At 35.2% G+C, this 62,181-nt stretch overlaps 3 protein-coding genes, 3 long non-coding RNA genes and 2 pseudogenes across 7 annotated transcripts; 7 read left to right on the top strand and 1 right to left on the bottom strand.

Moving 5' to 3' along the window:
- The first annotated feature begins 7,613 nt into the window (after positions 1-7,613).
- Positions 7,614-8,076, top strand: LOC120183732. Its single transcript, XR_005521960.1, has 3 exons — positions 7,614-7,680; positions 7,763-7,863; positions 7,988-8,076. It is a non-coding gene; the product is annotated as an uncharacterized LOC120183732 (long non-coding RNA).
- A 106-nt stretch (positions 8,077-8,182) lies between these two features.
- LOC120183733 lies at positions 8,183-8,543 on the top strand. The gene is made up of 3 exons (XR_005521961.1): positions 8,183-8,269; positions 8,357-8,424; positions 8,512-8,543. It is a non-coding gene; the product is annotated as an uncharacterized LOC120183733 (long non-coding RNA).
- Positions 8,544-14,208: 5,665 nt separating this feature from the next.
- On the top strand, positions 14,209-14,984 carry LOC120183712 (bifunctional 3-dehydroquinate dehydratase/shikimate dehydrogenase, chloroplastic-like). The gene is made up of 2 exons (XM_039188360.1): positions 14,209-14,516; positions 14,651-14,984. The coding sequence occupies exons 1-2, from the start codon at positions 14,322-14,324 to the stop codon at positions 14,783-14,785; spliced, it is 330 nt and encodes a 109-aa protein (XP_039044291.1). The 5' UTR covers positions 14,209-14,321; the 3' UTR covers positions 14,786-14,984.
- Positions 14,985-21,741: 6,757 nt separating this feature from the next.
- LOC120183707 lies at positions 21,742-31,363 on the top strand (annotated as a pseudogene).
- Positions 31,364-48,482: 17,119 nt separating this feature from the next.
- LOC120183689 lies at positions 48,483-49,542 on the bottom strand (annotated as a pseudogene).
- A 3,327-nt stretch (positions 49,543-52,869) lies between these two features.
- Positions 52,870-53,169, top strand: LOC120183706 (flowering-promoting factor 1-like protein 2). Its single transcript, XM_039188357.1, has one exon. It carries the CDS (start codon positions 52,870-52,872, stop codon positions 53,167-53,169), a length of 300 nt encoding a protein of 99 aa, XP_039044288.1.
- Positions 53,170-55,384: 2,215 nt separating this feature from the next.
- On the top strand, positions 55,385-60,624 carry LOC120183741 (HBS1-like protein). Of its 2 annotated transcripts, none has more exons than XM_039188380.1 (12): positions 55,385-55,421; positions 55,498-55,650; positions 55,813-55,898; positions 56,110-56,265; positions 57,305-57,448; positions 57,560-57,825; positions 57,928-58,038; positions 58,121-58,605; positions 59,411-59,579; positions 59,810-60,049; positions 60,142-60,276; positions 60,381-60,624. In XM_039188380.1, exons 3-12 carry the CDS (start codon positions 55,817-55,819, stop codon positions 60,504-60,506), a joined length of 1,914 nt encoding a protein of 637 aa, XP_039044311.1. In that variant the 5' UTR covers positions 55,385-55,421; positions 55,498-55,650; positions 55,813-55,816; the 3' UTR covers positions 60,507-60,624. The 2 variants fall into 2 exon arrangements, with proteins under 2 accessions (XP_039044311.1, XP_039044310.1); XM_039188379.1 differs by having other exon boundaries at positions 57,287-57,448.
- Positions 60,625-61,744: 1,120 nt separating this feature from the next.
- On the top strand, positions 61,745-62,070 carry LOC120183722. The gene is made up of 3 exons (XR_005521959.1): positions 61,745-61,829; positions 61,902-61,979; positions 62,048-62,070. It is a non-coding gene; the product is annotated as an uncharacterized LOC120183722 (long non-coding RNA).
- Positions 62,071-62,181: the final 111 nt, after the last annotated feature.

Here is a 62,181-nt window from a genome sequence, read left to right as displayed (position 1 = left end):
TAAAGCTTGTACAAGCTTCGATATTTCCAGGATTTCATCCTTGTTATTTTGCTCGTTGAGTCATTTTCTTTACTAAAGTATAATTCGTAGAGATTTTCTTACTTCCCTTCTGCATTCTGCTGTCCTTTTTGAATCTCTTCTCTCAGCAAGTAGGCAAGCAAGTTTAGTTTTAACCGGTTTCTTTCCAGCTGTCTCTTTGAAACCAGCAGCAGATGTCTCTCTTGATTTTGTTTTTGATTCAATTATTTGTTTAGGATGCAATTATGACTTTGAAACTAGCCCAATTCTTACGATTTAGTTGCTTTACTCCCCCCTTTTGTTTAGTCACGAAATTTACTGTAATTATTGTTTTTTTCCCTCTGCTTACAGGAGTTTTGAAATAAAGGAGCTGTTTTTAATTGAGTAATTTGGTATTTAAGGATTTAACTTCCATGGAAATTTTAATGGAAATGGTGGCTGAAGATGATTAAGATATGTCCATTTTGATTAATGAGGGAAACTGTTGAAAAAACACTAGCAAATGAGTCAATCTCCTTCGTTTTCTGCGAAGTCGGAGCTTAGTTTAAAAGCTGATCCGGATGCTTTGCAACGATGGGTTGTTGCCTTTTGTATCATTAGATTTGATGAACAATAACCAGAAGAATGATATCAGTAGCAACAAAAGTAAACCCATGCTCAATACAAGCCATTTCGGGTATTGAAATTCATTGTCAAATTCTATGATTTTCTTTCTTCCTTTCTGTTGTTTAAAACAATTGCATTGTGTTTGATCATGGTTGATTCTATGTAAAAGTTTATTTTCCGTTGCTTTGTTCTGTGGATAAAAGGGTTTAAAATCAAAATGGGTTCCTTTTTTTGATTGCCAAACTGATAACGTTGGGATTTATGTTTTGATCATTGCAAAATGGGTTTAAAGTACTTCTTGTTGATCCATTTGATATGCTATCGATTGAATGCTTTAGTAAAATTGTACACTGTATTTACTTAAAAATGTTATGAATGTGTAATGATGATAGCTGTAATTTTGTTTGTTTGCATGATTGATTGAAAGATCCATTCTTTAGTTCAAAAATCCGTACAGGGTGTTCCCCTTTGTCCTTGTTTGCTTTTCCTTTTCATGGGACTTTATGTCTTTTTTATTTGCTGGTGATTTTTTTGGTCCATCTGTTAATAGATGAGTTGAGAGTCAGTGCGTATGAGACTGTAAGAAAGGAAGAGGTAGCTACGGATGACCAGTTACCCGTCGATGTTAAGAAAATTTGGGTGATGAGATTTCCAAGGATGGTAAAGCTAGTAAACGGGCACAGCCATTTACATTCGAGGAACTCACAGCTGCAACAGGCAACTTTCAGTCAAATTGTTTCCTGGGCTTGCGAGGATATGGAAAGGTTTACAAGGGATTCTTGAAGAAAACCAACCAAGTTAGTAATGTTTTCATATCATTTTGTTGTCAATGTTGTTAAGAGATTACAAATCTTGTCTTGTGAAAACTTTGTTAATTGTCTAGCATTATGCATTGTCATCCTTGATGGAAATGTTGGTTACTTTCCTGGTTTTTTCGCAATGTTTATTAACGAAATTTGCAGGAAATTTTTTCCGGTATGAACCTGAATAACCCTGCGGCTCATGATCTTTTCGGTGTTTTTGTGACGGTGTTTTTGAATGATGACAAACTACTCTGGCTTCTTTGTGGTTGATTAGGCACATGCTTATGATTGTTGATAAGAAGTTTTATGAGTAGGAGAAGACATTGTCTTCGAAGGATGTCAGATGCCTAATTGTCATTCTGAGACAGGTGATTCATTTTGGACATTCTTTGTTCGAGAAACTATTACTTAAACTGTGAATAACTTTTACTTTTCATTCTGAAAAAACATCTTGTACTTGCTGGACTTCCATTAGATTAAGGACAAGATCTGTGCATATGCATCAGTTGTTTGACATTGCATTTGAACTCATGGCATCAGCAACCGACTATTTTCACGAAGTATAGCCAACAAACGAGGAGTTTCATAGCATATGTCCTTCTGGCTGTTTCACATGCTTTTGTTTTGCTAGCTTTATCAGTATTTGATGAATTTGGTCAGTTTCAGTACGCACAATTTTTGACTTTTTAGTAATCTCACAAAACATTCTTATGAATTTCAGTCTTTGAATTCATCCTCTCGAGCACTTCTTATGGCAAATCTGGATCGCAGTTGCACTGCATCAAGGTTTGCCTCTGAATCTTCTAGTTGTTTAATTTATACGTTTTCTTGTTGAAACTGCATTTCCCTCCATTATTTGCAGTATTACTGGCTCTGTAGGCATCCCTGTTAATAATATCACTGGCCTTACTGCTTCAACAGCACTGGTTATTGGTTTTGCACCTTTGTTGCCATCCCTTGTTCTCCTACTATATAGGCCTCTTGTATTTGCTGGACTTCCATTAGATTAAGGACAAGATCTGTGGATATGCATCAATTGTATGATGGAATTGGTATCAAGCATGATACTTTCTATATGTTCCTGGTGGGTCTGGAAATGGACTTAGCCCCAGTTCAATGAAAAGAACGGCCTTAAGCGTTGCCATTGTTGGTATTATTTTTCCCCTTGCAGTAGGATCTGGATTACATGCCATAGTGCTACAACAAAAGGCAACTAATCGTGCACCTGAGATGGGTGCTTACCTCTGGTCTATTGCCCTTAGCTTTACGAGCTTTCCCGACCTAGCTCGAATCCTTTCAGACCTGAAGCTCATGTACATGGATATTGGTAAATGGCCTTGACTGCAGCCATTGTCAATGATCTATCGTGTTCGTGTCTGCTGGTTGTAGCTGTATCTTGAATCAATGGGGAAAAAGATTTGTACGTGGCAATCCCAGTGTTGTTTTGCATGACAATCTTTTGGTTTTCATTGCGTCCCTTCGTTCGAAAGATAATTAGGCACACATGGCTCTCTCTGGCAAGATTGTAGCTACTCTTCTTGTCTGCCTCTACTATAAGTGCCCAATGCGAGATGGTTTGGCCCTTGTAGTCCTCATGAACACTAAAGGAGTTTCTTTTCATCAATGCCTGCCTATTTATCTTTATCTATTCTAAGAAAGATACAATATATTCAGGGTTTTGACCAACAAACATTTGCTTGGATTGTGGTTGCCATAATGCTTATGACCGTCATTATTGGCCCAGTTGTGAGTTACACTCGCAAGTCCGCTAGGCATTTTAAGTCGTACAACGATAGGCACTAAGAGAGAGGTAAATCAGATACACCACTTCGAGTCCTTGCATGCGTTAACTCCACCAGAAATTTGTACGGCTTCATTACTCTCTTGCAAATTTCAAATGCCACAAGAAAATCCCCTGTTACCGTCTTTTCTGTTCATTTAGTTGAGCTGGCAGGACGCACTTCTGCGATGCTGATTTTCCATGATAAGAATAAGACCATTGATACCGAGAACAATTGCAGCAGATAAAAAGCTGAGGCGGAGCAAATACTGAGTACAAATTATTTGGTATTGAAGTATCCAAGAAACATCATCCACCCACGTTGGGAGATGAGGTTTGGCGTCTAGAGAAGATCGGTAAAGATGGGGTATTCCACAAAAGACTCGCCTCCGCGTGCATTAACACAGTGCAGGACTTCTTGAAAATGTGGGTGGTTGATCATGCCAGCTGAGACCTTTATAGTAATGTTTTATATGTAAATTTTTATACAGGGGATCATGTGGTAGACCCCTACCCCAATCATCAACAAACAATGGTGAGATCATTCCAACAAAATGCGTATCTCACCGATTGTTCGATGGAGGGATATTTTCCGGGCGAAATGCAAGCAGACGGCGGTAACTGGGAAGCAAGTCGGACGTATTTCAACACCGTAAACGAAAATGGGGTTGGAATAAACATATTGAAGTCGAATTCAGAAGATGATTTGACGTCCCCGAGATCCTTTATCATAGGGGGTTGAAGGTGAATTATGCATCACTGCATGGAAACGAACATTTGCCAACAATGAGAGTGGTCAGATATGATCATCTATTCATATCTAAGTTGCAAGTGTACTTTTTCCCTTTCCCCCTTAGTTCCAATGCTATCTTCTAAGTTCTAAGCAACTGATAGTCATTGTAAATAATAAGTATTTGGCTGGTATTATATTCTTTAGATGTCCAATAACTCTTTAAGGATTTATCACTCGAATGTACACCTCCCATGCATATTCGAACCTATGACGTTCCCTTACAGGAATTACTTTTACAATCATTATCCCCTTTTAATCTAAAAAGATTTTGGGGAAAAAAGGGAATAAGCGGCCCTTATACTTTTGGGAAAATACCAATGTGGCACTCGTATTCTTTTTCCTTTCAATGTAGCCCTCCAATTCAAAAAACAAATCCAATGTGACCTTTTGACCAATGTTTTTCGTCGTTTGACCGTTATGGTGCTCACGTGACGGCTTATGGTACTGAGTGGCAGTCTATTTGTCATGTTTGAGTTACTAATTTATTTCATCTGTCATGTTATCTGTCACATTATCAACCATTGTGGATTGCCATGTCAATACCGTGGACTGCCACATCAGCATCGTAACGATCAACAATGAAAAACGTTTTTTAAAGGGTCACATTGGACTAATTTTCTGAGTTGTAATGCCACATTGAGTGAAAAATAATACAATAATCACATTGGTTCTTTTCCCCAAAAGTATAGGGACATCTAATACGTTTTTGTCAACAAAATTTGTATAAAAGGTTACGAGTTCGAATAAAAATGTACTTTTAGGTGAAAAATACTCTAAGAATGATAGATATTCAAAAGGAGTAATATTGATATATAATAATTAAATTTTATCAAATCATTATAAAATAATTTTTAAAATTTATTGAATTGTTTTAAAATGATAATTAAATTTTATCAAAATTTTATAATTATTATAATATTATCGTGATATTTTATAATAATTTAATAAATTTAATAATTATTTTATAATTTTTAAATACTTAATAATTAAATATTTTACTCTTAAACTACTTATAACTATAAATCGAAAAGCCGTTAATAAAACTTGAAACCTGTGCCGCTTTTATCTAACGATAAATCCAATCGTATCACGGAATATCAATATAAATCGATAAGTTGACGAGAAATAGAGAGAAAACATTAAGGTGGCGTTTGGTTTGCTGGAATGTTTATGAGGGAATTGGAATCTGTGAAGGAATTGGAATCTGTAAGAATTGGAATCCAATTCCATATTATGTTTGGTTCGCAGACATGTCAAATGAATTTGATTTCAGTAATATAAAATGACATAATTGTCCTTCTTATTTTTTGCTTTATTTTAGTTTATTTTACAACTTACATGTAGTAATATATTATAAAAAATTAAAAAATATATTAAATTTTTATTTTATTGATTAATTATTTATTTCAATAAATTATAAAAATCATGCTAATAAACATTATAAGTTAAAATCATCGCAATCAAAATATGTTAATAAGTTACCAAAAGATAGAGCAATATTTCAATACATTCCAATCGGAGTATGTTAATTAGTTACCAAAAAATATACCAAAAACTATTTTTATTCAATATATGAATTAGAAACTCGACCCGACACGACTCAAAATAATAAAGATATTATTTTTATTCCAATAAAAACATTGACTTAATTGAAAAAAATTATATATAGAGGGGTATTATTGTAATTATTCTTAAATATATAAGGTAAAATTATATATTTTTTTCGGGTCGGTCAGGTTTTTTTCACCCTAAACCCGACCCGAACATCACACTTAAAAAAATCCGACCCGACTCGACCCGAATATCACACTTAAAAAACCCGACCCGACCCGAACAAAATAAAGTTTCATCCGACCCGACCCGAATATATGAATTAGAAATCCGACCCGACCCGAAATAATAAAAATTATTTTTATTTAATAAAAACAGTGACTTAATCCGACCCGACCCGAATTATATATATTTTCGGGTCGGATCGGTTTTTTTTCACCCTAAACCCGAACCCGACCCGACCCGAATATCACACTTAAAAAAACCCGAACCAACTCGACTCGAATATCACACTTAAAAACCCCGACTCGAACAAAATCAAGTTTCATCCGACCCGACTCGAATATATGAATTAGAAATCCAACTCGACCCGACCCGAAATAATAAAAAATTATTTTTATTTAATAAAAACAGTGACTTAGTCCGAACCGACCTGAATTATATATATTTTCGGGTCGATCCGGTTTTTTTCACCCTAAACCCGAACCCGACCTGAATAACACACTTAAAAAACCCGATCTAACCCGACCAAAATGAATAAGTTACCAAATGATTGATGTTCCATCCATTTTTGGATGAAATTCACTTTTCCTCATTTGATGGAATTGAATTCCATCAGAGATTCCAATTCCCTTGAAAAACTTGAATCAAACATGGAAAAATAGTGGAATTTGATTCTAATTCCACCACTCCAAAGGGATTCCATACAACCAAACGCAATGATGAGAAAATGAATCTAACCGTTAGAGACCTAAATTTCAAATCTCTTTCTTCTCTAATTACGAAAACTCTTTGTACGCTCCTGTCACTGTTTGCAAGTCTCACTTAACTTTGATCTGATCCAGAAGATTTGAGTAATTGTTTAATTTTAATTTTTTCTTCTGATTTCTGATTTGGTAACTTTGAGTTGAAAATGGAAAATAATCGGAGGAAGTGAACTTCCCTTCTAGGAAATTACTTTGATATCCACTTATAAGCTGGATTAAGTTCATCGGTGAGCGAATGCTTCATCTGTTTAGATAATTAGAAAGAACTTTTGATGCTACAACGTGTGCGATTCGCTCAAATGATTTTTTTTTTTTAAATTGCGTTTCGATTTACTTAATTTTCTTACTAATTTAGTAATAGTAGTGAAAATTAGCAAGATTTGGCTTTCTCGCCATTTCGATTTTGCATTGTTTTATATTTTACTTACCTGTCCAGCTGATTTGTATAAACTCTAAAGGATTTTTTATTCTTCAAATCGAAACTAATTTTTCAGCTTCATTAACTTCTAATCTTTTAGCAATTTGGCTTTCTATATGTTTCCGCTTGTTTCCTGATTTATTCATAATTTAGTAAGTCCTCTTAGATTCTAGATTTGCTAATTATTTGTTTATATTTTGCTGATTGTTTCCATTTCCAGTTCGTAATTTCACGGATCATATTTTAGCAGAAAGACAACAATACTTTTGTTGGTTTTTCAAATCTGAAAGACACAAAGGACAATAGAAAAGCTGGCAACTAGAACTCCAGGAACCCCAGGCAACAAGATAGACAAGACACCAGTAACAACACCTGGAGGCCCAAAACCAAAGAAAGAGAAGATCGTCGTTACTGTAAGATTAAGGCCTTTAAGTAAAAGGGAGCAATTGGCCAAAGATCAAGTAGCATGGGAATGCGTTGATGATCACACAATTGTTTCTAAGCATCCTTCTCAAGAACGCTCAGCTCAGCCATCTTCTTTCACATTTGGTAACTTTTCTAAGTATATGTTATTTACATGGTTTTAAGTTTCATGGAAATTTGATGTTTGGGTTTCTTTTTAATGTTTTTTTGCTCAGATAAAGCGTTTGGACCATTATGCGTAAATGAAACAGTTTATGAAGGAGTGAAGAATGTTGCTTTGTCTGCTTTGGGAGGCATAAATGGTATTTCAATTCTGATGACTGTTTATTAATTGTTTGTTTTCCCCTTTATTGAACACTTGAAATTATGTAATTTCTGGTACAGCTACTATATTTGCATATGGCCAAACCAGCAGTGGGAAAACATACAAGATGAGAGGAATAACAGAGAAGGCTGTCAATGACATCTACCAGCATATAATAAATGTGAAATTCAGTTTCCCTTGAAGTCTTAACTATTTTTCTTGTTGCCCCATTTGGAGTTTGGATTTTATATGAGTAGTTGGGTAATTTCCTCAATTGTTTTGTTCTCTATTTGAAATTGCTGAAGACACCAGAGAGAGATTTTACCATTAAAATTTCGGGACTAGAAATTTATAATGAGAATGTTAGAGACCTGTTTAATTCTGAATCTGGCCGTAGTCTCATGCTTCTAGATAATCCGGAGGTAATGGCTGTTATTTAAGCACCTATGCTTTCAATCCTCCTCCAGTCCTTTACAATATTTTTGTCTGTTTAATCTGCTCGCAGAAAGGTATTGTGGTTGAGAAGTTGGTGGAAGAAACAACCAGCAATGATCATCATCTAAGACATCTAATTAGCATTTGTGAAGGTAATTAATGAAGCAATTGATTTGAGTTAGAAGACCTTTTCCCTCTATTAAAAGCGAGTCTAACTGTTTTACTGGCATTTGTTTTAGCTCAAAGACAAGTTGGAGAAACTGCCCTAAATGATTCTAGCTCACGGTCACACCAAATAATAAGGCTGGTATGAATGAGGATTTTTGTTGGTTTTGTTAGTATATTCGATGCCTTATGGAAGCTAATTCATAAATTTCTTTGGCTTACATTGTAGACAATCGAGAGTACTCTGCGTGAAATTTATGGTTGTGTGAGATCATTTGTTGCAAGCCTGGTAAGAGTGATCATATCCCATCTATGACCTGTACAATCCACACTTACTTTACTAGTTGTAGATAGCTGGACAAGTCTTATATAAATATAATAAAAAGATGTATGGATTGTTGTCCTGATGACAATATGTTGGGACCAAACTTGCAGAACTTTGTAGATCTAGCTGGAAGTGAAATAGCTTCACAAATAAATGCTGATGGTGTAAGGCTCGGGGAAGGCTGTCATATTAACCTTAGTTTGATGACCCTGATAACTGTAATTAGAAAATTAAGGTCAGAATCTATTCTAGCTATCTTTTTAACAAATAAATATACTTTAAACCCTAAAAACCTTACAAACCCTACAAACCTTAGAAAATCCTAGAAACCCTAGAAACCCTACAAATCCTACGAACCCTAGAAATCCTATAAACCCTAAAAACCCTACAAACCCTACAAATCCTACATACCCTACAAATCTAACAAACTCTATAAACCTACCAATCCTAAAAACCCTATAAATACTACAAATCCTAGAAACCTTAGGATATAGGGTTTAGGTTTGGATTTAAAAAAAATATATAATGATAGAATTAGCTCTTAATGTTTGTTTAAATGGTCACTTTGACCCTTATTCTTTTCTTTGAGAACATTTTAGTACATAAACATTTTAATTTTTGGTCATGGGATCGAGTCCTATGGTGGGCAATTCATAATTCAGAGGTCTCTCACGGAAGTTGCTCTCAACCTAGTGTTTGGGGCAGTCTACTATCCTACCTCCCCCTTATCCATTACATATGGGAATAAGGGTTAACTAATTTTTTAAAACAATACATGTTGATTGGCATTTTCATATTTGTTTAATTGATAACATGTAACATGTAACATGTCACGTTATATTATAAAAAATGATGATGTGACATCTATCACATAATTTAAAATGATGATCTGACATGTATCACATAATTTAAAATGATGATGTGACATATATCACATAATTCAAAATGATGATGTAACATGTGTTATTTTATTAATTAAACACATGTAAAAATGTCATGTTAGTAATATGTGTTGATCGTTAGTCAATTAACGGTTCCATCCAACAAAGGTTATTTTGACAAAAAAATAGAATATTTGACTAAAATGCTCCGAAATAAAAGAATAATGATCAAAATAACAATTTAAACAAATATTAAAAATAACTTTATTATTGTATTTTTTTAAAATTTTCTATTTTCCACTTTTATTATATTCTGAAAAGATCATGAATCTTCGTATTGAAGAGAAACTCCGTTCGTATTATTCCATCTTTAATATTTAGAATCAAGATTTTGAAGTACATACACTTTGAATATTCTCATTCTATTTTTAAATATTTGATATTTAAATTATTTTTATTAATTAATAGTTTGTATCTTATATAAATTTTAAATCCATACAGCCGCATCTTAATTATTATTTTTAATTTATATTCATAGCATATAATTGTATTGTGTTTTTAAAATTGGTAGTTCTAATTTAGTGTAATATATATATTGCTACTTGTAATTTGACTTTGGATAAATGGCACTTAATTTATCATGTTACACTTCAACTTTGGAAAGAGGTTTTTCTTCAACACGTGTACACCAGACATCAAGTGGTTCACAAACTAATTGAAAGAGAGGTGTAACTTTAACAAAAACGCAAGAAGAACCACTCGTAGGTCTCCGTTTGGAATTTGAAATCCAAAGAGACGTTATAAGCTTTTTAAATTTACCTCCTTTTAATAATATTTTTTTATTTTAAAAATCGAAATCCCATCTTTACTCTTGAACTACAAATACTCTCTCTCTCTCTCTCTCCCTTTCTCAAATTCAAAGGATGAGCCTTTCCACTTTTGTTTTTCTCAATAAATCTCAACTTTCAGCTTCAAAGTATATACAAGTTGAACCCAGAAAATTTCAGCTTCAGTTAAGCTGATCTTATTCATTGGTTTCAATGTAAGTGTTTTTGGTTCGGTTAAAGATTTGGGTTTTTGTTTATGGGGTGTTTTGTTGATTTTATGATGCTTTTTTCTTATCATTTTTTGAATTGTTTACATTGGGTGTGTTTGGTAGCTGAGAAAATTCGGGAAAGGGGGTATGACTTTAAGAATTTTGATTGTAGTGTTCTTCATGCAGCTTCAATGAAATTTAATTGCTTAGTTCATTATACAGGAAATATATCGTTTGATTTACTGACTTTAGGATCTGAGGTAATTATTATAGTGAAATGAGTGAATGCAATTAATCTTACATGTTTTAATCCCCCCATTACTGTAGAAACTTAAATGATTAATGCTAGAATGTGTGGAATGTAGGTTTTAATCAGCATAGTTTTGATATTGTACCCGGAATGTGTGGAATCAAGGATTTAGAGATGGTTTGTGTTTTCATTTAATGTTCTTCGGTTTTCAAGTTTGTTTCGACAAATTTTGGTTGTTTGAATTTCTGCATCGTGTCTTCAAGTGATGTGAAATGAAGACTGGTATACATCATTTCTCGGTGTTAAACTTGATGCATATTTTGGACATCTTGAAGTCGAATTACTAATGCACATCGGATCTTTTATTTGTTTAATCGAATATGTTCTCGACTTTCGAATAGTGGAGTTTATAGAAAAAGGAATTATCTCACAAATTCAAGTATTTTAAACATCTTACAGTGGTTTAGAATCTTGTAGGAGCTTATATTGTAGTGTCTGATTGTGTTATAAATTCAATACATGGTAACTGAACAGTTCATTGTGTTTAACAACTACAGGCGAATTTGATCGGTGGACTTCGGTTTGTATTTCTCCTATAAGTCGAGTTCTCGGGGTTTTGCCTTAGTACGATGGGTGTCAACAAAGAAGGTTCAACGAATAGAGGAGGTTATGTAGGTGGATTCTTTCAGCTACTCGACTGGACTGCAAAATCGCGGAAGAAGTTATTCTCAAGCAAGTCGGATTTTCCAGGTATAACTGCCTTCCCGGAGCATTGTCACATGCATATTCAAGGGAAAATTATGTTCATGTACCATAATAGTTTACATCATATGTCATTTCTGATCGGTTTTTGTCTTCAAAATTTTAAGAGTGTTTGAAACAGGGAAAGAGAAGTGATGGGAACGTACCGATGACACGTATTCATCTGGTGAGACCATAGCAATCTGAGATGATTTCGGGGTGATGGTTATATGAAACTGCTTTTACAATTGTTATTGTGATTATTGCAGAATGATGAGGATGAAACGGGAGCCAGGATGAGTTTCAAAGGAAGTAGTGATTATAGTTGTGCTTCAATATAACTACCTCGAGTTATCACTATAGCAGTTTCGTTAAGATCAAGGTAAAGCTTTCACTGTGAGTTTGCTGCTCGCCTCTCTTCTCTTCATCGATGGTACGATGACCATAAGCTTTGTGGCAACTAAACTCTGTCTGTGCCACTCGCTTGGATTGGATAAGAGAGCTTTTCGCTCGGTTCGCCGATACAAAGTCTCACTGCGCTTGGGACTTTCATTGAATCAATCTCGGTATGTCAGCATTCTCATCGCAGGGTGAGCCAACTTCATTTTTACATTTCCCAGCCTTATATTCTTTCAATTTCAATTGCTTAAGCATGGCATCCACTGGAGATTTACGGTCGGGACATAATGGTGATGATATTAAGAAATCTTGACGCACGCAGCATGGCACTATCTCTCCTTGTTTCACGTGCTTGGCATTCTGTTGCTTCCAGTGATAGCCTGTGGAGCTACAAGGTTTGCTTCCAATTTTCCCCTCGAATTTTGATTGGGTTTTTGTTTTATGTTTTGGGTATTTAGTTATGTTGTTGAATTCGCCATGTTTATTGAGGTACTTAAATTCAGCCTTCGGTTTCCATTTCCTTTTAATCTCAATTGCTGTTTCCCCCATCGTCTCTTATCTTGAGTCTGTATTTTGGATTTTGCTTAAGTTATGTCCGAATTTTGCTTAAGTTTTTCATGTAATTAGATATTCCTTGGACAGTCGCATCTCCATGCTCATGTCTGGAACTATGTTGGCAAATTGAAGAGTGATGACTTGAGTTTCGTTGTGAAAATATATTCAGTTCAAGGTTTTGTCTTTTTTTACTTTTTAGTTTCTTTACTGTTTGATTATCTTATCGATTGCTTCTTAACTCTTGAAAAACTATGAAGTCTTTTCTTTTGTGTTCTTTCAGTTCATTCAACGATAACATTTGTGTGCTTTTGGCATGTTGTTTTAGGGGTAATTTCGGAATACAGGATAAAGTTAACGGAAACTTTTTCTATATATATATATATATAAATCAAAAGCTGTGAAAAAATGGGGTTAAAAAAACAAAACTCAAACTCTCTCTGCAGCAAGTAAAGTAGAGAGTGGAAAAGCCTTTGGTGAGCAGCAAAGTTCCTATTTTTCCCTTCTTTTTTTGTTGACATTCAATCTAAAGCTTTGATCTTGAGTGGATTTTCTGCTGTTTTTACTCTGGTTTGAGCTTAAAGATCGATTCTTTTATTTATTTTGTGAATGCCCATTTGAACATTTAACATAAAGTTCTGGTTTTGAGTGAAATTTTCACCTACTAGAGTTTCAAAGGCAAAAAAGCCAAAAAGTAGGAAATTTTAAGGTATGGCAGAACCAAAACCTGAAGAAATAAACCACCCACTAATGGACCAACTTCAAGGCCTAGAGTACTGCATTGACTCAAATCCTTCTTGGGGTGAGCATTTTTCTTCTTTTTCCCCCCTAAACTTTTCCAATATTGATTTGGGTAAGTATGATGCAGTGAGTTATTTGAAGTATTTGGATACACTTAGAGTGTCAGAGAGTTTTCGATCCGTTTGGATATTTGCAGAGTCCAGTTATAAGATCTTTTATTATGTAAAAAAATGAGTTTATCTGTTTGCAAGGTCTGAAGAAACCAAAATTAATAAGCCTAGTAAGAACGTGTCTGGCGAAAAGAGGAAATTGAAAGAGGATGACAATAACAATGATGCAGATCAGTTGAATTCATTCTTCTGTCTTCAATCTGGGAAGATACTCTTCTTTCCTGTTCTCTTTGATTTTTTTGCAGGTAGGTAGGATGGCAGGGCAATTTGGAAAGCCAAGGTCAGACCCATTTGAGATTAAAGACGGAGTTAAGTTACCGAGTTATCGAGGAGATAATATGAATGGCGATGCTTTTGATGAGAAATCTAGAGTTCCTGACCCTCAAAGATTGATTAGAGCTTATCTTCAATCTGTTGGTAAAATACATGTAGTGCAGTGAAGATTTCAGCATTGATCCCATGTGTACACACTGTCCTAATTTAGCTTCAAACGGGTAAGACACTTGTGATTACGTATGTTCAATATAATAGTTTGGTTCTCTTATTTCAGTAGCTTCTATGCTTCTCAATAATGCCTTAGTTATTTAGTTGTATCTTGTGTTGCAATTTCCCATAGTTAAATAACATTCTGGTATAACAGATACTTATTTGTGGTATAAGCCTTTATCTTTCTAGCTTAAATAACATTATGTTTCATGAACATCTAATTAAGTGTCGGAGGCTATGCAACTTGGAATCGAAATGAGACTCACATTCTCGTGTCAAAATTAGTGTAGAACACAAAAATCAAACTTGAGTACTTTAAGAAAAAAATAAGTGTCACGTTACGTCATAGGGGATTTTAATCAACCACCTTGTTTCCTTCAATGTTCTTTTCACTTTTTATCTGACTTGCATATCATGTGATTGTCCGGGTTGCTTCTGATCTTATCAGGGAACTGAAAATGAAGTATAAGAATCAGAGTGCTACAAAATTTATTGTTTCATGTCATGTTACCGGTATGACCCCTTCGGAAGAAGAGTTAAGCAATCTTGTTTCCACCCTGAGAGCTACGGGAGCCTATATTTTCAAAGCAGTTGTGAATGTAACTGATATTACCGAGATAGCAAGGATTTTTCATCTGCTTTATCACTGCCAAGTAAGAAATTCAAACTCTATGGTCTTTTGCTTTGAACATGTTTGGAGCAGCTATATGGATTGTCGCTAATTTTGTGGCCTTTCCCTTCGAACATGTTCAGAGGTATAACAGTGTTAAATTCTATTTACCTGCAGGTTTCAGTAATTGCATACTCTGTAGAGGAAAGGGGTCACATAAGCCAACTGTTGTGCCCAAAATTTGGTGGCTTTTTAGCCTATGGGTCCATCTATGGATATTCAATCCCCGGCATCCCTTATTTACAGTGTTAACCACACTTATGATCTTGACTGTGTGAATTCAGAAGCTAAAGTTTTTGGACTTTTTTTCTAAACCTGTTAGCCATAGCAAAGGCCCTTGACTGCATAATCCTACCCTCAGACATGAGAACTTCAATGGAGTTTATGTCCCATTATTTGTTGATAATCTCAAGGAGCTTTTCAGCACCTATTCCAGTACTGATTTTACCGGTTTTAGGTATGTCATTCAACTTCATTCTCGTAGGTGATAGAATTTTATCTTTGGTATATCACATCAGGTTAGTTTCTTTTTAGCCATTCAATCACATGTTAGTCAGTGTTTATTCTCCGAAATGTAACTTCGTCTTTTTGTCATTTCCATGAAATGCAATGTCGGGTTTCCATACAAGGAACCTGTTGTTGAGTTCTGTGATGAAGTTCATCCACTTGCAGAGGTTGACTATGATCATACAATTTAGAGATTATAATTTCCCGTTTATTTGTTAAAAGCCCCTTTATTTTTGTGCCATATTCCATTTTTGATGTATTTTTCATAATTTATAAGTTCAAGATCTAATTTTTCATCAGCGGGAAAAGGTAAAAAAGAACATTACACATACAGATGCAGGTTTTCAATTATGCGTATTATGCAACATTTTCTTGCAAAATTGGTCGAAAGTGCATTTTAGTTTTGAAGTGAATGTTCATCTATCTCTGATCTAAAACTCATATTTTACCACCCGACATTGCATCATCAGAGAGCACATTTTGTGATGGGAAACCAGAACTAAAGGAGTATAATGCTCAAAACAGTATATATAGATGCATATCATTGTTTCTTATACAGGCGATTCTACAACTTCTCTTTTATATATTTCTGTGATGTTTCAGTTTCATAATTTGTTTTATTGTTTCATGCATATGCAAGAGACATTTAACGATGTAATGAAGTTTTCTTTACACGCATCAGCAGTCTATAGTTGTTGTCAATAATATTATACGGAGGCCTTGTGATGGGAAGCTGATCGGTTATAATACCGATTGCGAAGCTGCAAGGAGGTGCTGGAAGAGCATTGGCATTTGGTGCAAACAGTCAAGGGGCTGTAAACAAATTAAATTGAAACTTTACTTTTAAAATAAAGGAGTTAAAATTACAAGGAATATAGATAATAAATCTGCAACATATATAGAGAAATATAATAGAATAATTTGACACTATCTTTTTTTATAAATTATAAATCTAATTTTAATTCTACTTAGAGAAAAGAGAAAGAGAGACTCTAGAGGGAAAATACTCTTGGTGGATATATAATTTATGATCTGAGAAAATATGAGAGAATAAAGATAAATAACTTTCTCAATCGATTGAACATGCTTGCTCTTTTATTATATTTTCTCATTTCCTTCTAAATTTTATAAAAATGAACACCTAAATATGAGTTTTGAATCTAATTTTCAAAATTTGTTTGATATTTTTATTAAAATTAAGTGCAAAAAGTAATTACAATGTTTGATAAATATTAATGTTAAAATGATGATATTAATTTATTTAGGTAATTCACAACAATTTCCTCCTGGACAAAAATGGGGGTTATATCGTAAATTTCTAATAAACTAGGATTGACTTATTTTAAAACCAATATGACACAATCAATCAAACAAATTATTGAACCTATCTTTTGAGAGACTAAACCTAAAATTGAGGTTCTAATATTAATCCTAATAAATTTTACATTTTATTAAAAATCCCTAATAATTCCCTACATAGAAATCTCTGCATATAGATTGAAAATGTAAGACCCAGCTAAATTTAAAAAGAGGAAACATGAATAGAAATGATACACAAAAGTCAATAATAGCAAGCTACGAGAAGGAATAAATTCAAATGAGTTAATTCTTAAACTAAGGCAACACTACTCCGATACCCTAGTTCTAAGCCTTCATACATTTCAATGACAGAAACATGTATAAAGTAAAAGTCATGGAAAGTACTACAAAGACATTAAAAAGAAGACAGAGATGTTACACCCTATGGCTGTGAACCGCACTACTCGACTACCCTGGTCTTAAGTCTCCATACTTTCCTATCAGAGGTCATGTCCTCGGTAAGGGCTAATTCCTTCAAATCAGATTTCAAGTAGTCTTCCCACTTCCGTCTTGGTCGTCCTCTCCTTCTGACACCGTCGACTGTAATCAACTCTACCCTCCTGAACGCATCCGACGGTTGTCGCCTAAGGAAATGTCCAAACCACCGTAGTCTTCCCTCCCTCAATTTTTCGGATACAAGCACCACCCCCAAGTACATCCTAATAGCAGAGTTAGGTGTCATGTCCCACAGATCCTACCACATGTCCATCGCGAAGCATTCTCATTTCTGCGGCCTCCATCCTCCTTACGTGATCCTTCTTGATTGCCCAACATTCTGATCCATACAGTAGCGCTGGTCTTATTGCCATTCTATAAAATTTTCCCTTTAGTTTTAGAGGCACATTCTTGTCACACAAAACTCCAGTAGCAGCCCTCCACTTTAGTCATCCCGCCTTTATACAGTGTGTAACGTCTTCATCTACACCCCATCTTTATGTATCATAGACCCTAGGTACTTGAAACATCATTGAGGGGATAATGTGTCCTTCTATGCATACTTCTACATCTCATCGTTTTGGTTTCCACTGAAGTTTGAACATACATAATTTATCTTTTCAATATTGATCCTTAGACCTTTTTCTTTCATAGCAGTCTTCCAGGTAGCAAGTCTACTATTCAGCTCAGTTTTTGTTTCAGCAATTAGGACAATGTCGTCAGCGAAAAGCATACACCATGGAACACCGTCTGGTGTCGCACAATAGATGTCGTCCATAATCAAGACGAAGATGTAAGGGCTAAGAGCCGACCCCTGGTGGAGTCTGATTTCCACTGGGAATGCCTTGGTGTCGCCAACTGTAATCCTGATGGTAGTAGTAGATCTACAGTACATATCACGAATCGCCCGGATATAAGCAGTTGGGATCCGTCTCGTTTCCAAGGTCTTCCAGATCGTATCGCGGGGAAAGCTATCATACGTATTCTCAAGGTCAATGAACGCCATGTGAAGATCACTATTTTTTCCCTATATTTCTCCATAAGCCGTCGAAGTAGATGAATCGCCTCCGTAGTAGACCTGCCTGGCATAAAGCAAATTGGTTTTCTAAAACCCTAGTAACCTGTCTCAACCTAGCCTCTATTACCCTTTCCCATAGCTTCATGGTATGGCTGAGTAGTTTAATACCTCTGTAGTTGCCACAACGTTGGGGATCTCTTTTATTCTTATAGATTAGTATCACCGTAGACTCTCTCCACTCCTCTGGCATCTTGGCAGTCTCTAAAATAATATTAAAGATGTTGTTGGTCAACCACTTAACTCCCTATTCTCCTAGGGTCAACCACACAGTGATAGGAATTTGATCTGGACCAACAGCTTTGTCTCTCCCCATCTTTCTAAGATAGGAATTTCAATATAGTAGAATGGAAAATTCTACAATGCACATCGCATACTGAAACATACCATTAATGCGACACACCGATGCACGACACTAATTAAATCATCCTTGTTAAATAAAAATATAAAAATCTAACGATATATCCATAATTAACACTTTCTTACTATCTAGTTTAAAATTTAATAGGAATATAATTAAATTATGTTATTTTATTAAAAACTATACTTATTTTAGGATTTTTTATTTTTAGGATTGAAACACTTATTTTATATAAATTTACATATTCATGTCAACAATAACCATCAAAACCAACCGTTGACGACCTTATCATCAAACAATGTATTAAGTCCATCAACGAAAAATAATATATCAGTTTTAAATATATGTGAAATGAGGTAGTAACAATTATAACAAAATAGAAAATCAGGTAATACTCACAAGAAGATTTAAAAGGAGTCTTTTTGCTGTCTGGGTGTCTGCAGAAGGTGAAAAGAGACTGTTGTGGCTTTGGTGAGCTCTCATCTGAACCAGGTATAAAATCATTGGCACATTCAATTTCACCTTGAAAGAGCAATACATTACCTATACCTATTTCATATAATCTGCGCAAACATCATGTCCAACGGTTCTGGGAATAATATCACTAACATTTACAACTACAAAAAGCACATATCACGACAAGTTTACAAGTAAAATCATACTTATCAAATATCTCATCTCCACTAAAATCTCGTACAAAATGAAGTGCTTTATTGAATTCAATCCCTTGCACCCCATTTAGGTCATGGTCATTCCCAACCAAAAACCAAAACCCTAAATCAAACACCTTAAACACAAAACTAAAAACACTAAACTTTAACCCTTAAACCCTAAAACTAAAAACACTAAACCTTAAACCCTAAACTAAAAACCCAAAACCTAAAACTAAAAAAAGGTATTGATGATCAAGCAAAATGGTGATGATCAAGTGGAGAGGTATTGTGCAAGACTGGTGGTCAAAGGATATGCTCAAAAAGAAGGTATTGATTTCAATGAAATCTTCTCATGTAGTTCGACTAACAATAGTTCGAGTAGTGTTGGCAATGTGTGCTACATTGAATTTACATCTAGAGCAGCTAGATATTAAAACAACTTTTCTTCATGGAAATCTTGAAGAAGAGATTTATATGCTCCAGCCTGAAGGTTTTGAAGAAAAATAAAAGAACTTGGTTTGCAGGTTGAACAAATCTCTATACGATCTAAAGCAGGCGCCTAGGTGTTAGTATAAGAGATTTGATTCCTTCATTATGTGCCTTGGATACAACAAACTTAATGCAGACCCTTGTGCTTATTTCAAGAGGTCTGGTGATAAACGATTTTGTTATATTTTTGTTGTATGTGGATGTCATATTGGTTACAGGACCCAACAAAGATCATATTGAAGAATTGAAGGCACAACTGGCTAGGCAATTTGAAATGAAGGACTTGGGATCAACAAACAAGATTCTATGGATGCAAATTCACCGAGACAGAAGTAATAGGAAGATTTGTCCTTCACAAAAGAATTATTTGAAGAAGATCTTGTCACGATTCAGCATGCAAGATTGTAAGCCAATTTATACCCCTCTTCTTATTAACTTCAAATTATCCTCCAGTATGAGTCCTAGTAGTGAAGAAAAGAGGATAAAGATGTCTCGAGTACTGTATGCATCGGCAGTGGGAAGTTTAATGTTCGCTATGATATGCACAAGACCAGACATTGCACAAGCAGTGGGAGTGGTTAGTCGATACATGGCGAATCCAGGCAAAGAGCATTGGAATACAGTAAAGAGGATCCTGAGATACATCAAAGTGACCTCAAATATTGCATTATGTTACGGAGGATCAAACTTACTAATCAATGGGTATGTAGATTCTGACTATGCAGGGGATTTGGATAAAAGCAAATCTACTACAAAATATGTGTTCAAAATTGATGGTGGAGCTGTAAGCTAGGTTTTAAAATTACAGTCAATTGTGGCTACGTCAACAACAGAAGTAGAATATGTAGCAGCTACACAAGCCAGTAAAGAAGCAATTTGGTTGAAGATGCCATTAGAGGAGCTTGGGCACAATCAAGAGTATGTCTCTCTCTTTTGTGATAGTCAAAGCGTCTTGCATCTAGCAAGAAATCTAACATTTCATTTAAGGACAAAGCACATACGAGTTTAGTACTATTTCATTCATGAAAAGGTGGAAGAAAAGACAATAGATATGCAGAATTCCATACCAAAGACAACATAGCAGATTTCATGACGAATATGATCAACGCTGATAAATTCACCTGGTGTCGATCCTCCTGTGGCCTGTCAGAGACGTAAACAACATGGAGGTACAAGATAGAAAGAATGGTGTGAAGATATGATTGTTCCAATCAAATCTTCAAGTGGGAGATTGTTGACTAGCACCGAAATGTGCCTAAATTAATGCACCGAAAGATGCATGTCCCCTTTTGTTGAAAATATAAAATGGGATAATTCAATTTAGTCACTAAATTTTAGGGTATTTACAAATTAGTCCTTAAGTTTCAACTATAAATACCCTAGCTCATTTAGCTTCAAAATCATCCCAAAGCATTCTAGCTTTCTTCCAATACTAGAGAATTTAGAGAGTTGTTTTCTTCTTTTTATCAAGAGAGAATTATCATTGTTTTCTCCTTGATAGATCGAGAGAAGTTGTAATTCTATTTTCTCATAGTGAAATTCTTCTACCGTTGGTTTTTATGCTATATTATTTAGGGGTTTTCCACGTAAATTTTGTGTCTCTTTTATCTTCATTTTTATTTTCTCAAATTATCAGTTGTGATTTTGACTATTCGATCACATATATCTTTGCCTACTAGTACTAATCAAAATATTGGCAAGAGTTAAAATCATCTTCGTTATTCAATAACAACAAATGAAAAACTTATAGAAAGTCTGGTTACCTTTTAACAAGTCTTATATCATCTCATCTATACAGCTTCCCTATAATACAGATGATGCAATCAAACAGATTATTCTACGATTTATATAAAGTAACAAGCCACTAAATCTTGTCTTCTTCCAGAAGTATTCTGCAACCCTGACCAATACAGCAGTCTCGCCTCTCAAAAATCATATTCCTTTTGCAGTCTGTCATTCATGGGGTTAAAAATAACCAAAACGCTAACATTCTCAAAGTTTTTGAATACTAATTTGTGTGCATAATATATATGACATGTGAGTGAAATTCAAGTTGCTCAATTGAAGGAATAATTCCCCAATCATTAATGCTATGATATGGACCGAGAGATTTTGGAAGTCTGGTACATCCCCAGATGGCGCATTTATCTTTAACAGACTAAAAGTAAAATTCTGTTTACAAACACCCAATGAATGAGACCTCTATACAATCATTCACACTAGACTAGATTAGACTAGAATGTAAAGGACCCAAAATGATTACAATTTAGAATTATTGCTTATGAAACTTGGTATAAACATCTGGCAAACTGTCAAAACTAAAAACTGAATGGAAGTCATACAAGGAAGTCAATTGGTAACAAATGGGTCTTCAAAATCAAGCAAACTGGTGATAATCAAGTGGAGAGGTATTTTGCAAGACTGGTGGTCAAAGGATATGCTCAAAAAGAAGGTATTGATTTTAATAAAATCTTCTCATGTGGTTCGACTAATAACAATTTGAGTAGTCTTGGCAATGTGTGCTACATTGAATTTACACCTAGAGCAGCTAGATGTTAAAATAGCTTTTCTTCATGGAAATCTTGAAGAAGAGATTTATATGCTCCAGCCTAAAGGTTTTGAAGAAAAAGAAAAGAAGAACTTGGTTTGCAGGTTGAACAAATCTCTATACGGTCTAAAGCAGGCGCCTAGGTGTTAGTATAAGAGATTTGATTCCTTGTGCCTTGGATACAACAGACTTAATGCAGACCATTGTGCTTATTTCAAGAGGTCTGGTGATAAACGATTTTGTTATATTGTTGTTGTATGTGCATGTCATATTGGTTACAGGACCCAACAAAGATCATACTGAAGAATTGAAGGCACAACTGGCTAGGCAATTTAAAATAAAGGACTTGGGATTAACAAACAAGATTCTAGGGATGCAAATTCACTGAGACAGAAGTAATATGAAGATTTGGCTTTCACAAAAGAATTACTTGAAGAATATCTTGTCACGATTCAGCATGCAAGATTGTAAGCCAATTTATACCACTCTTCTTATTAACTTCAAATTATCCTCCAGTATGAGTCCTAGTAGTGTAGAAAAGAGGATAAAGATGTCTCGAGTACCGTATGCATCGGCAGTAGGAAGTTTAATGTTCGCTATGATATGCACAAGACCAGACCAATACGAGCCCAATCTCGCCAAGCGATCAGACGACTAAATCCATTTTGCAAGGCTGAGAACGAAACAACTACACGTAGCCTTTACCTTAGCCCAGGATCCCAAGGGGTCGGAAATCGATTAGATTCTTTTCGTGGTCAAAAGACAGTTGAAACTCGACCATCGGAATCGCACAAGCAGTGGGAGTGGTTAGTCGATACATGGCGAATCCAGGCAAAGAGCATTGGAATACAGTAAAGAGGATCCTGAGATACATCAAAGTGATCTCAAATATTGCATTATGTTACGGGGGATCAAACTTACTAATCAATGGGTATGTAGATTCTGACTATGCAGGGGATTTGGATAAAAGCAAATCTACTACAAAATATGTGTTCAAAATTACTGGTGGAGCTGTAAGCTGGGTTTCAAAATTACAGTCAATTGTGGCTACGTCAACAACAGAAGTAGAATATGTAGCAGCTACACAAGCCAGTAAAGAAGTAATTTGATTGAAGATGCTATTAGAGGAGCTTGGGCACAATCAAGAGTATGTCTCTCTATTTTGTGACAGTCAAAGCGTCTTGCATCTAGCAAGAAATCCAGCATTTCATTCAAGGACAAAGCACATACGAGTTTAGTATCATTTCATTCATGAAAAGGTGGAAGAAGGGAAAGTAGATATGCAGAAGATCCATACCAAAGACAACATAGCATATTTCATGACGAATATGATCAACGCTGATAAATTTACCTGGTGTCGATCCTCCTGTGGCCTGTCACAGACGTAAACAACATGGAGGTACAAGATAGAAAGAATGGTGTGAAGATATGATTGTTCCAATCAAATCTTCAAGTGGGAGATTGTTGACTAGCACCGAAAGGTGCTTAAATTAATGCACCGAAAGGTGCATGGCCCCTTTTGTTGAAAATATAAAATGGGATAATTCAATTTAGTCACTAAATTTTAGGGTATTTACAAATTAGTCCTTAGGTTTCAACTATAAATACCCTAGCTCATTTAGCTTCAAAATCATCCCAAAGCATTCTAGCTTTCTTCCAATACTAGAGAATTTAGAGAGTTGTTTTCTTCTTTTTATCAAGAGAGAATTATCATTGTTTTCTCCTTGGTAGATCGAGAGAAGTTGTAATTCCTATTTTCTCATAGTGAAATTTCTATCGTTGCCCGTGGTTTTTATGCTATATTATTTAGGGGTTTTCCACATAAATTTTGTCTCTTTTATCTTCATTTTTATTTTCTCAAATTATCAGTTGTGATTTTGACTATTCGATAGTCGTATTCCGTAACACATATATCTCTGCCTACTAGTATTAATCAAAATATTGGCAAGAGTTAAAATCATCTTCGTTATTCAATAACAACAAATGGAAAACTTATAGAAAGTCTGGTTACCTTTTAACAAGTCATATATCATCCCATCTATACAGCTTCCCTATAATACAGACGATGCAATCAAACATATTATTATACGATTTATATAAAGTAACAAGCCATTAAATCTTGTCTTCTTCCAGAAGTATTCTGCAACCCTGACCAATGCAGTAGTCTCGCCTCTTAAAAATCATATTCCTTTTGCAGTCTGTCATTCATAGGGTTAAAAATAACCAAAACGCTAACATTCTCAACGTTTTTTGAATACTAATGTGTATGCATAATATATATAACATGTGAGTGAAATTCAAGTTGCTTAATTGAAGGAATAATTCCCCAATCATTAATGCTATGATGTGGACCGAGAGATTTTAGAAGTCTGGTACATCCCCAGATGGTGCATTTATCTTCAACAGACTGAAAGTAAAATTCTGTTTACAAACACCCAATGTATGAGACCTCCATGCAATCATTCACACTAGACTAGTTTAGACTAGAATGTAAAGGACCCAAAATGATTACAATTTAGAATTGTTGCTTATGAAACTTGGTATAAACATCTAGCAAACTGTCAAAACTAAAAACTGAATGGAAGGTCATAAAAAGTGTTTCCCCATAGAAGTTATAGCTTGGGGTGTTGGGTCGAACTTGACCTGCAAGAATTCCTTTGAGCAGGCAGTAACACCACTTATTTTAGACCTCGTGCCACAATCTTTCAACTTGTAGCTCCTCGGAGCAGGTTTCTTTATTGGCATACATACACCTAAGAATACTGTTAGACAATGAGACTTGTTGCATGTTAGGCTTAGTTGTTATACTAAAAGAATGAGTTCATCTCAAATCCAAATTTATGTTAAGGTATATGTATCATCAATCAATCTTTCAAATCATGACAGTACCCCTAAAACATAATGTTCACCAAAAATTTTGAAAATGGTATGCAGGAAGGAAAGTGATACCTCCAGTCTTAGGGAAACCGAAATGATAAGTGGTTTGAAAGTTATGGGGATCGATGCGGTAAACAAAAAAATAGCTTCGGAAGAAACTCAATCATGAAGAGATACTTTATTCCAACCTATGAGATGGATAATTGGAGTGATGGAGAGAAGAAGAAGTTCCAACTAAATGTAAATGCTATACACGTTTTATTTTGTGCATTAGGCACATATGAATATGGAAGTCTCCTCTTGCTCAAATACCAAGGAGATATGAGACAAGCTCTAAGTCACTCATGAAGGAACAAATGAAGTGAGGGAAACCAAGATTTGTCTTCTCAACCATAGCTATAAGAATTTCAAGATGAAACCGGATGAAATCATCAAAGTTATGACGAATAGATTTTTTGTGATTGTCAACTGTCTTAAGGAATTTGGATAAGTGATCCCTAGTGAGAAGCTTATGAGGGAGATAATATACTCTCTTCCAAAGTCTTGAAAATCGAAGAAGACAACGATCATCGAAGCTAACAATCTAAAGACTCTCACTCTTATTGAGCTTATTGGTTCTCTTCTCACTCATGAGTTGATGATAAATGATGAAGAAGATTATGAAGAAAAGAAAAACAAAAATAAGGAGGTAGACATTACCTTTAAGTCCACTAATGAGAGCAATCAAGACTCAAGTGAAGAGGTGGAAACCAAACAAGGGAAATCCTGTTTCCATTCCTGTTCACTTTGTTTGATGAGTACCAGTTGGGATTTAAGAAGCTTAAATTGACAACCAAAAATTCCTAAGAATGGGTGAATTGACTTTGTTGAGAGTTTACGGAGTAAGGAGGAAAAAGATAGGAAAATTGCATAGCGATTTATAGTTGTTCGACTTCTCTATCAAGTCTACATCCACTACCTTAGCTCTTCACTTAGGATTTTCTGACAAATTCACTAATTTGTTCTTTGTTTTCAATGATAAAGGGATAACCTTTACAACTCCCTAGTTCTTCTATTGGCTAAACTAGAACCAAAACCCCTTTACCAAAGGAAAAGAAATATAAATAAGAAAGCCAAGTGTTTGAAAAATTAAGCTCACAAAACACAAATATTTACAAGAGAAAGGAAAATAAGAATTAAAAGTTATTCTCTTGTGTTATATTGCTTGGATAGGTGTTCTAACCCTTCTTCAAGTGTCCTCAACTTGTTTTTATATGTTGGAATGTGTTTGTGGTCGTTTCTAGTCGTTGCGGGTGATTTCGAGTCGTTGGGGATAATTTTTATGCAAAATAAAACTGCCCAGGATAAGGAGTATCAGTGTTGCTTTAATGAGTATCAATACTTCCTTTATATTATTTAAATAAATTAGACGTTACTAGTCGTTGGTCTTGACCAATATCGATACTATGATCATGGTATCGATACTACTATGTAAAGTAGTAACCGTACCCCTTTGGGTATCGAAACCTATTTTGCATTCTGAAATTTGAGCAAGTTGGTAGTATTGATACTATCTTGAGAGTATCGATACTTCTGATACCTTTGGTATCGATACCTCTCTTACCTTTGGTATCGATACCACATGAACAATATCAGTATAATTTATATAGTATCGATAATGTAAGAACAATATCGTTATTGTTCATATAATATTGATAATGTAATAACAGTATTGGTACTTCGTACTTTGAAAAACAATTTTGTGCTCAAATTCAATTTTAATGGACTTTGAATTATTTTTGAAAACTTTGAACAAATTCAATTCAAGTCCAAAAACAGTTTGCCTTAAATTGTTATATCAAAACATTATAAAACATAGTTCAATAATCTCCCCCTTTTTGATATAACAAAATATTTGAAAATTTGTTTTTAACAAAACTCTCCCTTAATAAAATATTTAATGAAAAAGAGACATATTTTTGAAAAAGTTAAAGCTTTCCCTTTTTCATTGAGAAATTGAATTTTTCAAACCTCATATTTCTCCCATTTTTGTTATATCAAAAATAATTTAACTTTAAAGTTCAAAAATAACAATAGAGAGTGAGTGGTAAATTTTACCATAAAATCATTTGAAAAATCAAATTTCCCCCTCAATAAATACATTCCAAACAAAAAATTTGACTTTAAAAGCGTGACACTTAAAAGACATTGAATTTAAAAAAAATGAACAAACATGTTAATAAGACATGAAATTTAATATATTCAAGCCTAATAAACTTTATGCAATATCAATTGTTGAATTTAAGTGCATGTACATAAAACTATCCAAAAATGTTATGCATTTGAAAATTTGACATCAATTATTAAATAGATATCATTTGAAATAAAGCACTAGCATAAACATTTAAATTAAGACCAAATTTTTTCAAAATTTGTAAAAACAAAACATTAAAACCAATTTTGACCAAAAATCATTATGATAAATTAAAAATTATGAAAAATCATTAAAACTTTATATTGTCCATCGTAATACACTCTTCAACATACATGAGGTGAAAAACAAAAAAAAATCATTTAAAATCAAAACTTGTGCATGCATACAATAAATAGGCAACCAATTAATCAAAACAAAATCGTTCAGCTTAGAGGTTACCCATTCCTTTTCAAGTGTGGCTAGAGCATCCCAATTTCATCACTTTGTCACCATTGCTCTCAGACACCTACAAGAGACATTTATTTGGATTTTGGTATCCAAATTTCTTTGGATCCTTAAACGTTAGTTTCAGTTCCCTTTGTTCATTTTGGAACTCATACTTGTTTAATTTTAAAATGTTTTCCTTTCTTTAAAGGACAAGTATGTTCCAAATGACCAAGAAAATGACAATGTGAGCATTTTCTCATTTTTAAACATAATGAGTTGTTTTTAGAAATTATATATTTTTCTTTTGTTAAGATTTCAAGGTTAACTTTCAAATCAAAATTTTCTTCTTCTAATTCATTCATTTTGATTTTTTGAAATCTTTAGATCATTTTTCAAAGTTTCATTTTGTTTTTCAAAATCAACTTTTTCTTTTAAAATCAAATCATTTTCAACTTTAAGTTTTGAGATTAATTTTATATATTTGGAATTCAAGGTCTCAAATTCCAAATACACTACTCATTATATTAATCTTGTAACTCATCAAAAGAATATGAATTTAATTCATTTGAGTTAGAAGATACCATTGAATCTTCTTCGATGGCCATGAGGTATAGGTTGGATACTTCATCTTTTTCATTGAAGTCATATTCATCAATCCAAGCCGCCAAAAATGCCTTCTTTTTACTTGATCCCTTCTTCTTTAGGAGGGGACAATCATACTTGACATGCTTCGTTCTTTGAAAATTGAAGCACACTTTTTGCTTGATTCATGATTCACTTCATTAGAAGTCATGAATATCTTGAATCTTTTGAAAAGTTTGGCCATCTCTTCTTCTTCTTCTTCATCATCTTGAAAGTTTTGAAAAGTAAGAAAATAATTTCCAAATTTTCTTACTTAGTAAGTCCTTCGGGCCATCACTAGTTCTTCGGGCCATCACTAAGTCTTTCGAGCATGATGATTAAATCTTTTGGGTCATCTGTAAGTCTTTTGAGTGAGAAATAAGTCCTTCGGGCCATCTATAAGACCTATGGGTAGGATTTTTTCACATGAATTTGAAAAATGGGAAAGCGATTTTCAAAGTTTCTCATTTAAACTTTTCTGAAAATGAAAGTTTTTTACTTAGTAAGTCTTTCATTCCATCAGTAAGTTTTTCGAGCATGATGATTAAATCTTTTGGGTCATCTGTTAGTCTTTCGAGCAGGATGATAAGTCATTCGGGCCATCTATAAAACCTTAGGGCATGATGTTTTCACGTGATTTTCAAAAAATGAGAAAGTGATTTTCAAAGTTTCTCATTTAATGTTTTCAGAAAATGATTTTTTTTAAACAATAAAACGATTTCCAAAGTTTCTTACTCGGTACACTATTTCCAAAATTGGTAAGTCCTTCGGGCCATCAATAAACCTTTCTAGCATGATGATTAAATCCTTCGGGTCATCTGTCAGTATTTCAAGCAAGATGATAAGTCATTCAGGTCATCTATAAGACCTTTGGGCAGGATGTTTTCAAGTGATTTTTGAAAAATGAGAAAGTTATTTTCAAAGTTTCTCATTTAAAATAATAAAAAATAGAATAAATAAGAAAAAACAGAGAATGAAGAAAGAGAAATTAAACAATTAAGTAAACCCTCAGACATGCTAGTTACTGACAAATGTTACTTTTACAAGACCATCAGATATAGAAGGAAATAAAAGATTATCCGGTACAGAGAAGAGCATCAATCAATTAAAAAGACCTGCACACGTGAGATTGGGACAAATCAAATGTGGAAAGTTCATATTCAGAAAGAAAATTATTCTCGAGTCTGATCTCCCCTAAATAGTAGCGGAGCATATTCTTCTTATTTCAGATTTGGTCTTCCTGAAGAGCAGCGAAGTAAATCAAATTCATTCAATCTTTCCTGAAGAGCAGCGAAGTGAATCAAAATTTTCTCGAGTCTGACATCCTTAAAGAGTAGTGGAGCATATTCTTCTTCTGTCAGATTTGGTCTTCCTGAAAAGCAGCGAAGTAAATCAAATTCGATTCAATTTTCCCTGAAGAGCAGCGAAGTGAATCAAATTATTCTTGAGTATGATCTCCCCTAAAGAGTAACGGACCATATTCTTCTTCTTTCAGATTTGGTTTTCTTGAATAACAGGGAAGGAAATCACATTTGATTCAATCTTTCTTGAAGAGCAGCGAAGTGAATCAAAGTTTTCTCGAGTCTGACCTCCCCTAAAGAGTAGCAGAGCCGATTCTTCTCCTTTCAGATTTGGTATTCCTAAAGAGCAACGAAGCAAATCATGTTCAATTCAATCTTCCCTAAAGAACAACGAAGTGAATCAAAATTTTCTCGAGTCTGACCTCCCCTAAAGAGTAGTGGAGCGTATTCTTCTTCTGTTAGAGTTGGTCTTCCTGAAGAGAAGTGAAACAAATCAAATTTGATTCAATCCTCCCTGAAGAGCAGCAAAGTGAATTAAATTATTCTCGAATCTGATCTCCCCTAAAGATTAGCGGAACAGATTATTCTTCTTTCAGATTTGGTCTTCCTAAAGAGCAGTTAAACAAATCAATTCTGATTCAACCGTCCCTGAAGAGAAGTGAAGTGGATCAAAGTTTTCTCGAGTCTGATCTCCCTAAAGAGTAGTGGAGCAGATCCGTCTTCTTTCAGATTTGGTCTTCCTGAAGAGCAGTGAAGCAAATCGATTCTGATTCAACCTTCCTTGAAGAGCAGTGAAGTGGATCAAAGTTTTCTCGAATCTGATCTCCCCTAAAGAGTAGTGAAGCAGATTCTTGTTCTTCCAGATTTGGTATTCTTGAAGAGCAGCGAAACAAATCACGCTCGATTCAATCTTCCCTGAAGAATAGTGAAATAAATCGAAGTTTACAGATATGATCTACCCTGAATAGCAACAGAGCATATGTTTTTCTTTTCAAATTTGATTTTCAACATTTTTTCTTGAGATAATGATCATTTCCAGTCTCACTTGAGACAACATCACGATGAAACAAAAAAATGTATTGTATATTTGTCTTTGTCCTATTCTTGTTAACATAAAAATGGATAAAGAGGAGCAACTGTAAACACATTTTTGTCCGAGATTTTTATCATTTTTATTTTTTTTATTATAATTATTAAATATTAATATAATTTTATTATTTTATAGGTCATTACAAAGACCCAACCTGTGTCCAAACCCCATACAATTACGACCCCGAGATTGTGTGGAACCTGATATCGTCTTCGGTTAGGCAAGCTCTTGAACAACCGTTAAATTACGCTAGGAATTACTTGGTCGATCTGCTAGAGCCGTGCTACGGAGAGTGATTTATTTGGTCTCTGATCTCTTCATCGTTGACAATATCTCTAAGTTGTGGAATACCAATCTGGGTTCACGAACAATCGGAGCACCGGAGTATTGCCATGCCAACTTCACAAAATATTTCACAAACAGTTTCTGGTCGGACGATCGGTTTTCAGGGACTTTCAGGGGAAAGAAGCCATGTTATTTTAACACGGGAGTGATGGTGATAGATCTGGCGAAATGGAGATGTGTCGGGTTTACTAAGCGGATCGAAAGGTGGATGGAGATCCAGAAAGGTGACTGGATCTACGAGCTGGGTTCCTTGTTGCCGTTCTTGCTGGTCTTTGCTGGCGACGTGGCACACATTGGGCATAGATGGAACCAACATGGTTTGGGTGCGGACAATGTGAGGGGAAGTTGTTGAGACTTGCATCCCGGTCTCGTTAGCCTCTTACATTGGTTCGGTAGCGGTAAGTCATGGCTAAGAATGGATTCCAAAAAGTCGTGTCTGGTCGATGCATTATGGGCACCCTATGACTTGTATGGTCACCCACATTGAAGACCTAGCCGAGTTTAGCCGCCGGTGAAGTTGCAATGAATAAGACAATGGACATGTGATGGAGTGGAGAGAAGTGGCTGAAAGGAGGATGAATTCTGGTAAAATGGTTTAGGTAAATGATAATTAGGATTTTATATAATTCATTTAGGATTAATTGCTTTTAAGTCCTCTGATTTATGTCTTGTTCTTATATTATAATCCCGAATTTTATTTTTTTGTCCTGATTGTGTGGATTCCCCTTTTATAATTTGTTCTTAGAATTTTGTTGAAACTACGTTTCAGTCCCTCATATTTTTGCTCCTTTTTGCATCTTAGCCACCTGTAGTGTTTTTTCTGTGTTCTATTTAATTGTCATGCCTCGATTTTGTAATGTCACATTTTGTAATTGTTAGTAAATGTTGGGTTTACTAAATTTGAAAAATCATGCTCTAGTCACTCTAATTTAGGCATTTTCTTACACTCTGATCACTAGTCCTTACGTTATTCTCTCTTTAGTCCTTATAGCTTATACATATTTTTATATTTAGGTCACTGGTTTATTTCCAATTTACATGTTTAATTTTACATTTACTTGAATTTAGTCATTATTTAGATTTAGATGTCAAATATTTTTGTCCTAATTTAGACTGCTTTATCTTCTAGATTTAGTCATTAAATTTAGATTTCTTTTAATTTAGTCTCTTGTTTGGTAATTGCTTGCTTTAATTAGTTGTATATATTTGTTTTGCATGTTGAAACGTATACATATGTGTGAGTATGCAAATGATTTATTTACGAATCACATGGCATCATTTTTGCATGATATGTATGATACCTTCACAAGCATAACTCGACCCACATCAAATAATTGGATTAAGGGTAACACTCTTTTATTTTAAAATCGTTGTGAGGTGATTGTCTTAACTTATAAGAAAGACGCTTCCGATGATTTTAAACGGAAAGTGTATCACGTTAAGTGAAACACTAAAATTTGAAATTCACCTAAAATTTGGGAACAAAAGAAAAAGAAATATTCGTTTATTTAAATTCTTCGAGAAAAGATCATTAGAACTTATATAAGGTTTGATCTCGACGTCTTTAAATAATCGAATATCCTTTTTTTCTAAAAAGGATTGGTAATTTTTTAATTTAATTTGTTTAATTTGGTGCATTTGAATATTACGATGGAACTATAATATTTCTTTTTTTTATTGCAGTAAGAATTGATTGCCTCAACGTATGAGGGGCAGTTTCTTCTCAATAGGAAATAATTAAATATTATTAGGTTTCATTTTAAAATTCATAAAGTGTTGCTTTATGGAATTATAAGCTAAATTAAATTTGAATTTGTGAATTTCAATGCAAAGATAATTATGTAATCGACTAGGTTTCGATTTAGGGAGTTGTGGGGTGCTAATCATTCCCCACACATAATCGACTCCCGAACTCATTTTTTCTGGTACGCAGACTATAAATTTTTCATTTTAATTAAAAAAATTAAATGACAAAATGTTTTTGGGTGCCCAAGCACACCCTAATCAAATATTGGTGGCGACTCTTCGAACCATATGTTTTTCTATTTTCAAAAAGGGAATCGTAAATTTTTCGAAACGAGAGATTTTTTAAAATCACATTACCTTTTAATTAAAAATTAATTAAGAGGTAAGTCAAAAAATGTGTTTTTAAAATCCTTAAAAAATTGTTTCGACACTATCCACTTTCTGCCACTGCAAATGGTCTTTTTATTCTTCAGATTTCAGATTTTGTGTTTATTAAGAGTTTGGAGATTAGTTGCAGACAGTGTTAAAATTCTATGATTAAACCATAGTTACATAAATCGCTCAATAGCCCACGATCTACGTATTGTACGTTGCAATCCAAAACACGGTACGAACGCGTTCCAGGTCGTTCCAAAATTACGATTAGGTACGAATACGTTCCAGGTCGTTCCAAAATCGCCGGAGATGAAAAAAGTTGAAGCTTTCTTCGTAGATCTACGTTGATAGACCCATTTTTAGGTGAAACTAACATTGGGTCTGAAAAAAGGGTGAGGAAACGCTTCGGGTGACATCTCTTTTTTAATTCCGATGCCTGTGTACGGTGGCGGCCGTCGATGACGCGGTTGTATCTCCCTCTCTCTCTCAAAACTGAGAAATAAAACAAAATGAAAATAAGTATGTTTTGGCTTATATGATTACATATATATATATATATACATATTAAGCAAAACACAATCGTTTTGGCTCTTCCTCATTTCCGTGTTTCTGGTAAAGGGTAAATATCGGTTTAAATCCCTATTTTTTATGTGTTATTTCAGTTATTAAGGAAGTTTTAATTTCTTCTATTTTATTCCTACTATTTATAGTTACTTATAAAATTTGATGTAAAAAAATAGCAATCTAAGAAACTGGTACATCGTACCAATTTATATGGTACATCGTACCGGAGCGATCCAAAATGAGTCTACCCCCTCGTACCGAATTTTAGGGACCTAGCGAATTGTGATCTCGTTCCACGTTCTTGTACCGAAACGTACCGCGATCCATGTGACTATGGATTAACCCTATAGACACACTTAAATGTAGACTTTAAATTAAGAGTTTGGAGATTAGTTATGATTTTTATTCTTCTCTGAAAAGTGGAAATTGTGAGTTTTTCTTCTGTTTTCCTTCCAAGTTAGTTGCAAATGGTCCTTTTTTTTTAGAAAATAACCTCAGTGACCAAAAATGCCTTCTAATATACGATTTTAACCAACTTTTTTTGGATTTGCCAAAATGACCAACAAAATCGCAATGCGATCGATAATTCGCAACGCGATCTCCGGTATCGCAAATCAGTTTCCATATTCGCAACGCGATTCTGACTATCGCATTGCGATTTCCCAAATTCGCATTGCGATTTTCCTAATTCGCAATGCAAATACATAAATCGCAACGTGAATTTGGAAAATCACAATGCGATTACGTAAATTGCAATGCGAATACGTAAAATCGTAATGCGAATACGTAAATCGCAATGCGAATCTGACTATCGCAATGCGATTTACATAGCGCCATTCGTATTAACGCGTATTTTTTTTGAAATTCCAAACACGAATATATTAATATATCGGAACACTGAACCGTCCACATTATATCCCGTAATTGCAACTCATAACCTAAAACCCTAAATCACAACTCAGTCTCATCTCCATCTCTCACTCTTTAAGGTGACATCAGTCCCCATCTCCAACGAAATCAGTCCCCACGACGATAACAGTCTCCATATCCGGCGAAATCATTCATGGCCAGAAATGGAAAATCAACCAAATCAACCACCGAGGGTTAGATTTTTTAATTATTTTTATTTTGAAATTTTTGCATTATTATTAGGTTTTTCATATTGAAATTGATGATAAGTTTACTGGTGTTTTCAATAATAGATTAACCATTTCACTTAGATTGCTTATTATATTCATTCGATTGCTGCCAATACTGCTAAACTGTTTAGTCTTTAACCCTGTGAAGTTAGTATTTGTCTTTGTTTTGTCTTTTGGTTGAAGTAATGCAATCCATTCAAGTTTCTTTCAATTTTAGTATTTGAAACCGAGAATGACTATCGCAACGCGAAAATGACTATCGAAATGCGAATTTGACTATCGCAACGAGAGAATCGCAATGCGATTTTCATTTCGCATTGCGATAGTCATTTTCGTGTTGCGATTTTCATTTTCGTGTTGCGATTTAAAGTTTCAGAAACTATTCTTTTTCTGCAAATTGAAACTTGAATGAATTACATTACTTCAACCAAAAAACAAATATTAAATTCACAGTGTTGCAAATTTAAGTTTGAAGAATAAACTACTACTCTTTATTGTTCATATCACAGTGTAGTTTTTGGTATATCTAAATTGGTATGTTTATTGTTTTTGCAAAACTTTTATTCGGCTCAATTGACCTTAAGAAATAAAGTAATTCTAGCCAAAACAATTGTGTCGAAGCTTTCACCTGCACAAAGAAAAATATTTGAGGATACTTGCTTCGGGCCATGGCTGAAAGTACAACATCCGGGTGGAGATGCTATGTTGACCCATCTGTTTCTTCAAACCATAACTAGCGATCTACCAGAGATTATACAACGTCGTGATGAAGAGATATTTTTAATTTTCCACCGGCGTATACGTGTTTTGGGCGGGAGGAGTTTTGCTTAATCACTGGTCTACGCTTCGGACACGATGATGTAGATCGGTACACTAGATATATTACCCGCCTATCATGGTTTTCCCAGGTTTTTCCTGAGCAGTCAACGGAGAAGTCGAATTTATACGTGGAAGACTTGACGAGATTATTGAATAAGAAAGATGGTTTTACTCGGATGGATGACGTCGATGTTGTCCGAGTATGCATTCTAATACTTTTGCAAGTCGGCTTTTAGGCAGAGAGGCCCGACAACCTATTTCTAATGATTTAATTAAATTGGTAGATGACCTAAATGCATGGAACCTGTTTCCGTAGGGTTCGTATCTATGAAGAGCTACATGGAATAAGTTGTCGTCTGCCTTTAATGATCGGAAAAGTTTGTGTGACGATGGTTCCAAATACACTTTGTCAGGCTTTATTTGGGCCTTTAAGGTAATAATTTTTATATAATGTTTCCAAAATTATAATTAATTCTTTAACAATTATTAATGTTTGTAGATTTGGATATTTGAGGCCTTTCCCGTCATGCAGACATATGCATTAAAAACTTCTAATGATATTCCTAGGGCTATTTCCTGGAAGAGGAAACGGTCCTTGCAGCAATGGGAAGATTTACTACCGTATAATACAATAAATAATGTAAGTTAACACAAATACTACCATATGTTTATAAACAAGTTATTACTAGTACACGTTTAACTTTGTTTGAGCTTTTATATTATTAGGAGGCCAATACTCCATTACAGAGGCTGACACCCACGGAAGCTGAGCTTGCCACTGATTGGTGGCAAGCTAGTAAACTTTTTTTATGGCACGGATGATGAGCAGCCACCACTTCGAGAGTCATCACCTCACCCAGAGCCATCACCTGATCGACCCGAATATACACCTCCACAACGAGAGTTATCACCTATTCTGTCACATCATCGAGCCTCTTCCCCACCATCACTTCATGATAGGCGACCGGCAAAGATGCCATGACGTTTATCTCCCTGTTCTCCACCTCCACCTCCACGGGATGAGTTAGGGGAGTTACGTAATGAGGTCAATGTCTTGCGTGAGGAGGTCGGTACTTTACGCAATGACAATGGTGCATGGCGTGTTGAGGTGTCTACTTTACGTGGTGAGGTAGCAGCTCTATATGAGATTGTAGCATCGTTGCAGAACGAGGTTCATACTCTACGCAACGAGGTAAGTTTAATATTTTTCATATTTAACTTGATGATAAATTTACTCGTAATTTCACTTAGATTGCTTAGTAAATTCATTCGGTTGCTGCCAATACTGTTTAACTGTTTATTCTTTAACCCTGTGAAGTTAGTATTTGTTTTTGGTTGTCTTTTGTTGAAGTAATGCAATCCATTCAAGTTTTAATTTGCAGAAGAAGAATAGTTTACTATCGCAATGCGAAAATGACTATCGCAACGCGAAAATGACTATCGCAACGAGAGAATCGCAATGCGAAAATGACTATTGCAATGCGAAAATGACTATCGCAATGCGAATTTGACTATCTCAACGAAAGAATCGCAATGCGAAATGAAAATCGCATTGCGATTCTCTCGTTGCGATAGTCAAATTCGCATTGCGATAGTCATTTTCGCGTTGCGATTTTGTTATTGCGATTTTCATTTCGCATTGCGATTCTCTCATTGCGATAGTCAAATTCGCATTGCGATAGTCATTTTCGCATTGCGATAGTCATTTTCGCATTGCGATAGTCATTTTCGCGTTGCGATTTTAAGTTTCAGATTCTATTCTTCTTCTGCACATTGAAACTTCAATGAATTGCATTACTTCAACCAAAAGACAAATACTAACTTCAACCAAAAGACAAATACTAACTTCAAAGTGTTGAAAATTTAAGTTTCAAGAATAAACTACTACTCTTTATGTTGTCATTGAACCTGCACTAAACCCATATGTTGTCTTTTTAAATGTTTATATAAGTGCTTACTTCTGGAATGTTATCTGATGTATTTTGTGAACAATGATATAATAATGACTTGGGTGAATACCGTGCAAGTTTGAAATATATTTGTCTTTCTTCTCACTGTTTAATATCATGTTTGTTTATTTACTGATTTATGTATTAATTTAATTTTAGCGGCCCGCTAAGGTGGATGCTCTACGTCGGGTTTTTCTTGCAAGATGGAGTTCACGCATCAGACGGCGTACACGTGCCATTACGTCTCCATTCACCCCAATAGTGCGAAGAATCCGTAAGAAAAAGCCCGACTCACCTGTCATCGTTCAAGAGGCCTCCCCTATCGTTCAAGAGGCCCCTATCATCCCTCAAGAGTCCCCTCCCACCGTTTAAGAGGCCACTGTCATCGTTGAAGAGGTCGCTCCCAACATTCTAGAGCCCGATTCACACGGCGTAATATATCGAATTATTGAGAATCCCCTTCACGTGCCGGACATGATGGATGACTGTTGGCTTTCGTATAAGTTATCGGCCAGTACCATTCCGACAGATGAAGTGGAGAGGAAACAACTACCGGAAACAATTCTGGATAATACCCTTTGGGCTAAGACTGCAGTTGATTTTTATCTACATGAGCGGAGCCAAGGGTGTTACCCTGACATATAAAAACTCAACGATGATATGCATTTGTTGATTGAACGGTCTTGGTGGGGTGTATTATTAGGGGTTAAAGATAACGGCTATTTCGATGGGGGTAAGTCTTATATTTCTTATATTTCAGTTTGATTAATTTTTTTTTAAAATTTATGTAATTCACTAATATATGTCTTTTTTTGTAAAACAGCATATTGATGCATGGGTGACACGTCTTCTAATTGTAAGGAAATTGAATAAAAATATTAAAAAAACACGATATGCAATTATGCCGACATCTTTTCACGTAGTTCACTTGAAGAATCAACGACAGGAATCATATGTGTTGGCTAATGGACAAGCTAAACTTTATCCTGCATGGTGGGAGGTCGATAAGGTTAGTATATTTGTTTAAATATTTTAAAGGTGTTCATAAATAAGTGCGTAATTTGAATTATTACATTTTGATGCAGGAGTTTATCCCTGTTTTGGACCGTACTCATTGGCTTCTCCTCTAGCTTCAGCTCCCATCCCTAAAGACAATAGTATATGACAGCATGATAAATACATGTCATGTTGATTGAGAGATATGATTAAGGGATGGAGCTCTCATTTGGCTAAATTCTTGGATGCAATTGATTATTGGACTAATTCTGGAAACAAGAAGCCAAAGAAGTTCAATGTTACAGTTATCAGAGACGAGACCGCGCCACAACAAACGAAGAAAGCCAGAGGGGATTGTGGTCTCTCGTATGCATGTGCTTGGAGCGTTTGATGACAGGAAGTACACATTTTCTACCTCTCACCGATAGAGATAGAGGTGCAGTAGGCTTGTGGTTTCGGTATTTTATGGTTAGAGCGATATATGCGAGACGTTGTCTACCTGCATCCGCATTATGAAAGTGTCCATAAACAATTTGTAAGTCAAATGCAAGTGTTGTTAAACATATTTACTCTTTTTGGTTTGAAAATGTTTGGTTAAGTAGCTAGAATTCAATAATTTGTTGTTTGTAGGTTTTAGATGTATAGAAAGTGTTGTTGATTCAATGTTTGGGTTCTGCAAGTTAATCCTGAAGTGAGATGCGTGAAATGGATGTATGGGTGCAAAAGTTGATTTCATTATTATTTTTGATTGTTTAATTGATTTGTAAAAGATGATTTGTAAATGTTGATGTTTAATTGATGTGTACATAATATTTGTGCTTTTTTAATTGATTGAAATGTAATAGTTGATTTGTTGATTTCAATCTGCATTATGTTGAATGCAAAAAAGACTATCGCAACGCGGAAAGACTATCGCAACGGAGAATCGCAATGCGAAATGAAAATCGCAAAGAGTGAATCGCAATGCGAAAATGAAAATCGCAACGCAAAACTGATTTCGCGTTCCGCGTTGCGATATTAAATTCCGCATTGCGATAGTCATTTTCGTGTTGCGATAGTCATATTCGCGTTGCGATTTCCGCGTTACGATAGTCAAATGAATGTCTAATAAGTGATAACAACTGAACATATATAGCAATGTTCAAACTCAAGTTACTAATACATGCCTAACTGAAAATGTTAAAAGTTCACACATAATATACACATAATACAACGTTTGCATTTAAAAAATCACCTAAGTTAACAGTCCCAAAGGTGAAGCCGGTTGTGATTGGGATTTTGATGAGGATCCATATTTTGGTAGAGGAAAAGATGATTGTGATGGCACTGGTGATCCACATGTCAACCTTGTATGACCACTTTCCTTGCACCGACTACATGTTGATCTCTTCTTCTCTTCACCCTTAGACGGTATACGATCGTGACTTTTGGTCGGCCAGGTAGCCTTCTGTCCATGGCTGGTGGCAAAATTGTTTGTAAGTCATCTGGTATGTCCCACAGAAGGATATGGAATAGGGTAGACATCTCGCCATAAGTCTATCGATATACTTCTGTAGTGTAGCAATCCATATCGTATGCGCTTGAATCATCTTGGTTTAGATGAAGAGAAACTTTTATAACATGGCCACACGGATAACCATATGTTTGACATTTCATACAACTACACGTCTTTGCATTTAGATCGACAAGCCCATTTAAGTTATTATCCAGTACTTCAAACAAAGTGTTTGAACATGGTTCAACTCTCCTGATGTTGACTTCACAACACGTTTCGTTATCTTTTATTCTGTCCATGATGTAACACGATGTTCCAATGTTCCTGTAAATTTAAATAAAAAATACTTAGTAAAATATATGATAAGTTACGAATTTAAAGAAATAATACATGCATGGTTTCTTTTCTTGTAGTAACCACTGTTGAATAGAGGCTCGAAAAACTCCATTACATAGTAATGGGTATTTCCGGGAATGACGACTTAGAGCGTTGATTGATTCTGCACTATTAGACGTCATGAAACCATATCTTGCTCCAAGTTGATGTACTCTTGACCATCTTTCAACCCGACATCTTCTAGTGTTTGAGCACACGAGGCAAAACATGTCTTAAACAGTTTATATGCTTATTAAATCCACTTCCCGATAAGCTTTTCAGCCTTCCAGTATGTCCATTTGTGATTTTTTATACCACAGACCTTGATTTTAGATTTCTATACAAATGAACACACAAAGTCCATGAAAAGCATCTGGGAAACACCTTCTAACAGTGTCAATTGAGTTTTCCTTATCGGATATAATTGTCAGATTGCTAATAGGACCTATGCAATCCCTAAGATGCCCCATAAACCATGTCCATGAATCAGAGGTTTCAGATTTGACTATCCCGTAAGCTATTGGCAGTATCTCATTGTTAGCATCCATGGCTACTGCTAATAAATTTACTCCAAGGTATCGACCTTTTAAATGTGCTCCGTCAACTATAATAACTGGGCGCATGCAATTAATAACGAACGAATCTACAAAATCATATACAAGAAATATAATCATTTAAATGTGAAATGCATGTAACTAACAAAAATGAGTCAACAAAATTATATTGATTTACTAACCGCAGCACCAATGGCGATAAACAGCAACTCAAAGCGTCCATCTATTTGTTTTGATATGAGTTACCGCCCCATGATTTTTCAGCTTTAAAATTGTGACAATAAGCCGGCAGTTGGGCAAACGATGCTTCTGGCGACCCCCTCAACAATTCCAAGGCATAACATTTGGCTCTCCAAGATTGAGAATATGAGATACTAATCTTGAACCGAGCATTCATGTAGTCATAATTTCATGTCCCCGATATAACCTATCATTCAAAAACATTAACTCAGCCAGAAAACCACCCAACACCTTTTTGTTTGCCTGTCTATGGTGAGGAAAAACTTGGGTTCTTGAACATGTATATTTATCAATAAAAGTCATAACTTGAAACATTTCACAATCTTTTATCCTCTTTACAATCATACGCCACATACAGTTTTTGTCAATCATACACCTTGTTTCGAAACGATCTTTGCTTGATTTGTTAACTTTTAGTTGATAGCCATCTTCCACACATTTCGTATACAAGATATCTCAAGTCTTCCTTTGTATCAAACAATCATCTTTCTTGATACGAATAATTTTTGTGTAACAATCAACTGCTATCTTTACAACTCTCTTCCGGTATCTGAAGTAATTCTGGCATATTCCATTTATACTCCCATGGAATTTTCTTCGGGGACTTTTCATTGGGGATTTCTTCTTCTTCTTTTTCTTCTTCAGTGTTATATGAATTACAGAATGGATGTTCAACATGTTCATTTACAGTCGTAACTTCCTCCTCATTATCATTAACAACATCTTCCTCGGCAACGGCTGTTTCATCATCAAAATTCAGGTATTGACCAATATCAAAATCATTACACGCAGGGTCTGTTTCTTCTTTTGAAAAATCATCAAAATCCGAGTATTGACCAAGATCAAAGTCTGGGTATTGACCAAGATCAAATTTCGAATACTTACTAGTACTCACAATTTTTTTCTGTTGGCTCATCATCGTCTAACTGGTCAATACGAAAACCCGGAATTTGGTGCTGAAGTTGATTGGATTTGGATTAGAGAAAGGTTATGGGTTTTGAGATTGTGTTTGGTATTGGAAATTGTTGAAACAATATTTGCTTGGTGATGAAATTATGGTGGAACCATTAAATTTTGAGCACCATAAACTAGGGTTGAAAAACTTAGTTGATTACTACCCGCTACTGACCCAACTTCACTACTTCTAGGTTCAACAACATACAATGTAAATCATCACTTGAACACTAATGTAAGCAAGAATCGTTCAACATCTCATTGTCGGTTAATAAATAACTTTATCATTTCTCTGATAAGATAGCCTAAATCCACTTAGGGGCTCTAAATTCAATTTTGCAACACATAACATTAGAGTTTCATAAGTTGACTTTTTTAATGACAATTTTAGTTGAAGATTCATGGGTAAAGGCATATATTGTAAAACACCATGAACATTCTCCCATGACCCTCCAAAATACAAATCTATCCAAACATGATCAACATTAGATGATTTCATTATTGTAAATTAATTTACTAAACAAACGAGCTGCGAAACTAAAACCTGTTGCCGGATGGGGAAGGATGTCGTTGGATATAGGAACGGATGTCGCCGGAGAGAGTGATAGATGGAGATGAAATGAGTTCCGATTTAGGGATTTAGGTTATGAGTTGCTGCTGCTGCGTAGTTATATACCCAAAACATTTGTGTTGCGAAATTAAAACATGTTGCGAATTCAGAAATCGAGTTGCGAATTTGAAATTCAGTATTGCGATAGTCATAATCTCGTTGCAATTTACAGATTCGCATTGCGATTTACGTATTCGCATTGCAATTTACGTAATCGCATTGCGATTTACGTAATCGCATTACGATTTTTCAAATTCGCGTTGCGATTTACGTATTCGCATTGCGAATTAGGAAAATCGCAACGCGAATTTGGGAAATCGCAATGCGATAGTCAGAATCACGTTGCGAATCTGGAAACTGATTTGCGATACAGGAGATCGCGTTGCGAATTATCGATCGCATTGCGATTTAGTTGGTCATTTTGGCAAATCCAAAAAAAGTTGGTTAAAATCGTATATTATAAGGCATTTTTGGTCACTGAGGCTCTTTTTTTTTAGATAGGAGACAGCTTACAGTGGCCTCTAAAGGAAATACTCTTCTTTTATTATAGACTTTATGAGATTCTGATTCATGAAGTGTATATGCCCTTCATTTTTTCTTATCTGATGTCTTCATTTAATTCATTAATGTGTTGTTGACAATTACAGGTGAAAACACAAGATTGTCAACAGATTCCACTGAAAACCATGGAGAAGCTAATGCTTTTGAGGATCACCTTACTCCAGCGGAGAGAAAATTCCTACAACAGACACGCCAACTTGAGCTCCAAAGACTGGAAAAGATGGTGACCAAATCACACCATTATCGCATTTTGGAATTTAACCAATATTTAGCTAATCTGACTGAGCATTATGACATTCCTAAAGTTGGTCCTGCTTAATTTGCCACAAATGTATTTCAGAGGTGTCAGTATTGTTTTCACCAAGACTGTCTAAAACTCTTAAAAAATTCCCAGTTTTAATGCCTTGTTTGAAGAATGTTGTCTTCTTATCATTTAGGTTTTGCATGATTTCATCACTATAGAGGGTGTTTGTTATAGCAATAGCTGATGCATGACTCGATGTTTCTCCTATATCTGCTGTGAAAGTCGATGATCAAGCTGGTTGATGTTTGATTAAATGTTGAGCTTTGCCCATTGTTAGGTGCATGGTTAAGCATTTATAACATACGGTGCAATTTAAGTTTTACAATTGACCCATCAATTCTTAATGCCCACATCATCGAAAGTAGAAACTTTAGTCATGTACCGACAACAAGATGGATCAAATCTTGCATGCACTATGGTTGTAGACACTTATATTAACAGCGAAAGGAGGGCGCTTAGATTGCATGGTTTTCTTCATTTAATTTTTCTTCTAAGGTTCTTAATGATGCCAATTATTGCCACTGCAGCCGATTGATAGATCTTCAACACCTATCCACTTAATAGAAATACAAATACAGAACCTCTAGAGCCCTTTCCTAGTCTGATCTTCTCATCATTGTACGGGATCGACAGCTTAATCTCAATTTTTGAAGAAGTTCATTACTCCTACTAGGTTGTAAATGAGACGAGACAGGTCGCGAGCTACTTGAGATCGACTCGATAAAGGCTCGATGAATACTCAGATCGACTCGACTCGACTCGAGCTCGACTCGAATTCTTAACGAGCCGAAACGAGCTACTCGATATTCGACTCGAAAAGCTCGTGAGCAGCTCGAAAATATAATATATTAAGATTTTATTTTTTTAAAATAAATTATTAAAAATATTAATATTTATGTATTGATTTTTTAAAAAAAATATATTAAGATTTTCATGTATTTAAGGTTCATGTTCGAGTTTGAATTTGAGGCTTCAATCGAGTTAAGTTTAAGAATTTTTTTTTCATTTCGAGCCTTTTCGAGCTGCTCACGAGCTTCAGTTCATGATTTCGAATTCGAGTCAAGCTTGAAAATTTTAAGCTCACGAATTTTCGAGTCGATTCGAACTTAATTTCAGAATTTTCGAGTCGAGCTCAGCAATACTCAAACTCGACTCGGCTCGTTTACACCCCTAACTCCTACCCTCAGTTCAGGCGGCTCAAAAACAACTTCATAATATTTTGTTAATTAGTTAGCCCATAATATTTTGGACTGTTTTTTATTAGGTTGGATATGGGTTATAAATACCTATGAATGTAATAGGCTTGGATACCTTTTTTTTAATAACTCAATTTCATTCCGTACATTATGTTGTTTGGTTAACAAATCCTTAAAATACACACAGCCGTTCATTATTTCTTCATACACTCCGGTCACCGGCCTCGTCACTTGTAGCTACTGATGGCCCCTTTTCTCACATCCAGGGTCTTTAAAGCATGAATGAATATGTATCAGCGAGGTGTACATTCACAACTGTCGTTTTGATGTTAAAATAAATTTCTTCTTCTTGATTAATAAATAAGGAAATAAGTAGTAAAGAGAAGTAAGAGTCAACTCCACAGAAACTTAGAAAATTCTGAATTTTTATATGATTTGTTTATATCAAATGTGATATAGTAAAATGGGGGGATTTTGGTAGAATGGAATTAAATAGTAAAAAGTGATTAAAATAAATAAAGGCAATTAAAGTAAAAAAATAGGAGAGTAAAGATTGTAAATGGATATGGTAAAAACGGCCTTAAGCTTCGCTTTGACTCAATTTTCTTCAGATCATCGAATTAGATTTTTCTTTCGGGATTCACGTCGGTTACTTTGTCTACAAAGGCAATCCCCGTAACTCTATTTTGTATACCGAATACCCAAGGCAATCTTTGATTCTGACTTCGAAAATTGGTCTAATCAACATCAATTGTCGTAGATCAATTACCGTTTAAGTTCGTGGTGACCGACTCAGATTGTTGCTTCAATAACCGCTAATTCCGATCTCAATTCCCTCCTGACAAGACTATCTCGCCAAGTGTGTTCCCAGTAAGTCGAATGTGCTTTCAATAAGCCAATCATTCCTTCCACACATTTAATCGCAACAACCTCTTGACCAAAGTCAATCTTTGATTTTGAAAACTATTTTGATTTTGAAAAATAAGCACAAAGATTGAGGGAGATATTCCGAAGTTATTAAGGGAATTTTTCAATTCTCCCGTCGGAATTGAGTAATCGCTTCAGCTCTCGACTTATGAGAAAATTAGCTAAGTATGAGAAAATTAGCTAAGCATGACAAAAGTCATACTTAGCATATTTAAAAACAAAGCTAAAAAAATAAAGTAAAAACCGAAAACTTGAAAATAAAATAAAAGAGATTTTTTTTATAAAACTAGAAAAAAAAGATTGTAATATGAGTTGTGAGTTTAGGCTTACCCAAGAGGTATTATAGCCTCTAAGAATAAATAAAGAAATTAAAATAAAATAATCCTAAAAATAATTGTTTTTCTTAAATTCAAGGCGCGCTGATAGATCTTCTAGAAACTGCCGTTGTGACTTTTAGAAACTGTCACGTCATACCGTGTCATGCCCAGAGTCGTGCTTATTCTCCAGCCGTGGAACCTTAAATACATGAAAATCTTATTTTTTTTAAAAATCAATACAAAATATTAATATTTTATAATTATTTTTAAAAAATAAAATCTTAATATATTATATTTTCGAGCTGCTCACGAGCTTTTCGAGTCGAATATCGAGTAGCTCGTTTCGGCTCGTTAAGAATTCGAGTCGAGCTCGAGTCGAGTCGAGTCGAGTCGATCTGAGTATTCATCGAGCCTTTATCGAGTCGATCTCGAGTAGCTCGCGACCTGTCTCGTCTCATTTACAACCTAGTAGGAGTAATGAACTTCTTCAAAAATTGAGATTAAGCTGTCGATCCCGTACAATGATGAGAAGATCAGACTAGGAAAGGGCTCTAGAGGTTCTGTATTTGTATTTCTATTAAGTGGATAGGTGTTGAAGATCTATCAATCGGCTGCAGTGGCAATAATTGGCATCATTAAGAACCTTAGAAGAAAAATTAAATGAAGAAAACCATGCAATCTAAGCGCCCTCCTTTCGCTGTTAATAAGTGTCTACAACCATAGAGCATGCAAGATTGATCCATCTTGTTGTCGGTACATGACTAAAGTTTCTACTTCGATGATGTGGCATTAAGAATGATGGGTCAATTGTAAACTTCAATTGCACCGTATGTTATAAATGCTTAACCATGCACCTAACAATGGGCAAAGCTTAACATTTAATCAAACATAAACCAGCTTGATCATCGACTTTCACAGCAGATATAGGAGAAACATCGAGTCATGCATCAGCTATTGATATAACAAACACCCTCTATAGTGATGAAATCATGCAAAACCTAAATGATAAGAAGACAACATTCTTCAAACAAGGCATTAAAACTGGGAATTTTTTAAGAGTTTTAGACAGTCTTGGTGAAAACAATACTGACACCTCTGAAATACATTTGTGGCAAATTAAGCAGGACCAACTTTAGGAATGTCATAATGCTCAGTCAGATTAGCTAAATATTGGTTAAATTCCAAAATGCGATAATGGTGTGATTTGGTCACCATCTTTTCCAGTCTTTGGAGCTCTCGACTTATGAGAAAATTAGCTAAGTATGAGAAAATTAGCTAAGCATGACAAAAGTCATACTTAGCATATTTAAAAACAAAGCTAAAAAAATAAAGTAAAAACCGAAAACTTGAAAATAAAATAAAAGAGATTTTTTTTATAAAACTAGAAAAAAAAAGATTGTAATATGAGTTGTGAGTTTAGGCTTACCCCAAGAGGTATTTATAGCCTCTAAGAATAAATAAAGAAATTAAAATAAAATAATCCTAAAAATAATTGTTTTTCTTAAATTCAAACTTTAAACAAGTCTCCTAATGCAACTCTACTCGTCCATCTTCCAGAAGGCGCGCTGAGTAGATCTTCTAGAAATTGCCGTTGACTGGACTTTCTAGAAACTGTCACGTCATACCGTGTCATGCCCAGAGTCGTGCTTATTCTCCAGCCGTGACCAAATAATAAAAAAAATGCAGAATGTGCCTATTTTATCACTAAGTCTGGATAGTAAGACTCTGCACGAAAATAAGCATAATACAACCAAATTAGCAATAATAAATCTATAAAATTAAAAAATTAACGAATAAATACTACCGATTTTGAACTCTCATCATAAATCTACAGTTCCACATCACACAAATCGAGTAGACTTTAGGTAGGCCACCTGATTATGTTCAAGCATGAACCTGTCGTTAATTCAATTTTGTTCATTGGTCAGAGAACTACGACGTGGCAACATGCGAATTCCAAGTTTTCGTCACCGAGAGTCTTCGAAATTAGTTTTAGCCATGCTAGCTTAGACAATTTGGCGCCAAATAAAGCTGCATCGAAATAAGTAGGACAATTTTTTTTTCAAGTGTCCTCAAAATGCTGCGCTGCTGCATCCAAATAAACTTGGAAATGCAAATACAATCAAGTAATGAAAATTCATGTAGATCCAGGTTTTAACAGATTAGAACAAGCTTATGGTTATAATTAGTAAATAATGACCTTTCGGTTAAATTTATTTTTTAATAGAATTAACTGGTTTATTAAAAAGTGAAAATATCTAAAATTATAATAAGGTTTTATAGCTATCATTGAAAACTAAATATATAATTTGAACATTTTTTATAACATTAACACAAAAAATTAATCACTTTAGATCATATAAGTATAATATATATTATGGATAAGTTGGTAACTTTAGTATGAAGTACTTTGCATTACTTGCATAGCATAGAGTTGCAAGTACTTTTGATAAGAGTTAGGAAGGATATGATAGACTGATAAATAGTCCATTTATGTATCACAAATAATTGGAATTTATTAACTTTCAATAACTACACTGTAAAAATATAAAAGTAAGTAGATGGGAGTGTTTCAGTTATTCATATAACGGGGATTAGGCTTTCTCAAGCCTGGCTTTCGTTATAATATAAAAATATAAAGCTAAAATTGGGTTGGCTCTCCACGTTATAAAGTAGCGCAAACTTGGTTAGAAGGCTACAAATCCAATGAGCGCTGCAACGCCATGGCTTGACCAGGACCACACTAGTGGAGGAGAAGCGGAAGGAGAAGGCGCTTCAGAATCTTGGTAATCGCCATCAGAAGTTTTGGGTTTAGGGGGCGACTTGGCCTTGAAGGATTTAGGAGATGGGGCAGATGCATCGGATGGAGATGGCGCTGGTGCCTCTTCATCCCCAGCTTCTTCCTCCTCATCCGGACTAGGGGCACTGCTACTTCTAGACTTAGATTTCTTGGGAGCAGGGGCCGGTGGCTTGGAACCGGGTGGTGGTGGAGGAGCAAGGACGGGATCACCAAAGGCAGGAGCCACGATGGGTGTGCTAATGTGGAGCACTGATAAGTTGAAAGGCTGGGAAATGACGGAACCTAGAAGCTTAGCAACTAGTGGTGAACCCTTGGTGGCTGAACCAAACACAACATCACCGGGTGCTATCCTAGTAAGGTTGACGAAACCATTTTGGTTGGAAGCGGAGCCAGTGGTTTGATACAAAGTGGTGAGAAGGGCACTCTTCTTTCCCAGCTTTTTCGGATCTTTTCCTTATCGAAGTAGTCAAGGATAATGTGATTCATGAGGATTTTCCTAAGTTCATCGTTGGGCCTGTCTGCGATGGATTTGATGGCACCGTTGTCCAACGCTAGAACCGTAATGGTTTGACGATGGTTGATAGCTTCGGTTAACTTGGTCTGCTTGAGAAGATCGCTCAGACTGCTAAACTCAGAGTACTCTTCAAGCGATTTGGTGATGTTTAAAGCTGTAGAGGTAGTGGACAAGACCAGGAAGAATGCAGCGACGTGGAGGTAGACTCCGGTTTTGGCATTCGCAGTCAGTACACCCATCTCGGTGTGGAAAGCTGATTAGAACAAAGCCCGTTTAATCCTGCCTTACCACTTGCCCATTATGCCTTTATTTATATACCAGCCTGCCGGAGAATGTGCCTACATTTCATGCTTTGTTCCAACCTCCATTCCACATGTCCATACTATATCATGCTGTTGGAACGTTTCCACTCTATACAGTTATATGAAAGGTTTTTATTTTTATTTTTTTAATTGTAACAATCAAAGTTTTTTGTTTCATAAATATGGGTTCAACCGAAACACAATCCATGCTCATCTTCCTCCTCTAAAATTATGGACAATTGGATATTAAAACGATAGTGTAGGATGGAATAGAAGCTAAGCTCTACAAGTTTTTGGAATCTATAACAAAACATATATAACGTGTAGATTGGCCTCTTATAGGAATTTTAGCAAGAAAAATAGTAATATATAATATAGTAATTGATAATGAAGGGTCTGTGTCATTTAAGTTATGCGACGTGTTTAAAGTGGAACACAATTAAAGAAACAGGCAAGGCAGACCCCCCCCCCTTGTTTATGTGTCTGAATGGTTCATAAAGGCATACACAAATCCCTGCTTTACACACTGGCACTGCCCATTCTCTCTTCAGCATTTCCCTTTTACTAATTGCTTTGGAATATTACCAGAAAACATCTTAAAAATGGATTTGATCTTAAAGAATGTCCAAATTTTTTTTTTAATGAGGATGAATAGAAGAAAATAAAAGAAAAAGTAGAGTTCACATTGGCATGAATATCCAGAGACAAAGTTCATGCTAATGATAGATTTGACTAGACGGGCATGAAGGTCCTCTTGGTGGAGGACCATGGAACTGTAGCCCATGTGAATCCGTGTAGGTTATGTTGCATTTCTTTTACCAACTAAAAACACAGAGGATAGCATTTCTACTCTCCTAATAAAGACGACTGGGACCTAATGTTGTGGTCCTTTATTATTTCAGTTTGCTACTTTAGGCTTCAATGATTTTCGAATTGAAATTTATTTCTATCAATATTAGTTTTGGATTAACTAAATTTTAATTTATTTATCATTCTAACTACATGTATAAAGATTAAACTATGTAATTTGTGTTCATATTTTTTTAAGAAAAACAATTTGTGTTCATATTAGATATGATTAAGATAAAATATATTTAATCAAGTGATAGATATCTGTATTATAAATAAAATTTTAAGTTTAAATCTTATAAATAGAAATAAAAAAATACAACAAATACTTTTACAAGAGATTAAGTTTAATGAACTATCTTTCCAAAATCAATCAAATTACAAGATCTTGCTGCGTGCGGCTCTTTTCACGTGGACATCTCATGATGAGAATATAGTACACTGTTTTAGTTTAATGATGCTAACATTCACTGCCATTGACTGACTTTTCAAAATGATTTCTGTGTGCCTATTGAAAAACTAGATTGAGCTTTAATGTTGAACAAACATAGAATGCTTTCTCTGTTAATTCCAGTGATGGTGTACATGATTTTATAATAGCTAACAGAAGCTTGGCACAATTCTAGAAGCTCTGTATCTGCCTCAACTGAACACTAATTGCTCTTAACTAACTCTAGTTATTTAGTTCTAATATTCCCTCTACTTTCTCCTCCTCCTTCAACAAGGTAACATACACATCTTAACCCTGAATAATTGAAAAGATGAACAATTGAATCGAAAGTGCTTATGCTTCCTTCCGTTCACTTGAATCGAAAGTGTCGATGCTTCCTTTCATTCTTCTTGAATCAAAAGTGTCGATGCTTCCTTCCGCTCACTTTGAATCGAAAGTACTGATGCTTCCTTACGTTCTTCTTCTTATTCACCTTCATTTCTTTCTTTTTCACCCTCTTTTACAAGGTTCCTTGACACATTTTTTTATGGACTCTTGACTCTGAAGTTTTCAAGTCCCATAACACTTTGAGATAGAAGCAACAAAATGAATACAAAATTAAACCTCTATTTACACACACAAAAGGATTATACTACTATGCAAAAATAGCTGCAGTGTGGTACTCTCCACATGACACCTGGCTAATTTTCACAAGCTCAGGAGCCTCATCAAGGAATTTTGCACATGCATTTTTCACACGAGCCCCCAGTAATCCTTCGGAAGTGACGCCTATGCCTAGCTAACCATACTCATTATAGCACCCCACGTGAATAATGACCCATCAGAGGCCACCGCCGCAAGCAGTATCCAACCAGTGGGGATTTGTCCCCGCCGGGCACCCAAAAAACTTCTCCAAGAACCCAACGGAATTCGCTGGACAGTGGTCGAGCACGACGTTCATGCCTTTAGCTCCGAAAGTGCAAGATCTACACGAAAGCTTCTTTAGGCCCCTACAGTTCTTAGAGAAAGCCGACATTCCGGCATCGGTCAAGTCACGACAAGTTCGGAGCTTAAGGCGAGTCAAGTTCCGGCAGCGCTCCGAGATTAGAACAAGCGCTTCATCCCTGATGCTAACAGAACTACGGATACATTTCAGGGCCAATTTCGTGACAGCATCAAAGCGTGAGAAGATGGAAGGAATCAAATGTTGCAGATCTGACTGGGCGTTGAGGGAAAGTTCGATGACGGCTCTGTCCTTCAGTCCTCAACCACCGCCGGCAAACAAGAGAGCAGTGTTTCCGGTCATCGGGGCTAAGAAACTGGAAAATGCAAGCCAAACACTCGTCGGGCAGAACTGAGATGAAATCAGATAATCCATCCATACTACTTCGGTCAAGCTCTTCAGCTTCCTCAGATTGCATCGGAGAGAAAACAACAACAACAAACGCAAGCGAAAAAGATGGCCGTAGGATAATCGGCGAATGATACCATATTGAAAAACTAGATTGAGCTTTAATGTTGAACAAACATAGAATGCTTTCTCTGTTAATTCCAGTGATGGTGTACATGATTTTATAATAGCTAACAGAAGCTTGGCACAATTCTAGAAGCTCTGTAGCTGCCTCAACTGAACACTAACTGCTCTTAACTAACTCTAGTTATTTAATTCTAATAGTGCCACTATTATTATAATATAAAAAAGTGTCACGTGATTCCCAGTTATAAAAGCAAAGGAAAACTAAACATACAACATATATATTAAAAGAAAAGAGAAAGGGATTCTTTTGCAAATCTAAAACCACACCCTGACGGCTGGTATGTGTAGCCTAAATTATGTCCTAAAGGCATCCATGTACCCTCTTATTTAAACCCATGGTGCCCCACAATATGTATAGAGAGAGACCTCAGTACACCTGTCACGCATGTATATATAAACCCCTCGCTTCCCCCTTTCCTACCAACAAGCTACAGTAGTCTCTCAACACCTTTTCTTAGTTTACCCAGGAGCAATACATATAGAAAACAAAACCCCCAAAAAAATGTCTGGAGTTTGGGTGTTTAACAATTGTGTATATAGGCTTGAAAGTAGCCCCAAGAGAAGGCTTTTGGTGCACTTGGCATCAGGTGAGGCTGTATCATCCTACTCTTCTCTTGAGAACATTTTGAGAGATTTAGGGTGGGAGAGGTACTACGGGGGTGATCCTGACTTGTACCAATACCACAAGCAATCTTCCATTGATCTCATTTCGCTTCCTAAGGACTTTTCCAAGTTCTGCTCCGTTCACATGTATGACATAGTCGTTAAGAATCCTAATGTCTCTCATGTGCGGGATATGTGATGTGAGACTCTAAAGTCGAAACAACCTATATTTAGTATAGTAGTCGGCTTTCTGTTTTCTCCATATACATATCTTCTATTTACTATCATAGCCAGTTTCTCCGGTGTTTGTGTGATCTTCACTCTAGTTTGCCCCGCTTATGAGGTTGCTTCGATTTCATAGTTTAGGGCAACATTGTCAGTGTGTTTTCAAGAATGGTTCCACTAAGGTTTTAACAGGTCTTCTTAATTTGCTTGCTAGTTGCTATAAAAGTTAAAAATATTACCTCATATCATTTAGCATATTTATAGGAGAATGCATTTATAATTTATATTTTATACACACATAACTAATTAAGTAATGATACATGATTTGATTTTTTTTATATATATATATATATGTATTTAATTTATTAATAATGTATAATATCACGTTCTATTTAGCATGGATGAATTTTTTTATAACAAATTTGTCATGTTCACTTTTGTCCTTCATATGAAACAGACCTCAATATAAACCTCATTCATAAATAATTATTGATTAACTTATTATGTGATGAATTAACCAAATAAGTGAGAACAAATATTTTATGATTTATATTATTCTAAAATGGCTGATATGGTATTGAAAAATGTTATAGTCTTGAGAAAATATGAGAGTAATTTATTTTTTTATGTTTTATTGGAAAATAAAAATATTTTTAGTCTAAATAGATATATTTATATTAAAAAATCACTAACACATTCATTTTTCCAAAAACTTAAAGTTGAACTTTTTTTCTTCTAAAATATTAAAAAAATTCGATGTGGTATCTCAAGTCAAATTTAGGACTTGATGTTCTGCAAAACTTAATTATAATGAAGTCATTTGTTGCTATACTATGAGATGATAAAACTAAAGGACATATGTGTGGGAAGTTAAGAGTCAATTCAATTAAAATCATAAATAGTCTACATGAAAACAATGTTAAAGAGAGAAGAGTTAGACAAATGAGAATATTTATTAATCATGAGATGGGTCGATAATCCAAATTAACTAGTGATTGAAGTGAAGAATTATAATGACAAATATGGAAGAGCCAGAGAGGATAAAATCATAAGGCAGAATCTAAACAAGTATACCTCCTGGTTCCTAAAGATGGACCCGAATCCAAAGTGGTAAAGAGGTCCCATTCCAAGAGCGGATGGGGCATCACGTGAAGTAGATGGCGACGCTTCCCAAGAATTTCTCCCACGTGTGTTCGATTGAGTGCACGTGAGACATTCTCTCTGCATCTCTACAATATGCAAGTTGTTTTCAGTGGTTTTGAATTTGGAATCTCAAGTTCTCAACAAAAGCGACCACCTTGTACATCCCTTAATATTGCATTTCCCAACTCCAAACCCAAGAAGCGTATTTTGAGGCATGCAATTGCAAGCAATATAAATGTTTACCCAAAAATGCAGTTACTAAAAGAAAACGTAGCAACTTTGCGTTACGTACAAGTGAATGACGCTATGTTAATTCACATTCTCACATGTAATGGTTTATATGCGTTTTTAATGTATTATGTAATAGTAGTAAAATATAATTTACGCTAATTTTTTTATTATTTAATTTCTTTAAATAAAATTATGTGATCTAATTTTATTTGTAAATATTGAAAGTAAAAAACTGTTGATTAACGACTAAATTAAGATTGATTAACGAATCATTTATCTCAGTAAAAAGAATCGTTATTGTTCTTAAAGGTTACGGGTTCGAGCACCAATGGCTACAATAAGATGATTGAACATCATTGTCAAACAATTAAAAATATTTAAAACAATTTTACTCTATAATCATATTAATTTAATAAAAAAACAATTTCGTGTTTTATTTACAATAAATTACAAAGTTTTTGATCTATAAGGTCTAAAATAAAATACTATCACTAATAAAGAGAGAATCGGTGTGTAGCCCCGGCCCATTTTGAAGAAGAGTTGATATTGGCCTTTTCCTTTTGCTTGGCAAATATTTTTGGATTGCAAAAATGATTTAGGGGAAAAAAAAATCTCCCCCAACTTCATCTTCCACAGCCTCGGCGACCTCAGTCAGGTACATTGTTTGCTTACCCGTTCTTTTTCTTTAAGACTAGGGGGATATTGGAGGTCAAATTTCAGGAAAATTATAATAGATTGTGATTCCTAAACATAATGCTTGCAGATTGAATTTTCATAACTCACCCCCAACCATGTTTGATTGCTCCGAAATCTTTAAAATTTGTCAATCTCACTCCTCACCTAAGTCAGACAGTTTGAATCTCTACTTTTTATTTTTAATTTTTCTTTTAAGTGAAGGAAGCACTTCAAATCTGAAGTAGTGCAGTAGAGTATATGCTCGGTTATCTGAAGGAATTTTTGGTTTATGTATTATTGATGCGGGGGCGAAAATAAACTTCGCGTCGGATTCTAGCTCATTCTTCTATGGCTATTTTTAGTTATCAATGTTTTCATTTTTAGGTTAAGGTCACCACTTGAACTCGTAAGTCTTTAATCTTATTATCAATTAAAGTTTACTTGAGTTTCCCGTGAATTCCTGCAACTATTAAACACATGTGACTATTTTATTAGCTTAAATTTCAAATTTTGCTCTCAACTTGTTTCATCTTTGATTGAAACATCTGATTGTTTTTTTGGCTGCTAGAACTATGCCTCGAAAAGTTAACTATGGAGTTGATTATGATGATGACTACGATGAATATGACTATGGATATGAAGTAGAAGACAATGGTGAGTAGATTTTTTTCCTTGTCATATCTTAGCTCTGTGATGAGATACCAATCAGGTCATCTGTTTTTCTTGTTGGTTTGCTCTACAATTCACTATGGGCTCTCATAGATAGCTAGCTCAAAATCAATTTGATTGGAAGCAAAATGGTTAACAGCACTTATAGTTGTATCTATCTTCTTACAAACCGAGTGCCATCTCTCTCATAAAACAGAGGAAACGCCTCCCGAACAAGAAACAATCAAACGCAGTGTGTGGCGTTGCGCTGTATGTACCTATGATAATGATGAAACCATGTCATCATGTGATATTTGTGGAGTTCTTCGTGGTCCTTTGCTCAAAAACTTAACCTATGATGAGAAGAGAGCAGGTATGTATGTTATCTAGTATTGGAGAATGAGATATTCTTGTTCTTATATGATGTGCTAAGATCATTCTTTTTCTTTTCTGTTCTTCTTTATCTTCATGCCTGGGTTCTGTGTTTTCCTTAGAAAGTTGTCAAGCAGATAGCTTGTGAGTGTTTGGATGTCCCATAAAAAATTAGTTATCTTTATTTCACAGGTTTCTTTTGACATTAGATTGAATGGTACCTTTTTTTCTAGATTTGATCTTTTTTCCTGCAGTTGACTGTATATGCAAAGACTCTGGAGTATCTTCTATGGCCGAGTTTCTTTATACATCAGTGAATGATGCTTATGTGGTGAAATAGGACAATAAATTGCAGACGTTTGGGAATGACCAAGAACTATTTTGTGAATTCCGTAAAGCTTAGAGTTTCTCCTACCCATTTTTCTCCATATAGGTTTGGAAATATGTTGAAGCAGGACATAGATATCTAGTTATCTACCAAAAATGTTTTTTTTAAATTTGAGAATCTTTTTTTCCAAAACAATAGAAACATTTTGTTCTCAAGATTGCTGGATTCTGCTGTCAGATGCTGCCTCTGGGGGTTTAGTGCTCTGTATATCATGCCATCATGTATATGCTAACTTTACATGAATTATCAGTTTCACCTCCTGATGAAATTATTCCCTAATTGTTTCATGTTAGGCATTAAAGGAACTGGAGGGTTATTCTGTCATTGCTCTGAACCATTTCTTTTGAACTCTGCTCTTTTTTTTAGAATGAATGGAGTAAGGTACAACACATCACATATTATCACTGTCTTGCTGTTTGGATTGATATCTCTATGAATCTTGAAATAAATATGCAAATGCAAGTCTGGATTTTAAATAGATGATGATTTTATTCTTTGTTATACATTTTCATTCTGAGTGTTTAAGAGTGTGTTTATGCATGACAGTTTTCCATCTTTAAAATAGACCTATAGTGAATGGGTCTCTTAAACTTTTGATTTGTACCGAGTTGATCTTGGTTGTATCTTATTCCAGGCTTTAATTCACTTGCAGCCAACATTTTTTACTTAAAATCTTCCAGAGTTCACTCAATTGTGGTTGGGGAGGATGAGGCAGTTAAAGTAAGTTCTAAAAGGTTAGATAGTTCAGATGTGTCAACAGCAAAAGACAAGCACAATAGACTGGATGAGATTACTTTTCTGAAGAATTTAGAAGTTGATGCACCAGCAGGTTCCAGAACTTCAGATAACTCTTCTGAACCAGTGCTGGAAAGTTGTCTAGATCATGAAGTTGAAAGCAGTGTGGCTGTTAATATGCAATCTAGTGGGAAAAGCTTACTATCATTGATGCCAAAAGAAAGAAATGTTATGGTGGCTAATAGCAGCTCTTCAAGGAATGGAGGTAAGGCACATGATCTTGCCAGTAATCTGAAGAACATTTCTTTTTCTGCTGAATCTGGGCACTCCAATGATACAAACCCTGGAAGAGCAAATTCATATGCACAGTATAAACCTGAAAAGTGGATGCTTCCAGGAAAAACAGAACATTCACTGGCTCAACTAAATCTCGCAATTGTAAGTTACATTTCAAGTTTGAATTCTAAAATTTTAGGTGTTTTATCTTCTATCTTTTTCAGTTTAACATGATTTGATTATATAACTCTTCACATCTCTTAGGTTGGGCATGTTGATTCTGGAAAATCAACCCTCTCTGGTAGATTGCTTCACCTTTTGGGACGAATATCCCAAAAAGATATGCAAAAATATGAAAAAGAATCCAAATTGCAGGTGGGTATCACTGGAGTATTTTTTGATTGCTTTATTTGAACACATCCATAATCTGATTTTTTCCCCACTTATATTCAATCAGGGAAAAGGATCCTTTGCTTATGCTTGGGCATTAGATGAGAGTGCTGAAGAAAGGGAAAGGGGAATTACTATGACAGTGGCTGTAGCTTATTTTGATTCAAAAATATATCATGTCGTTGTCCTTGACTCCCCAGGACACAAAGATTTTGTTCCAAACATGATAACTGGGGCAACACAAGCTGATGCTGCAATTCTTGTAATAGATGCTTCTATTGGGTCATTTGAAGCTGGTATGGATGGCACAAAGGGACAGACTAGGGAGCATGCACAACTCATCCGAAGTTTTGGCGTTGATCAGCTTATAGTTGCTGTAAACAAAATGGATGTTGTAGACTATTCTAAGGATCGGTTTGATTTGATAATATTGCAGCTTGGGACATTTCTCCGCTCTTGTGGTTTTAAGGATTCCTCTGTCTCATGGATTCCACTGAGCGCTGCCAAAAATCAGAATTTGGTGTCTGCACCTTCGGATTTCCGTCTGTCCTGGTGAGTTTCTTGCATGTATTTGAAGTTACTACACTTTTTAATCCAGATGTACTTCAGTCCCTATCGACTGGAAAAAGAGAAAAGGTTAGTTGTAACGGATCCTAATGAAATCTTGTGGGAAAGAAGTACCATGGCTGGATTTTCATAGGAGATTATATTAGTTGGCTGCTCAGTTTTGGCTCTGCTTTTGTCGAATTTAACAACCACCTTCTGTCACTTGATGTATCTTTCTTGATAGATGAAACTATCACCTCTGATCATATAGTTTAATTTATCTGTTTCAATTCCTGTCATCCCTTAATTTATGATGGCCTACTATGTTATTTTTAATCTCACAGAGTAGGAGAATTGGGCTGTCCTTATTGTACTGATCTAGTGATTACCATCAAAACTTGGATACAAATTTGACACTGGAGTATTTGGTCTTACATTGGCCTCCAAAATTATTTGTAATTGAGATGGAGAGAGTAGAAGCTTCTTAAATTATTGTTGCAGTAAAAATATGATTTGATCATTTTGTCTATGTTGCACTAATCTCATATTCTCATTGAAAGGGAACTTTTGGTTCTGTGACTAACACCCTTATTCAGGTTCAAACAAGTTTACATGTTTGTGTTTAATCTACAAAACACTACTGTGGTGTTCATCACATAAGATATTGTGCATGACACTGCTAATTTTGTAATTAAATTTATTATAACTTAGACTAAATACCTCATTCTCTGTAGAAATGTGTCAAATTTTTCTTCCCGACTTCCCTTTCACACAACAATTTTTGTTGAATTTAACTGGTAATTTAATGCAGGTATCATGGACCCAATCTATTAGATACGATTGATTCCTTCCAACCTCCTCCTAGAGATTTTTCGAAGCCTCTACTTATGCCTATATGTGATGTTATAAAATCATCTTCACAGGGGCAGGTGTCTGCATGTGGCAAGTTGGAGGCTGGAGCTTTAAGAAGTGGATCAAAGGTATGTAAATTTCTCGGTGATGAAGATTATATGCATTGCTCCCGCTATTTAATGAGCTTCTAAAAGTAGTTTGAATTTGTTTTCCCGTCCTGCTCCTTGGTGTCTTTATTTGATTGATGTTATTGTTACCTGTTTAAACTTCCCATTTTGGTTACTGATGATATAGATTTCTGATTTTAATATAACTTGCATATCATCCTTAACTATAAACTTAATGTGTGTGATTGTAGGTTTTAGTTATGCCATCAGCAATTATAGCAACTGTGCGTTCCTTGGAGCGTGATTCCCAGCCTTGTACGATTGGAAGAGCTGGGGATAATGTTGCTGTCAGCCTGCATGGAGTAGATGCAAATCATGTGTTGGCTGGTGGTGTTTTATGCCATCCTGATTTTCCAGTTGCATTTGCTAAACATTTGGAGTTGAAGGTGCTTGTTTTGGATGTCGCAACCCCAATTTTAATCGGTTCTCAGGCAATTTTCCTCTGTAAAGTTTTTTTAAATTTTTTTGTTGGTAATGTTTGGGTTTATATAAACAATCTAATAATCTGATATGGGAATGTCAGTTGGAGTTTCATATACACCATGCAAAGGAGTCTGCTAGAGTTGCAAGGATATCGTCTTTACTTGATTCAAAGACCGGGAAAGTTGCAAAGAAAGCACCCCGCTGCATTGTTGCTAAGCAGAGTGCAGTTGTTGAGGCAAGTCAGCTGGGTGATATTGTTGTTTTTGCTAGTTGCTGGTGTATTTGGGTTGTTGACTTGATAAATGCAATCAAATTTGGTTGGTGCCACTCTTCTTTCAGGTGACTTTGCATGAAGCGGTTTGTGTGGAAGAGTTTTCGAAATGCAAAGCCCTTGGAAGGGTGTTTCTTAGGACATTGGGAAGAACAGTTGCTGTGGGCATAGTGACCCGAATAGTTGAGGTGTAGTAATAGTTTCCTGTCTGTTGGAGGGGAGTTTTTTTTTAGTATTTAAGATCCAAGTGAACAATGGACATTTTCTTTTATGCGGTTCATCTAATATGTATTCCATGTATAGACAATTTGGTATCGGATTGCTTCTTCTGGATGGATGAGAACTTGGAGGATGGAAGAAATATGTACATCTTCCAACTGGATGCCGGTCTCGGTATAATTTTTTTAGGAAATTTTATTGTCCCTGGCCCATGGACTTCCTGGATATGTTCAAGTCAATGCCACGGGTACAGAGCTAGGAAAAAATAGTTTAAGAAGACTTAATTCATTTTTAAGAAAACCTAAAAAATTCAACTTCTTTAAGAGAACATTATATCTACCTATTTGAGCTGTTACAATTCAAAAATTGTTTAACACCAATGAGATTTCATCAGCTTATACGATTGGCTTTTGATTGATTGCGTGTTCGTTTCAAAGGTTGAAACAACTATGACATCAAAGTTGAATAATTTGATTTGCTTTTATTTTTGAGAATATGAATAATAGAAATAATAATATCAATAGTTTTAGTATGGGTGCTACTCCATCACTGTGTTTGGAGATCAGTTACATGCTACTGTAGGAAGTTACGTTTTCATATTATCTTAACCTACAACTTCAATCAAGATCCTCTGATTGCAATGATGCCCTTGTTTTGTTGCATTTGGATTTTACACGTGTTTGGATGCTTGCAACATGCCAGTGACCATAGGAACATGTTAATAACCGCAACATGTGCTGTGTTCTTGTAAGATTGGGGAAATCTGCAGCAGTCCGAGCTAATAGATGCAACCCCATGTGGGGTGGCCATTCTCGTCCAGGGTATGGATGATGGCTGTCTGTAATCCATGTTTCAACCCAACCAGCAGTTGATCTAACAAGGACTGTTTCTGCTGCAAAAGTTGACATACCCTCAAGGATACAACCCATTCCTCTCAATAAGATCCAAGACTTTGGCCTTCACTGTAAACATGTTAATTATAGCTTATTTACTTCCACAATGCTTGTCGTCTCACTTTCTATCTCGTTCTGCAATATTATGCATTGAATATCACTTATTTCAAATCCTCTCTTGATTCTCACGTCTTGGATCCGTTAAAGTACTGGGAAAATACCCTTTCTTCTTGGCAATGCAGATTTTGTTGCTAGACAAATTTCAGATTTTTCTTCTTTGATTCCATATCAAATGAATATGAAAATATTTTATTCCATCTCGCAGCTGAAAAGCCAGAGCAAGCAGAGAATCAGTTGATTCATTCTCGTATTGGCCCCCTGGCCCTAGGGACCTCTCAAAAGAAGGTCAATACTGTTATTTTTATTTGTATACTTGTCTCAAGCTGACAATTGACTAGAAATGCAATGTCAGTACAGGAAGAATCGCCGCCTGCTAAGATTACTAGAGATAGTTCAAAGATAACAGTGGAGTAAGTCCATGGTTTAATGTCACAGGTGACTCAGTTGTTTCGGATTCTGAGAATCCATTCATTTACTTCTGTTGTATCAATAATTGTTTTCAGGTTATCAAAACATCCTTTTCAACAGTCAAATAGGCCTGGCTCTGTTGATGGAAGCCTGATTCTATCAAACCAAAGATGAAATGATTACAGCTTGAGACACCCGATTTTAACAAGAAAAATGCGTTTCACTCCAG

The sequence above is a fragment of the Hibiscus syriacus genome, unplaced genomic scaffold, assembly GCF_006381635.1.
Source record: "Hibiscus syriacus cultivar Baekdansim isolate YM2019G1 unplaced genomic scaffold, ASM638163v2 tig00112801_pilon, whole genome shotgun sequence".
Lineage (NCBI taxonomy): Eukaryota > Viridiplantae > Streptophyta > Magnoliopsida > Malvales > Malvaceae > Hibiscus > Hibiscus syriacus.
The sequence above is the reverse complement of the archived record's forward strand: the minus strand, read 5'-3'. Positions and strand labels throughout refer to the sequence as shown.

Excerpts from the sequence above, each read along its gene's own strand:
- LOC120183741 (XM_039188379.1), top strand. The coding sequence starts at position 55,817 with ATGCCTCGAAAAGTTAACTATGGAGTTGATTATGATGATGACTACGAT. Across the intron at positions 57,826-57,927 it reads CTCAACTAAATCTCGCAATT|GTTGGGCATGTTGATTCTGG; the intron begins GTAAGTTACATT and ends CACATCTCTTAG. Across the intron at positions 60,050-60,141 it reads CAATTTTAATCGGTTCTCAG|TTGGAGTTTCATATACACCA; the intron begins GCAATTTTCCTC and ends TGGGAATGTCAG.
- LOC120183712 (XM_039188360.1), top strand. The coding sequence starts at position 14,322 with ATGAAGTATAAGAATCAGAGTGCTACAAAATTTATTGTTTCATGTCAT. Across the intron at positions 14,517-14,650 it reads ATCTGCTTTATCACTGCCAA|GTTTCAGTAATTGCATACTC; the intron begins GTAAGAAATTCA and ends ATTTACCTGCAG.
- LOC120183706 (XM_039188357.1), top strand. The coding sequence starts at position 52,870 with ATGTCTGGAGTTTGGGTGTTTAACAATTGTGTATATAGGCTTGAAAGT.